This window comes from Melozone crissalis, unplaced genomic scaffold (genome assembly GCF_028551555.1).
Source record: "Melozone crissalis strain CALT ecotype California unplaced genomic scaffold, PUWL_Pcris_2 ptg000034l_1, whole genome shotgun sequence".
NCBI lineage: Eukaryota > Metazoa > Chordata > Aves > Passeriformes > Passerellidae > Melozone > Melozone crissalis.
In genome coordinates, this window is record NW_026535812.1 from 16,953,070 (window position 1) to 17,023,078 (window position 70,009).

Below are 70,009 nucleotides of genomic sequence, written 5' to 3' on the forward strand. Positions count from 1 at the left end.
TTGGTAAGTAAGAGGGGGAATCACTGTATTGGTCCTTGCACTCACTTGTGACCCCCAGACTTTGCAGGGAGTGGCATGAGGGTGCCCTCAGGTTGCAGCAGAGACATGGGTGGTTGGTGGCAGTGGTGACACATGCACCCCTGACATTCTTCTCCCCTCTCTCACTTTCCAGCCCCGCTTTTCCCTTCACTGGCACCTTTGCTGTCCCATGCAAGGGAGCCAAGATCTGACTGTGCCACGCTTGGGCCCTGGGCACAGGACATGCCCCTGTCTCCTGCCCCTTCTCCCAGGGCCCCCAAATCCCATCAGCCCCCCAGGGCAGGGTACCCGCAGCTGCCTGGGCCAAGAACGGGCTCCTGCTCTGAGCACCTGGGGCCCTTTGCCTGGGTTTTGGGTGGTGGCTGCTCATTCCCCAGTGCCATCCTGCCCTGCGGCCCGGCCCGGCCCAGGAGAGGCGGTTCGGGACCAGGAGCGGGTGAGCTGCTCCGGCTGTTCCGCACGGAGCCACTGGGGGGCGGCAGTGACCCACCATAGCGGGGCCCGCCGGCTCCGGCCGGGCAAACTGGGCGAGCTGGGCAAACTGGGCCAGCCCCGGGCAGGGCGGGCGCGGGGGGAAGGGGCTCTGGAGGCCTCCCCGGGCCGTCTCAGCCCCGCGTCCCTCCTGGACCCTCTCCCAGCGCTGCTCGCCCGGCGGGAGCCTCAGCCACGCGGGTCGGTGGCCGCTTGGAGCCCCGCGGAGCCGCCAGCGTGAGCGGCCCTGCAGGGAGCTGGGGAGGGTAAGTGGCTCTGGGAATTCACAGTTTGTCTCACAGAATGATGTGGTTGGAAGGGACTTTTAAAGGTCACCTAGTCCAATCCCCCTGCCAGGAGCAGGGACATCTGAACCGGGTCAGGATCAGTGGATCAGCACCTGATCAGAACCGGGTCAGGTGCTGATGCACTGACCTGACCTGACCTGAAATGGGGCAACCTATTCCCGTGTTTCACCACTCTCACCCTAAAAAATTCCTTCCTTATATCTAATCTAAACTGACCCTCCTTTAAAGCCACCACCCCTTGTCCTATAGCTATGGGCCCTACTAAAGAGTCCTTTCCTGTCTCTTACAGTCCCCTACAAGTACTGGAAGGCTGTAGAAAGGTCTCTCTGGAGCCTTCTCCAGGCTGAACAACCACAGCTGTCTCAGCCTATCTTCACTAGCAAGCCCACCCTCCCCTCTGATCATTTTTGGGGCCTTCTCTGGACCTCCTCCATCAGGTCCATGTCTTTCCTGTACTGACACCTCAGGGCTGGATGCAACACTCCAGGTGAGGTCTCACGAGACTGGGGTAGAGGGGGAGAATCATCTCCCTTGACCTGATGGCTGTGCTGCCTTGGATGCAGCCCAGGATACGATTGGCCATTAGAAGGAAAAGGCAGCAGGGTAGACTCAGACCCTGTGCTCTGGGTCAGTCCTTGGTTGTATCTGAGCTTGGCAGAGGTGGTGCCTGCTCCCTGTCTCTGCTGAACATCTCCTCTGTGGGTCTGGCAGGGTGTCTGCCCTACAACACAGACAGCTGCTCTCAAGACCCTCAACCTTTTTCACTTTTCCTTTTTGGATACCTTTGTGTCCCACCCTCAGTGGCTGTCGTTCGTGCTGGGTGCAGTTTTGGTTGGTGTCTCTGTCTGAAGGCTGGCCTGGGATGGGTCACACTGCTGACAAGACTCTGCCCTGCAGATGCTCCAGGCTGGGATCCATCAGTGAGGTCTGGTGAGAGTTGCTGTCGTGGCTAATGGGGATTAATGGTCCAACTTCAAACCCCCTAAACACTATTTACTCTGTATCCCTCCCACACACACCCAGTGGCTGAATCCAGGATGTGAAATGATGCCTTTCATTTCCCTGTGGCTCTGAGGATCTCCAGCCCAGCAACAGGACAGGCTGATTAAGGCACTGAGTGATTACACAGCTGCCTGTGATGTTCAGGAGCAGCAGCTGGAGATGCCCCTTCCCACAATGTCCACGTGCAAGAGCTGATTACAAACTGCAGGGAAAAGTGGCAGCAGGGCTGGAGAAATGTGTCACAGAAAATGTGCTGCTGTCACTGAAGCCTCCCCACGTGGGGAGTGTTGGTGTCAGTGGAGCTCCAGGGAGCCCAGCCCAGCACGGGAGTGGTGCTGTGGGCTCAGGGGAACCTGAGTTTTCCAGAGGGGCTTGAGTGTCCCCAGGCACTTGGAAAAGCACAACAGTGTGCAGTGCTGCTTGAGAAACCGGTGACAAGGGGACAACTGGCCCCAAGGGATTAACAGAGGGGAGGCCAAGGAGAAGCCTTGGTCAGAGAAGTCAGGACACCTTTCTGATGAAGGCAGCTGGAGGAAGAGCACAGAGAGGGGGGTTGTGGAAGGGGCAGAGCAGTGGGAAGCCCTGTTCTGCTGCTGGCTTGAGCGATGGGAGTTTGCGCCTGCTGAGGTACATTTTTGTAACAGAAAGGAAAACACACAAAACTGACATTTCTTCCCTTCTTTGGACGGTAGGAATGTTTTAATTGAGAAATTTGTTTTAATTACATTAGGTGATATCACAGTCTATTTTACAAGTTTGGGGTAAGAGGATGTGTGGACCAGTTACACAGAAATCCAGCGAAAGGATAAAAATCTACAACATGAGAAAAATGAAAAGGTTAACTTAACCCCAAAATAAAAGCATCGAGAGTTTGGTGTGAGTGGAAATGGGAGATTATACCAGGGTCCAGAGAAGTAGAAAGGATGAGACTAACACAAATTTACAGTATTGTTCTGCATGACCACCATTTGCCTGTGTTCAGAGACAGCCTCTCTTCCCGAGGGCATCGCTACGCAGCTGGCCCCGTCTCTGAGGATTTGGTCTGGTCTTGTCAGAGAAGAAAGCAAAAGAACTGATGGGCAAAGGTCACAACCCACGCTGAGCTGGTCCCCAGGGTCACTGCCTACAGGAGTGTCTTCCACTGGATAGTCGGGGGGGTTCTGCACCAAGAACTGTATGGAGGAAAACTAAAACAGCTCCAAAAAGCCCCATCTCAAACGTAGAAAAGTCTCACTCTGGAAGTGCTTACGAGAAGATCGTCATCATAGAATTTGGTTTCTATAATAACATTACCACTGCAGGAGGAAAGGAGGAGAGAGAAGAGGTGTTAGAAGGATGCATGGACAGTGATTGCTCCTCTCCACGCTCTCACAAGCCTGGGCTCACACCCTGACCACACCACAGCCTCATTTCTCTGGTTGGGAGCACTCAGGGTCAGTCAGGACTCAGGGATCTCCCATTCCTGTGTGGAATGTTCCCCCCATCCCTCCCCTGTCTGAGCCTCTGAGTACTCAGGTACTGCTCACCCTGCAGAGTGCTCAGACAGCAAACTCCTGCTCACTCCCACTGCTAAAAATAAACCAGCAGTTCCAGCACCTTTAGGGCCCTGTCTCCTGCAGGAATTGTGAAAACCAATGGGAATTCTTTTTTTTTATTCTCCTTCTCTGTCCTCTAGTGCTGAGCAAGCAACATCAACCAACATGTCATTTCCCTTAAGAAGTGCTTAAATGCAAAGGCACAAGCATATTTTATACAAACAGCAATGAAAATGTGGATTTGGGTGTGAAAGAAGCTCTGGGGATTTAACTTGCTGACTTCTGAGATTTTGGTACATGAAATTAGAACTCTGGGACCATTATAACACCTGGACACCTAAGCAGTGTGATCTGACCTAATCTAAACAACCTGGACCTTGAAAAGCAAAGGAGCAGTTCTACCTCCACTGTGGCTCTTGGTGTCTGTAACACTGGACCTGCTAAGAGTGTAAGGTTTTGTTGTGGTGTGGACAACACTTGAACTGAAATGTCAGGGAATGTCCTTAATCTGATACTTGCTCATCTTGGGAACTCTTCATGCACAGTGCCTTGGTTAGCACCAAGGATCACATCTCCATTCTCTCCTGGTTTGGAAACACCAAGACAAACATGAAGTCTTTGGGAATATTAGAAAAGTGAGGGGGGTGTCCAAATCTTGGCAGCTGTAAAATGATGACTTCTTTGGGCCACAAATTCCCCTTTGGATTTCTTTGGGCTGGGGCATTCTACTGAAAAGCCTCAAGAATGACTTTAGGATACCTCTATAAATAGGAGAGAGAGAGAGATCTGGGCTCCCCACTGCAAGTGGACATACTTCAGGGAACAAATGGGACATTGGAAAATACTCAAGGTCATTTGAAAACTAACTTCTCTTGACTCCCAGTCCTGAAAACATCCTGAATTCCTGAGATGATCAAAAGCAACTTGTCAGATGTCTTTGTTTCTTTATTCTGGTTCCCAAATCTGGCTCCTCCTGTACTGACAGTGCCCAGCTCTGGGAGCTGAGGTGTGTGCAGCACTCCAAGGTTCTGAGCAGGCTGTGCCAGGAGCACTGTTGGAACACTGGTGCTCTCCTCCAAGTCCACTCTCTGAAACATGCTGTGAATGGCAATCAGTGATGGTAGCTCCCATCCCAGTGCCTTCTCTGTGTGACTGGCTTTGCTCCAGACAGGGAATGAGAGGGAAAATGCTGGAGAGGGAGATCTTCCAGAGGACACAGTGACCTTGCTGCTCCCTGCCTGCCTCTTGCTGGCAGCAGGGTTCCCAAACCCTTCTGTGTCTGGCACTGCTCTGCTCGTGTGCTTGCCAGCACCCATCCAGCACTGCAGGGAGGATGGTTACCCTTCCCAAGGCCTCCCTCCAGGAGCCTTTTCCATCATCCCCCAAAGCTGGAGCCCACACCACGTGTCACTGTGACACATCTGAGGCATCCCTGCCCTGCTCAGGAGCCCTTGTGCACACAGAGCCAGGAGCAGACTTTGTGGGGAGGCTGTGTGAATCTTCCTGCAGGTGACTGTAAAATGACTGACTCCTACCTGTTCAAGTACTTTAGCCCCAGATACAACTCTGTGCATAATGTACATAAATGTGTATGTATGCCTATACACTAAATGTGTACAGGCCAATGTTAAAGACCCAAAGTTCAGCAAAATATTACAGTGATGAAACAAACACCAGAGCAGCTGCTACAGGTGATATATTGCATCAACTGAACTACTTTGGGCAAGAATCAATGATCAATAGCTGATTTAAAAATGGCCCAAAAATCTGCTGGGTTTTTTTCTTCCCTGGATATAACAGGTATTAAGTTGTAAAACATTTTAAAATCCTTTCACGATTCACCTTGCAAAAAAATTAAGCAACTTTATTAAAGAATCAGTTTCACTTTCTCCAAACCTTTATTGCTATATTAATGCAAATTGGACCTGTGGGAAGGAAGGTAATGAGGTTGGCTTAACCCCTTTTATCTCTCAACGACTAAGAGTAGTGAGGTGTTTCAGAGTTGGTAGCAGCTCCCTCTTCTCCTGCCCACCAAGGAAATGCCATGCACTGCTTTTGCTCTGCCTGCTCTCAGCCTCTGCAAGCCCAAGGCACTCACGTTAAAACGTTAGCTGGCATCATCTGTGATTCAGGTGCTGCCTCTATCAAGGACTGCCAAGTGTTTGTGGAGTTAGGAATCACAAAACCAAATTCAAAGAACCATTCTGCAAAGTAAAAGAAAAAAAAAATAATCCAGAGGCATTTGAAAGAAGGAAATTCACAAATGGTCCTTTTCACCTGATAGGCTGGGGAACTCCCTAAACTGTCCTGTTGGGCTGCCAACATTTTACATTTAAATTACTTTGTACAGCTTAAACTGCACTGAACCCTGCCCTCCTCTCAGAGCAGATACTCCCTTTCTAAAATAGCTGATGGCACTGATAGGGTCACACCACTTCCGTGGCACTGGGTGAAAATTTTGACACACCTAATTGGGAATAGGAAACCACCCTCCTCCTCCCGCAGACATCCTGGGATCCAGCTGAGGTTAAGTTGCAACTGGTTGCCCAAAAGTTACGGAGCTCAGTGTTTTATCTGCCCCTCCTGCAGCCCACACTAAGAGCAGCACTGCACTGAGGGGGGTCACAGGTGCAGTTGTGGGGTCACTGGCACTGCTGAAACCAGGCAAACCAGAGGCTCCAGCCTGGCATTCTGAGGAAGACCCAGGAATTCCTGTAATAGCTGACTCTGAAATAGCCTGTTTCCTTGCCTCAGGCAGCCTGGGGTGGATTTATGCCCTCAGGCATGATTACCCAGCTTTTTTGCTTACATAACAAAGTGTTAATACACTTATGAAATGCCATCCTTAATACTGTGGCCCATTAGTCCTGACAAGATGAGTGCTTCAGAGCTACTCTGAAAAATTAAAATCACCACATTCAACCCATTTTAGTCTCTCTAATCCCTGCCCTGCTGGGGGTCAGTCCCTGTGCTGCAGCACACAGAGCACATCCATACCTTCTAGACACTGCCCTTTGAAATAAACTTTCTGTTCCAGACGGAATTTTTCCATTTGTTCTGCTGAGGAAAAGTTTAACTCCCGGGATACTGCTTTGCATTTCAGGATTTTTTTAGGAACTCGAGCTGTGAAACAGATAAAGAAGCATTATTTGGACACAATAAAATCCAGCTTCTGCAGGTACTATTATTCTATACTTGGAAATAATGATTAGGACTAATACAAGATCATAGCAGCAGGAAAAATACAAACACAAAGGACTTTGTTTTTACATTTGCTTTTACATTTGCAAGAGTGAAATCCAAGATGCAAATACCTTACGTACCCTGCCCACAGCCAAGAATGAAATTTATGACAGAACCAGGGATACAATACTGATCTCTCAGAACCAGACTCCTGGTTCTTAGTGGTTTGTTACTAAACCCCATAATTTTCCAAGTTGAAATATAAGATGCAACTTAAATTTTTACTTTGAGAATTGTGCTGAAGATGACTGGCAGCCAAAGGGCTGCTTAGCACACCAAGCTCCTTAGCCCTTCTCACTTTTCCTTCCCTTTCTGACTGTGCATCCCCAGAGCAAACCACAAGTGTGTGTCTCTCAGCCCAGCAGCACTTCCTCAGCCATCTCAGAGCTCTGGGAAGTAAATGTCTATTCCCTTGACACTGGGACTTGCCCAGGCTGTAAAGCCAGAACCACACTGGAAGGTTCAAGAGAGCAATTTGACAATCCAGGTTTCTGGGCTCTTGCAATGGCTGAGACACCAACAGCAAGAGGCAAACTGTACCTGGTAGATATTTCACAAAATTAATTTTTTAGAGGTGGAGGAGTAAGAGAAGGGACAGTTAGAGAGCACTGATTAAGGGTCCTGATCAGGGGAGTATGAGGGGGAAGGCAAACCAGTAAAAATCTCCCAAGCCCGTCACACTTCAGTGGTGTGATTGTGTATAATTCCTTCCTGCATATTAGAGAATGTTTCACGTGAATTATTTAGAAATAAAGAGGGGAGGGAAGACAGCTGGCATGTGCTTTATAAGCCAAACTCTTCCAAACTGGAAGGCACATCAAAACATCCATGAGCAGGGAGCAGGCTGGTGTTTAATAAATGCAGGAGTCTCCCAAACCCCAGGCAAATCTATCTAATGTAGAACACTTCTGTGGAGTAAGACCTTGATACAACACCAATCTCCAGAGCTGGAGGCTTAGGGAATGTAAGCCAGCATCCTACCCCAAGGAGAAGTACACAGCTTGATTAAAAAAACCCCCTAAAATTAAAAAAAAATATTAAAAAGAAAATTAGAAGTGTAAGGCAAGAGTTTTAAATGTAAAAGTTCTCTAATTATTTTAATGGGATTTTTTGCACCATGGAAACCTGCATGGCACCATCCTTTACTGCCCTCCCCAGTACAGACTACACCATTGTGGATAAACATCCCTTTGCAGTTAAGTGTAAAATGACTTGTTAAAACTCTTCTGCAATTTAGTAATTTCATTTCTTTCATCCCCAAGACAGAGTCCTGAGAATGTTTGCTTTAACATTGTAAAACTACCAATAAATAGTTACTTTTAATAAAAGTAGGACTGTGTTGTCTTTAAACATCTGATTTAAGACATTTTAATTTACATTTATACCATCAAGAAAAAATTTTAATTGAAATTATTTATTTTGAGCTCATTTTACTTTTATTTCTCTCTTTTTCTCTATTAAAATAGAAAAGAAGGGAGTTTGATTCTCATCAGTTAAATCTATTTTAAAACATACTGGGATGCAGATAAGCATAGACTTAATCCTAAATTTACTAGTGCTTTTTGTTAACTTGAGTATGTACTATACCTGCACATTTATTTAGGCACTTCCATGGTTAACATACATTTAGTCAGATGCTTAATGATGATTAGATTAGAAAGTGTTGAATGACACATATCTTATTTACTTACAAGTAATTTTGGGTCCAACCATTTAGTTAGAAACTGAAATTCAATTAAAATATTCATATAATTATGTTTTCATTTCATTTAAATAAAGCTACCTTAAATATTTGGGACACTGAAGAAAGCAAGTTATCTTAGCCAAACTGATTTTACATTTTAAACTACACCTTTTCTTAGATAATGAAAGGACAATTTGTATGTCTTGAATGAAAGCTGGCTGTGGGGATTCTGTAAGAGCTACACCTCAGCAGCTTAGCCCAAGATTTGCTTGTATATAGGAAGAAACCAAACTTTACAGATTTGCATCTTCCAAATTGCCTCCCAGTTTCAAATGCCCTGTCCCTGAACAGAGATGACAGGAAAAGCTCCTGCTGTCAGATGCTGGTTTAGATGATTAATTCTAGTTTCAGGTGCTCAGGCTGTGGTTTTTACTACTTAAGGCAGTTTAATGCTAAGACTTTGGCAGCAATCCAATACCACATTAATACTGTTTTTATTTCATCTGAGTGGTAATAGTAAATTAAGGTAGTAATACAGTACCATGATTTGAAACTTAAGAGTTCATTTTATAAAGAAACTTGTACTTAAATAAAATAGAAGTCATGTTTAAAAAGCAAATAGAAGTCCTGTTTAAAGCAAATGTATTTTATTCACTCTGCTATGTATTTGGTTCTTCGTTTGCTGTGTCTAGACTGTGACCTGCCCTGAATGGCCACAGAACACACACACACACACACAAGTACTATAGAATGACTTTAGGACACATATGGATTGAATTTTAGAGCAATTATTCTGCTTGTCCTCACTGCTTCTGCTGCAGGACTGTAGCAGAACTGCATTTCCCCATACCTTTTAATTCACCATCAGATTACCCTGCTTTGTTGGATGTCTCCCCCGTTCTCAGCCTACTTATTAAGCATGACCCATCTACCTCAGATTTCTTTTCTAGCTAAGACATACAAGAACTGCTTTTTTTGCCTCTTCTCCCAAGGAAGAGCATCCTCCCATCAGTAATCTTTTCAGTGGCTTCTCCTAATAGCTCTCCTCTGCATCTGCCACAGTTTGCAGTCATCCATCTTCTAGATGGATGAGTGAACTGTGCACCAGATAGGATCTTAACTATTCCTTGTACAACGGGCATTAATCTCAGGCCAGAGGATGTTTTAATTAATTCCCCAAGTTCCTCTGATGGAGATGACAGTTCCTGTTTTATTTGCAATGAAAATCTGAGGCACAGTGGGGTGATATGATTTGCCCAAGTGACAAAAGTGACATCTGTCCTTCAAAGCAGGGGTATGTTTGCAACTCAGGTGACCCAGACATGCAGCACCACCCAGCCCAAATGCACAATGCAGTCACACAGTACCTTCATGCTCCACTCCAGGGACAGACAGATCTTCTGTTCCTTGCCAGAGGATTTTCCCTGTTTCTGCATCCCGAAGGTTCATCCAATTTCTGATTGGGAAGCAAATAAGGAAAACAAGCTATCTCTATCCCTAAATGCTGTGGGTAATATTCTTTGCTGAGCTCTGAAATAGGCTACTCCAGCTGAGTTTCAGTCATGGTTTCTCATTCTCCGGAGGCCAAGGAAAAGAGATGCTTTTTCCCTGAGAATAAATAAACCAACCAACCCCTGACCAGAATGAATGCAACAAGAGTTATATAGCCACAGATTTCGTTTTCACTTTAGACTGGAGCTTGTTAACCTCATTTATCATTTTCCACTGCTTCTAAAGGATAAAGGCAGTGTCACTGTGCTGTGGAGAAACAAGAACATTGCTAACAATAACAGATTGTTACACAAACAATTGCTCTTCTCTAGTATTTGAAAATGGCTAGGAAAAGGAGTCCTTTCTACATAACACGAGAAAAAGAATAGCATCCAATCCAGCTATCCAGCTTGTTTTCTTAGCTTACAAAATATTAGTATCAAGGGTAGTTCTATTGCTGTTGACCTCGTAACTGCCACTCATGGGAATTCTTCAGCTGCTGAGTGCTAAGCAAAGAGAGATCTTCTCTTTTCACTCTCAGCAAGTGAGGCTGTGCCAGCTTCCAAAACACCCTGATCAGTGAATCAGTCAATAAATCTAAAGGGAAGTAGGAAATATTCATATTTCCAAAGGGACAGTTAATAATGATCTTAAGTACACCTTTGCAAAATCTCTCTCCCAGGGTAACTCAGACACTGACAGCTCAGAACAAGGAGCCTGCACACCTGCATGATGCCACCCTGAACAGGGACACAGCCATCCACAGGCCTCAGGCCCTCCTGCTCTGCAGCTCCTCAGGGTGGCTCTGAGGATTCACCAGTGCCAACACCAGAGGCTGAACAGAGCAGGATCTGTGGGGTGAGCCCACACAAACCAGAGCCTTTCCAGGAGCTGCCTTTGGCTGCTTTATGGCAGCACAGCCTTCTCAGTCAGGACTGCCTACAACAACTGCTCAGGGAACTGCCTGGGGAGCTGCAGACAGAAGAGGGACAATATGGGCCCTGACATGGGTATAAATAGGAGCTGTTGGAGATTTGCATATTGAACTCATCCTCTAACACACACAGTTTCCAGGCAGACTCACACAAACTCATCACACTGATCACATTTTTCCAGAGCTCCCAGGAAGAAACAGATGCTTTAGCAAATTTTGCATCACAGACGAACATTTGTTTTAAAATTCTGTGTGTGGAGGAGGGGAAGGGAAGATGGCTGCCTCAGCAGAGATGTGAGGATTCTTTTCCTTGCTGAAAGCTGGTCAGACTTTCCATGCCCCACTGAAAAGACAAAGAGAATGTGTGCACAGGGCCTGTTCACATAAAGCTTAGAGAATGGAAAGAGGGAACACAGGGCAGCCTGCTCATGTCCTTCTAGGCTTGTCCCAAACACAATGTGTCTACCACTTGTTCTGGGATTAAGGCAAATGAGAAAGAGGCAGAAGATGAAAAGCATCCTCTGAGGGCTCCATTTGGCACCTCCATATCCTAGCAGGAAGCTGCAAAGTGCAGCTCTCCCCAGCCAGCAACCCAAGGGAGACAGGGACTGGCAGGGAAGTCAGAGAGAGAAAATGAACAGCAGAATGGCAAGAAGAACCTGCAGCAGAGCTGGGCTTTTCATGTGGTGCTGGCTGAAAAAACTCCAAGTCCTCAGCCAACACAACCTGCAGGATGGAACTGCCCCAAGAGTAATTTCAAATGCCAAAAAAATCCACCATTTTTCCATACATCTTCCCACACACAAACATACAAATTAGCCAGGGTGAAGCTATTTGCATGGAAAGCAGTGTGCCATCTATCAAATGCCATGTACGAGGGGAAAATAACAAATGAGACAATCTGAGCATCTCACTGACACACTCATTTATCTTCCCAACATTCTGCCACACAAACACTCTTAACTATTAGCTGAACAGTAATTTAGTAAATTGGGCACTTGATTATCAAAAACTTGTACTACCTTTAAAAAATGGTCCTCTCACAAGTATTTATTTGCTGTTTGTTCACTATCAATATCAGTCAGAGTTATGAGCTCCCAGGTTTGGCCACAGGCTGTGTGGTGCCAAACTGAGCACCAGCTGAGTTCCTCTGAAGTGGAAATGAAACACTGACCAGGACAGCACAGCCAGCACTGCAAAGGAACTGATCCAGCCTCTCAGTACTCTAACTAATGGACCATTCCTTTTCCTTGCCATGACTTGCATTGCCTTCCCATCCCTCTTCCCTTGTCAATTTTTGGAGCACTCTAAAATCACATTCACCAGTTTCAAAAGTATTAGAAGTGCCCTTCAGTGAGAAGTAGCCTGAAACCTAATTATGATCCTTACTTGAAATACACAGTTACAGTGTTAGTGACCTACTATTTCTGGTGAGAGAAAACACCACTGTACACTACTGACCTCTGTAACTTCTCCCTATCAGGATTTGTCTTGGTCCAGTCCAAGAAAGGTGATACAAATTATGCTGCTGAGCTGAACAATGTTAACATTTAAAATGTATGTTAACATTTGGGGTGTTGGACATCTCTAAAGTGCTATCTGGCTTTATTTTGTTTATGGATGTTCCACTGTAAAAGGAAATCCATGCAGGACAGCCTGTCCCATGCTTTGTATTATGACTGTCAAATTCAAGAGGAAGAATAAATAAAAAGCTCAAGGCTCTACCCCTGCTGATGAGACCATGCATCAGCAATGCATGCCACAGTTCCTAGAAAATATCTTGTATTTAAACAACTTGAACATTGCTAGCCTGTGTAAATTCCTTATCAAATAAATAAAGGTTTAATGTCAGTGAAGTCAAAGGCTTTCTGACCTTGACAAATCCATGTGCTGGTTCAGGGCATGCTTCTCCAACTTCTGCAAATGAAGAAACAAAATCAACCTGCTAGTCAGAGTGTACACAAAGAGTAAAAATTTGTGGACCCAGACATATTTGAAGGGTTCAGAATACACTAGCCAGTTTACAAGTTTTTTCCCAGTAACTAAACATTATTAAAAGGGAAGAACAAATAATCAGATCTCAAAAGCACAGACACACACACAATCTCTTTCCATTGGAAAAAAAAAAACCAAAAAACACTTCAGGGACAAGAGGTTAGTTATTTTAAAAATAATAAATGTTTAAAAAGAAGCAGGCATCTGAAAAAAGTTTTAGTCAAAACTGAGATAAAAGTATAAAACTCTAACGGAATTTAAAAAAAAGAGGCAAACCCCATCACAAGTGATTTCTTGACACAGGAATACCTGACAAAGCAGCAGCTGCACTGCTTACCTAGTTAGCAGCTTATCAACACTATTTCTGTCAGCTTGGATAGGAAGGCTAGTAATATGACATACCCCAGAGAGAAGAAAATGGAGATCTTGAACCAAACCCACACATACTATTATCTTCTAATGTGTTTAATTGGTTTAGGATTCCTCCACCTCAGCATGAGAGACATTGTTACTAAAAATAAAGAGTGCTCCACCTCCTCAGCAGCAGTGGAGACCTGCAGGCAGAATGAGCAGGGCATTTTAAGCATTATTGAAAAGGAGAAAGAAAAATTCATATTGGTCTGATACAATTACTCCTTTTGAAGAGGTTCATGCAAAGCCATTTAACAGGGCTAAGAGCAAGCAGGAATCCAGGCAGTTCCAGCTGTGTGAAGTTTCTATGGGGGGGAAGGAAAAACATGAGTGTATTCCTAGTACAGTTTCTCACTCTTACACCATTACATTTTCATTCAGTTGTACTTTGGAGGCTTGGGGTGGGGTTTTTTTGGAAATGATGTCTGATTTAAGACTCAATAGATCAAATACTCTTCAATCCTGAAGGCAAGAAAGGATTAGGTAGAACAGCAGAAGGAAGGGTGTATGTTGATCTATTTATATTCCACCACCTATTGGGTCAGCAAAGCCTTACATAAAAGCTTTGTAGTAGCTGGAACTTGACTTGCTTTATATACATTACATGAAGTAGCTCCCTCACAGACCTGTTTTGCTTAGCCTGATGAAGGGAAATGGTTTGTGCATTTCTAAATTCAAATTTTGCTTTCTTTAATACCTCTGATGTGAGGAGTTCTTTCTTTTTTATATCTGACGTAGAGATCACTTGGTTCAAACAAATCAGAATGTACATCCTTTATTTTTCAGTGTATTAGCATTGCAAAAGATTGCCTTGCATTACCACACTTGTAATTAAGAGTAGCCTTGAGGAAGAGAATGAGTACAAACAAAATTTATCATTAAAGTAGTATGGAGTTAAAAGAAGTTCTGCCTCAATCTCCCTGACTATTATTTGTATGTTGTAATTTTTAGCACTTCTTGAATATCTCAAAGGCAGTGCCAAACAGTATGTTTTGTTTCTCTTGTTAAAATGATCAATTTTTCATTTTATTCCTTGCTGTCTATGTCTACACCATTCTAAAACCTCAGGAACTGCTGTACTCTTACATTTCATAAAAAAACGAGGCTAATGTTGATAACCACTCCTAGAAGGACGGTCTTTCATCATCCCTGCCAGCTTTTTTTTTTCCCCACATGAAATGCAACATTAAAACAGTTCCCTACCTGCCAGGTGCAAACAACATCTCAACAATAGCATGTTAATGAGACCTGTCCTCTGGGAGAAGGTGGAGCTGAAAGCCCTGAACAATTCAGACAACAATCTCTGCTGCAGACCCAAAAAAGCTTCTGATCAGGACTCACCAACCTTCACTCCTGATTTTACATGGTCTGTTGTGAACAGCAGACACAACCAGGCAGCCATGGCATGGGAAAGCATGTTACCTTACAGGGAAGTAAAGATCAGACTTTAAGGATTATACTTATATCAGATATATTTTCCCAGAAGTATATTTTCATCTCACTTGTTTCAATCCAGTTTGAGGAATAAGGACCAATATAAATTATGCAAAGTAACTACCAAACCACAGGACTACAAAGCAGATCACCTAAATGGCCTTACACTCACTTCTCCTCCACTCATGCCATTCATGCTGTAATTTGTGCCATCTCTACTCCCACTTTTTATTACAATTCCCAAATCACTCTTCCACAGAACTCCTAATTGTGTGCTTCAATTTAAGCATATGCACAGATGTTCTGCTGATTCAGGTCCTTGAATTCACTCTGTTCACACTCATGAGAAATGCTGCTGTCTGCTGTTTAATAAGCCACAAGAACATAGGCTGGCAGTGTTCCTCCCAGCCTAAGGATGAAATTCAGAGCAAAATCCTATCTACTGAATGAGCATCCATCCATTCTGTGTACAGGAATACCAAAACACAAAAACTGGAAGTTATTCCTCAAACATTACTGGAGCCTTGGGATATAGTACTGTCAACTTCTGCTTTCAGAAAGCAGCACACTTTGCTGAGTTCCTGATTAGACAGAAAATGTGCTGTGACAGTTCTTACAGGGGCAGAACTTTTAAAAAACTCATCTATAAACCAACTTTCCTAGAGTGATGTACAAGATACGGGTTACTGTGCTCCCAAAATGATGGGAGGTGCTGGAAAGGTGCTCTATTAAATCCTTAAATGGAAGGAAGCCAATTATCCCTTCAAAGCACTTCTGGCACTCCTTCACTTGCTGTAAAAGAGCCTGCTTTTAAAGTCTCCTGTACAAAACAAATTGCTGTACAACAGAAGCCAGGGAGATCCACAGATTAATGTGAACCACATGACAAAATGCAGCAAAAATCCTCAGCAACCAACAAAGTAATTTCACAGCAAATTATGTAATCAGAGGGATATATTTAACAGCTACAGCATCACAGCAAAAAGATCAACACAATATCATATACTTGTATACTTTGTACTTCCCTTTAAACTTTCTGCCTTACATCTTTGTGTGTCTCTGCACAGACCTGGTATCACACCATGAATTTCCATCTAACATCCATCAGACAGCTCTGGATTAAGCTGCTCTTGGCCCATATTTGAAAGACAGTTACACAAGTTACTGCACACCATGCCAACCTTACCTTGGCTGCAACAGATTATGCTAAGAGAGTAGAAATTATTATTGCTCCCTTCTATTGTGTAAAGCAGACAGAGCTCTGACCATTCCCACGGGGCAGTGGAGCTCCAGTGCTCCCTGCTCTGTGTCACATCCCCCCTGCACCCTGGGTGACCATTTTGAAGCTGAGCTATGTCCACACCAAGTATTTCCTCCTTGAATCTCTGAATTCATTTCAACTTAGCAGGGCTCATGTTGAGGCACACTGCAGAAGTCTGCAACAAAAATGCAGCCCAGGTCTGTTCACAGCCAGATCAGCTGCAATGGGATGCCAATAGACAAGTACAGAACCTGTTTACCTCTACAAACACTGCAAATGAAGTAAACCTACTTCCAGCATTTGCTAATAAAAATTTTATCCAGTGAAAAATCTGTGTCTTCAAACAGTTTAGGTTGAAAGAAACAAATATTATTCAGCATTTTCATCAAAATTATCAACTAACATCCATCTCTACACCACAGCATCCTAGTGACATCAGGTAGCAAAATAAGGCAGAGTTTAAATTTAAATTAATGTTTAATTTTCACTGTTGGCAATTAACTAACTGAAAATATTCAGTGAAATCTCTCCAAATCTTAAATATTTAGATCAGAATTAGTGACACTTATAGTAGTCTTAACAAAAGCAGGTACCTGTAATAAAACAATGAAGATGGAGAGCTGCTAGACTCTGGAAGAAGTGTCCAGCATGGGCAGGGAGAGTGAGAGAACATGTTTTGTTTCTTTGGTAATACCCACAAGAATTGCCAACCAAGCCAAACTTCCATTTCACTGACTCTGCCTCTCTCCCTAAAACCAAAGGAGCAAGAAAGAAATGGATGTACAATATAAAGGAAAGAGTTACAGACCTACTGAAGATGAAGCTAAGGGTCATCAGGAGGGAAAAAGGGAAAAAGGAATAAATTATAGTGGTTTGCAAGCAGCTGATCAGGGATGTAGACACTATTGCTTCAGGATGAGTCAGATGAAGTTCAGATGAGTCTAGTTTGAAGAAGCTTAACTCTTAGAAACTCCAGCAATTTTTGTCACTGCTGAGCAACAGAAACTGATTTAGGCATTTGCAAGTAACTTTTGATTTCTTCAGACAAAAGCAACAACGTGTGACACTCCTGAGCAGCTCCTGCCTGCAGCAGGTGGAGGGACTGCCCTGTTACCCTGGCACACCAGCAAAGCTGCAAGGAAAGGCTCCTGGAGAGCATGCCAGGCACTCCTCTGGGAACTAAGCTCCACCCAGGGAGACCAAACCACTTCTAATCCCAACCCAAACCCCATACCCTAAGATTTGATATCCCTAACAAAAAAATTTAAGTAAAACCCAAAATATACTTGTGGTACAATGAATACAATGTTGTTCAAAGTGGGAAAAAGCTCCAAATTAAATCTACACACACATCACTGTCTTGGGGGGCAGATTCCCCTGTCAGAGCAAGCAAGCTGCCTTCTGTGCCTGATCTGTTTGCTACTGTTAAAAATGTGCTTTGTTTCCTCTAGAGACAGATGTTAAAATGGTTCCTAGAACCAGAAAACAGTGCCAAAACAAAAGCAGCTGAAGCAATGTAGAGGCTTTCTGCTGTTTTCTGTATTTTTTAAGCTTTTCTTTGGCTTATCTCAATAGCCTTGACAGAATTCCTTTACCAATGCCTCAGCAGGAAAAACAACATGTGATCCCATTTGGAGATTGCTTTACAGTCCTGATAGTAAAACAATCAATAACTTGGAAAAACTCATCATGCCTTGCAGGACCAGGAACTGCACAAAGAAAATTATTTTCTCTTTTCCAGTGCAGTAACACCCAACTCCTCCCATCTTCCCTGCATTTTAAATGCATCTCACAAATTAGCATGTTAGAAAAGCCTGAGCTTGTGCTAAGAACCCTTTGAATATTAACATAATTAATGTCATCAGTAATACTCTGAGTTTGTAGGAACAGCAGGTGAGTCAATGGGAATGATGTATTCATCCAAGAAAAGAATGTGACCTTTAAAATCCATAGGGCTTTATCAGAACATAATTTTAAAGTGGGTTCCTTGTAGCTCAGAACAAAACTGAATGTAAGTACAGAGAAAGCTAACAGAGACACCATGTATACAAGAGAAACTAAAAATACAATTAAAACACTGGAACTTCTTAGAGAAGATGCCTGGCCTATATAAAAAGGTAAGACAGGTTGCAGGACAGATTGAGGAGCCACATCCAGAATGCTTAAAATTAAGTTAAATTCTTTAAACCCCAAAACAATTGGAATCTGTTTGTCCACTTTTTAATTTTAGCACATCAAACAATTTTCCTCTCTGCAAGTGAACACTGAAAATGATTCAGCAATTGAAATAACTTTATTTTGTCTTAACTACTTCAAAACAAAAATTTCTTCCCAGCTAAACTATTATGGTAACATTTCAAGGTTCTCAGCAATAAGTGAATGAGACGGAGTTTCATGGAAACAATCTATCAAGGGGTTCTGGTGAAAACTTCATTTTCATAGATAAGGTTGCAGCTAGACACCCTCACAGGAATTTATCTCCCTGTAAATTGTTATGGACTATTGTTCTTTACAGAGCCAATGTCACGACAGCCATGCAATAAAATCAGCTTTAATGGAATGAGGCATTTTAAACTTCAAGATGCCTCTTTATTTTCTACAATTATTCAGCTGTTTTAAAATATGCATTATATTGGCTAGGTTATAAAAGAAAGCTTGGATTGATTTCATGTCATTTTTGCAACACTGGAGGATTGGATTTTTTATGTCTAAAAGGATCTTCACACTTCTTCATATTGAAAGGGCACAGACCTGAGCAGAGGAACAATGACTTCTTTGACCAAATTTTTAAAAGGGATAAACATGGCTGCTTAGCTGGCATTTTCATACAGTTTCACTTGAATGACCTGTAGCCTTGTGTGAAAAGTGGAGGAAAAGCAAACCTAAAAGGCTCTAAAGAGGCAGTTTTATCAGCACTGCTTGTGGCCAGTCAATGCCTTTGTTCCTTGAAGGCCTCTGCAATAATTTCTCCATTGAGCAAAGTGATGTTTATTGAGAATGGCAAAGCTGAGCATCAGCAGGTCCCCCTGCTGCTCCCTTCATCCATCCAACTCCAAGCAGCATCCTGGGCTGAAAGTGTCCCCTGGTAAAATAAGCAACTGACAACACAAAGAGCCTCCATGACTTCCAACTGCCTGTGCTTATGTAGGGACTATGTGCTTTTTTCCCTGGATTGGTCTTTAATTTCTTTTTTCTCTCCTTCATTTCACATCTCTTCGTACAGAGCTCTCTAGCACACCAGCCTATCGAGCTCCAAAGATTGCTTCTGACAGTCCAGATTTATCAGTTCCACATATTTGAAAAGAATATGTAATTTACTGGAGGCACCAAAATATCATGTACTCCTAGGAACAGATATGCAGACTGGAAATTGGTGAGAGATTTGGCTTTGGCATGAGCTGTGCCACCAGTGTGCACAGCTGCACATTGTCATTGTCACTGTCATCTAGCAAGTGCCACCCCAGACAAGAGGCAAACCTCAGCAATTAACAGGAGAGACAGGACACCCCACTGAACAGGTAATACAGTACAGCTCACTGATCAATAACTTCAACCTTACCTAGTACTACACTGTGCTTCAAAAACCTCAACTCATGTTCTCAAAGTAGCTTTTTAATAACTGCCTGCTGCAGAGACTGGGAAATAGGCACGGAGACTTGCCCACAGCCACACAATGAATCAGTAAGAGAGGAGCAAAGACATCTCAGGAGGTGTTTGGCTTCAACAGACAATACTGCCTCTCTCTTTAGGCAGCCAGGAACTGTGCCTGCTGGCTGATGGAAACTCTTCTTGTACCTTGGAGTGCTGCAGGAGCACAGATTGCTGCCGTCATGCTGTGGGGTGGGTGCCAGTGGTTTCCTTCACTCTGTTTCTCTTGCTTTTGTTGGTTTCTCAGTCACCCTTATCTCGAATGCAGGGTGGTTCTGAATCACTGCCAAGGATTACTAATGGAAGTGGGGAGAAGGAAGGAAATAAAGAAGACTGCTTGCAGAATTAGAAGGATTTTCAAGTGTCTAAAATGCCATATTAAAGCAGGACAGCAAATTGGCTGCATTGCCTCTGACAACAGAAGCAAAATGGTTCTAAATTAGAAAAATGTGTAAGCCTTTGAAACTTATCAATAATTTTTTTTTTTAAGACAACTTAAATAAACACCAGAAATACAAAACAGGAAAGTCATGGGGGAAAATATAGCATTTGTTCCTGCCTTAGTTCATATTAATTCAACTACACCTCCTATGAAAATTTTCTTTTCTTTTTCTGTTCTAAGTCTGGACACTCAAGTATATTTTGAGCTCAAAGTGCTCCAATGAATTCAGTGTATACGTCACGCTCAAGCACCACAAGTTCTTTTTGCTGATTTAAGGCAAGTAGCCACCTAAGCTTAAAAATCACTACTCTAAAAGTACTCACTACTCCCTGATACAAAGTTTCTAATGTGCTTTAACAGACAAGGTTTCCTTCCACAGCTCATTAGGTGTAAAAGAGAGCCCAGTGAATGAGTGGAAACACAGCACTTTTCCATGTATTCAAATTGTCCTCACAAATGCCAGCTCCAGGAGCTGCAGCACAATTTTGCAAAAGTCAGCCAGCAGTAAATCTGAAAGGACAAAGTCTTGGGACAAATTCTATGGCTGTTCACTGCTGGCAGGGACAGGCAGGCTCCATTTTGTACAAAGAGATCATCAATTTTGCACAGAATGAATTCAGAGAGGACTATGAGTCTAAAGGGCTCCTAGAGATGAACCAATGTAAACACATTTTGGTTAAGTAAGTCCAAACAGCCTGGTACCAGCATTACTCCATTGTCAGCCTCAAGTCAGACTCCTTGAACACAGGATGACAGTGGCTGAGTAATTAAATTTTAGAGAAATTTCCAACTCTTGAAGCTGTTTGGTTAAAATACTAAAAATAAACTCCGTGCTAGGCAGTTGTGCTTTCAGAACAAAGGCCCAAGCAGCTCTACAAGGATCCACAGATGGCCCTGTGACACTGAGATATTCCCTTGCACTGTAAGGGAAATACACTTTGGGATTTGTTGTTTCCACATCCACCAAAGTTTCTCAGAGCTGGATTGCAAGCAGTGACTGTGTGGAAATGTCCATGCTGTTGCATCCTGCCTTGTTTCCTTTTTTCATTACATTCTTTCAGAATCTATTGGGATCAGAGGAGGACAAAGACTGAGCATAGTGCTGGAATAAAAAAACTTCTGGAAAAAAGCAGTAATTTCCAGCAGCAAGCTTTTCCTAACCTAACTTTGCTTGAAAAACTTCCCAGTAGTTCCAGCCTCACCAGATCCTGCTGAGCATGGGCAAGGATTCATTTTCCACTTATTCTTGTGCAATGCACAATTCTTTTAATGCAATTTATTATCACAAACAATTAAAACATTTCAGTGGGACATCCTTCAATTCTTAGCTATCCACCTGTCACTTTTGAAGGGCGTCTGAACATCTGAGAGCCCTGTTGCTCCACACAGGCCAGCTCCAAGGAGAAGCAGCAGACCTGTCTCAGGGATACACACTGTGACTGCACCCCTGGCACCTGGAGAGACAGAGTCAGCCTGGACAGAGCTGGCAGCCCCTGCCCAGATTAATTTTGGTGCATAGATCAGGAAAACAGGCCAATGATAATGAGATGGGGCTGCACACAGCCAGCCCAGATACAGCAGACTCAAGCTCTGTACTGAACCTCACCAGCCCAATTCTGAGCCTCTCTGCCCTCTGGGAGCTATTGCCCTTGTCTGCTTTCTCCACCAGAGGAGTAACCTGTAAAAAATACTGGCTACTGAGTAGCACAATTAGGTGAAACAACATTTCAGAAACCCATGCAAACATAATTAGCAGAGCCTCAAATGAGCTGGTTTCATACTGTACAAAATGGGAACTGAGTTTTAGCTAGAGAAACAAATCTATGGGGAAGGTGGTTTGTGTGGAGTGCATTTTAGTTCAACCAGGATGAGCTGCCTGGCTTTCTAGCACTTGTTCTATTTATTCCTCTACTCCAATCTTCTCAGTGTGACGTCTTTAACGAGGAGATCACAACATCCCCTGCACTGGCCAGGGAGATTAAGCAACACACAGACACACACACACAACTAGAAAGCAAGAGTCTTTGAGATTTAACTCAAAATCTATGCCATAAAGATTTCACATTTAAATGACTGAACAATGTTAATCTTCTACTAATATTAGACTGCTCTTATGAGGCATTACAGGATAAACCCAGGCCATTTTCTTCTGAAAATATATTTGTTTATCACTATATAAAAGATGTCTGCTGAATTTTCCCTGGGAATCTTCTGTTCCTGGGAGAAACAAATTTAATGTTGGACTTGCCCATGTCTAGGTGGCACTAGACCACAAAACAGCGAGCAAGGGGTTTGTTGTTCATTTTCATAAAGCTCAATAAAAATACACTATTCACTACCAAAATATCAGCTGATACACAATCAGAGCAAAGTCCATCTATTTTCAAAATTACCATTGTCAGATTCTGTAGTATTTCTTTACAAGGTTCATTGCAATAACAAGGATCCCAAATATACAACAGAGTTAATTAACCTCTAATTTCTATGTGCACATTTATAAAGACTGCTTTAGGGTGAGAAGCAGGAAGAGAGAAAAGATCACAGCTGAAACAAAAAAAGAAAATTTTTCTTTGTCAGTAGTCTGGCCATACTACAAAGCAAGTACAGACCACAGCAATAATTTATTATTTTTTTTTAATACAAAAACTAACCAACAATCTTAGCTAGAAGTGCATAGCTGAATGCTCAGATTTATGGTATTTCAAAAAGTCTGCTTTAATTGCTTATTTTCTATCTCTTTTCATTGTAAGACAAACAAAGATGCCATTGAGGATGCATCTCCCCTGATAAGGCAATCAGAACATGAGCTGCAATTACAGTAATACTTTGCATAAAGGCTTCCCTTATTAATCCAAAAGAGTTCTATTTCAAAACTCACTATTTTACCAGGCTGCCATTCTCAATAGTGCAAAAATTCTTCTGGATTCTTTGTGTCTGAATTCCAAGCAACTCAACCAGGCTTCCTCTTTGTAAAGAGCCTTTATTTGTTCCATTTCCAAGGATAAAAAAGGCACAGTACAGCAGCACCACTGCATGTCCAGCAGTTCAGGAACATCTTCCTGCTGCTCCCCTGGCCTGCTGCCCATGTCAGAGATCAGCAGCACGTCCTGCACACACACACACAGGATGCATGCACTACCCAGACACCTATGCTTGTAAAGCCTCCTATTAATCATTCCTGTACTGCTGCATATTAACATTAAGTAGGTGATTAGTGTGTCAGCAGTCAACAGCCCTGCTAGCTTGGTTACCTCTCAGGTGGATACTGTTTACTCAAGAATTTGATTGTAATTTCTGTTGGCAAAAAATATTCCACAAAGAACAAATACATATTCCATCTTTTAATGGAATTCTTTTTCTCAGTCTTCATGAAACAAAACCCAGGCAAACAATCCCCCAGATTTAGTGTATAAGACAGGACAATTCAACAGTTAGACCTGCATTGGCAAGGACTCTGACAGAGGTCCCTGAACATCAAATTCAGCAACCAGGAGGAACTGTGATTTTTAAAATTCTTCTTCAGCAAAAGACTGGCCAGGGCAGAATCAAGGATTTTGTACATTTGAAAGACTTCTTACTTCTGGTTAACTGCTCAAAGGCTGGAAGAGGCTACAAGAACATTGCACTGTTCCTGGGGAGAGATCCTGTTCTGAGCTGTCCTTAAAACACCCCTCCATGCACAGGATATATAAGCAACTGAAGCTACCACAAAAGTCCTCAAGAGCCATCATTTTAAGGGATTCAAATGACACTCTGCTGTTCTCCAGCAATCTTATATAACTGGTGAATGTTTGGTACATGAAAAGAGGCATCTTCATATCAAGAGGTGTTCAATGGTGTCTTTCATAGGAAGGACAGAGAGTTGTCCCTACAGAGAGAGTTCTGCCCTTGACTTTCTACATTTCTGATAAAAAGTTGCTTTTGTTTGGTCTTCCAGGGAATTAGGAAAGAGCAGAAATAAAACTGTGTTTGAGAGTGTACTTTAAGTTGTGCTGCTGAGGACAGAAACTAGGCCAGGGGAGATTTCAGTGTTGCTGTCAAGTAGTGTTTCCACCTATACAGAACAAAGCAAAAAAATCACTATTGAAAAAGACTTTGTAAAAACATTTAGGGAAAATCTGTAGCTCAGTCTTCAGACAGACAGGTCTCAATTTCAGAGAGGTCTGTAAAAGAGGAAGAATTCATTTGTGCAAAGGACTTCAGGGACCCAGAGATTTTTATTGGGCCATGGAAACTTCAGGTTGTGTGTCAGCACTCCAAATCCTCTCCATCAGATCAATAAAGCCTGCAGTCATTAGGTCTGATAGCTCCTGCCTTCCAGGAAATGAGCCTGTGAGTTTTATCCTAATTGTTAAAAGGCAGGTGTTCACACCACCAAAATGAGCTGTAAAGGGAGCACTTAAAGAGATTCTTGCTGGCACTCTCAGGAGAAAGCAGGAACAGAAGGTCAAGCACTGGATTTCTCTCACATTCTCACACTGATTCTGTCTGAACTCCCCTTACTGAACACCTTTTGAACACAATGTTAATTTTTAAACAGTACCTTTCTCTGGCAGTTGAATTAACTGGGAATTTGTCACTCCAGTCGAGTCAATCCAGATTAATGCACAAAGCGAATTTAGAGTTGAGCTGACCATCCCTTATTTAACCTTTGCCTGAATGTTTTTATTCTCCACCAAGAGAGTCCAATTCCAAAGCTTTGAAGTGACTTGGAACTGGGATAAAGGTATTTACAGTGGGGAAATCAAGCAGAAATGGTTAAACTGGAGTAAATTTTAAGCATGTGAACAATGTGGTTTTGCCTAGACTAGAGCTTTTTCCAAAACTGGCACCTCTTCATTGACACTGGGAAGAAAAGTACAGACAGTGCTTTATCCAGTGCAGTACATTTACACTGTGGAGCTACATCTGTTCAAGAACTCCTGGCACCAGCAAATTCCATATTGCCCAAGCCAGTTGGCATAAAGATGGTGTGTATTCCCTCAAGGTGAGATTACAGCTCTGTGTGCTACTCAAAAATAGGCCAGACAACTGAGCTTCCTTTTCCAGGTGGGCTCATTTGCCCTTTCTCACAAGCAATGCTGGAAAAAGACAAAAATTAACGATATCCCAAAAAGATCCTCTTTACACAGCTTTGAAAGCAGATGCCAATTGCAGCCTTCAGGGGACAAGTGCTACTGCTGCAGTACATCTGGTAATTAGTCTGGAAGGGTTTCTGTTTATGACAGGAGTGAAAACTAACTATTGCAGCAGAAGTAACACGGGCTGAGCACAGAGCTGCTGCTTTGTTCAGTCTCCCAGCTGTGCCCAGTGGATCTGTGCTGGCAGGAATGTGATGCTGGAGCTGGCAGAGCAGAAGTCACTCAGTTCTCCCAAAGGTGGTTTACTCAAAGCACTTCATGCTTTTTTTGAACCTCTGAAACCTTTAACTGCCCCACAGTATGTCACACAGAGCACATCCCTCACTGTTTCAATCCAGAATTGTTCTGTAACCAGGAATGCATCTAGAGATCACCACAAGTTCTCTGGGAAAACAACACAATATCCTTGAAATTAATTACAGAATGGCAAGGGGATTTAATCTTATTGAGATTTTATATAAAACAGCATTTAGCCCTGGCACTCACACTCCACATCTAATAAACAAAATAAAAATTCAAATCAGCCAGAGAAACAGCTACAACAAGCACTTTCATGAAGTCCACAATGACAAATGCCAATCTCCTATTTGCTGACACAGCACAGCAGAGGAACAAGCCACACTTTTCCTGGCATTAGCTCAAATGGTTCCTTGGATATACATTCCCTGTGGAGAGTATTGGCCTGAATGTCACTGGAGCTACAAATAACTTCAGTTTTGATTGTTGTTTTTTTAACTTGGACTGTGTCTGCATGAGAAGTGGGCATGCTTTGGCCTTGCAAACTGTACAACCCTCACAGCCAGAAGAGTTGACTAAACAAAACAGCACCCTCACTGCCAGTTACCCTGTTTTTCCAGGCACAAATTGGCAGCAAATGATTATGAACACCTCAATGCCAAGCTGAGGGAATCAGTAAGGATGTGAATACTTAGGTGGATGTCAGTGGCCCTCTAGACTCAGAGGACAAGACCAAAGTGAGAATCAGATATAATTATTTAATGTGTAAGAGAAAGAAAAGTCATGGATCTGAGACACTAAAGTGGTTTTACCTCTGGAGTAGTATGCTGGCAGGATCCCATGCTGCAAATACAGCTCAAACCATTTTTGGTTTTCCACTTAAAACTGACAGGACTATGATTATTCAAGGAAAACAAGTTCATTATCTTGTCTCTTCTGAGGAAGGGAGGAAAACTTAAGAGTGTACAGACCATGTGGAGAATGAAAGCAAAATGAAAATACAGTCAGGAGGGAATGATTGGCAGTTGCAGGAGGAAACTAATCTTGTAAATGGACCAGAGGCTGCTCAGAGTGGATGCAAAGAGGAGGAATAAATGGGGATTTATACAGATTGAAGTAGAACTCTCCAAAAAACAAGGACTTCATGTCAGAACCACTGTGCTTTTTTAGGAATGTCCAGAATATGAGAAGAGCTTCAATTGTGGACTAGTGATTTGACAATTTAACCATCCCAACATTTTACACAGTGTTCAACAGTATGGCAGTCTGAGAGAGAGTTGTTTGGAAAAGCACTACAGCAAAACAGGGAAAATACAAGGAAACAATTCAGCTTCAAATCAGCTGAGAGGAGGTAAAATACCTCCTCTCCAAAATTATTTTGTTCTGAATGCTGTACTTTGATCAACCTCTACAGCTCCAGTAACATGACCTACACTGATGTGAACCTCTGAACATGTCACCAGAACCACCATGATCTGGAAGATGGAGGGCCTGTGCCCAAACCAGCATCTCTATTTTAGGATGCATTGGAATTCAGAAAAAAGGAAAAAACAACATTATTGTGGAGACAGAGTAATGAAACTTCCACTGAAACAACAAAAAAGGCAATGACCTCTATTACTCTACTCTGCTTCCAAGCAGCTCTTACAGCTTTCACTGTCAATAAAATCTACAGTTATGTTTATACTAAGGTTTAAATTTTATTATTTTAACATGCTTGTTGCTGTATGTTAAATTTTGAGAATACATTAAATCAGATTTTTGCAATTTCAATAAAAATATATTAATATATTTTTCAGCTAAAGCAATGGAATATCTTCCTTCTGCTGTGAAAAAGGACAGAATGTATAAATACAATCAGCTGTAATTCACAAGCTGATTCTTTCAATATAGGTATTAATAATAACAAAATAAAAATTTACTTATTGGAAAGCTAGACTTACAGAGAATACAAATGTCATGTTTATGAAATATTATTTTGGTGTTTCAAAGTGTGGACTTCATAAGCATTCATTCATTAGCATTCATGTTAAGGTGAATGCTAATGTGGAGAAGTTAGACACAAAAAGCTGGAGAACTGCCATTATCTGCACCCTTTACAGGTGTGGCTACATTAAAATATAGCCCTTATTAAATTTGAATTTGCACCTTTCCAAACATTCTACTGCCTCATTCATTGCATTTACTATTTCAGAACTGGCAACAGTACGGATGATGTAGACAATGTTACTAAGCAGGAAAACAAGGTACTGTTTTGTCAGTGCAAACAAATGCAAGAGACCATCCTGAACCGTGAAACTTTTTCAGCTGGCCACTGGCAGGGCTGTAGTTATATGAGAAAGAGAACCTTGAAGAGGGCAGCATGGCTGGGGGATCAGCAGCAGAGGTTTGTGCTACAGCTGGTTAATGCCTCCCCTGGCATTTGTGTGGATGTGGAGAAGGTGGTCATGGAGGGACTGAAGTAGTGAGAGGAAAGGAACATTATAGTGGTAGAATGGAAGATGCTTGGAAAACCGGGGAACCAGTGTTTTTTCCTTCTTGTGAAGCTAACCCTTCAGGTCAGTGTGGCAGTAGAATAATAAAGTTCCCTTTGAAGGAATTATGGGGGAAAACACAAAGAAGAATTCCTTTCTGGAGCTGTTTAAATACTGTGTTTTAATGGCAACAATGCCTTGTGGATTAATGAGGGTTCCATAAATGAGCAGCCCAAATGGGACTGAGAAATGTACTGGCTTCTCTGCCTCTTCCTGGAAAGAGCATTTAAAAACAACAAGCATTTGCTCTCCAAGGCTGCATGGGGTTTTTAGCCAATGTTTTCTTCTTTCTGGTCCATTGAGAGCTGCACAGAATAGAGCCTCTAATGGCACTTGCTGCATGGTTCCAGACCCTGTTTGTGACTTTGCCTGGTGACCAGGCAGGAACTGCTCACACAGCACAGCAATGTTAAGGATTTCTTGCACAGGTCGAGGGCAAAGAGAAAATGACTACCTTACTGAGATCACCTCAAATGCATTTCTCTTAAAAGAATTTATGTGACCACAGACTTACCATATTAAAACTAAAATAATGGCAAGCTAGGTTTTTAGAATTGGCGCTGGACAACTAAAATGGTGTGTGAGAAGCCTCCTCAGGTAAGGTGGGGCTGAGTGCCAGAGAACCCAGCACGAGGCTGCACTGAGTGATCTGATCCGAGCCTGAGGGGATAACACCCAGCAGCAGCAGTGCCTGGAGAGGACTCTGCTCACAGCCCTCCCCAGCTGCTGCTTCCTCTCTCCCTCAAGCTGAACAGCTGAGCTGTTGGTAGAACTGCCATCAGCACAGCTCCTGCTCCTCAGCCTGTTGCTGAGGTTGTTTAAAGCCTCCATGCAGGAGGCTGCAGGGCTCATCTGAGCAGCCTGGCTGGTGACTCTGAAAATGAGGCAACAAGCAGCTGGGGATGGCAACCCAGGCTCTGTACAGCTGCTGTGACAGAAGCATGGGGCAGGAAGAATGCAAGAGCAGGTATTTTTGGATGTTTCTTAGCTCAGAAGCAGGATGCCACTTCCTGGACTGAGCTGTTTTTAAATTTCAATTAGGGCTACTAAGGTTCAAGCAAAGTAACAAACAGAAGGATTTTCCCCTCTTTATTTCAGCTTCTGGGAAAGGAAGTAACTTTCCTAGAGAAACAGTGAAATCTCAAGTTGGACTCTAACTGACAGGCCAGTATTCCAATGCAGTCAAATCTACTTTAAAGAGTTATACTGGAAGTGAAATGTCTAAAGTACCTTCAGAAGATCCACCTGTGTTAAAAGCTGGTAGGTATTTCAGGTAGGTGTCCAGTTTCCAGATGGGTTGGTATTACACCACATGGCAGTACATTAATGTGGACAATGGTTGTTCCTCTACCTTCTCTCTCTGCAAAACTTCCTTCAAGAGCAGTTGAGGGTGTTGCAGAACTCCCTTAAGCAGAGTTAGCAACAGTTCATGCCAACACTTGAATCAAAACTGGGTCCCCCTTAGTGAGGGTTTCTGTAAGAATTTTCCCATACATCAATTTTTTATTTAAAGTCATGCAAATAGCCAGCTTTTCCACTGCCTCCTGAAATACAATTTCCTTTGACCTTCCAAACCAAAGTGACTTGACATTAACTCTCTGCTTCCTCAGCAGGCTGTCCCTGATCAGAAGTTTCTGACACTTAAAACATCAGATGAACTCTTGATTCCCAGAACGTGTAGCCTTCCTTCTCAAAAGGCTTAAATTAGGTCATGTGAAGAGGAGGAAAGAGGCATGCAGGCAATCTGCTTTCACTGGTGAGTAAAGTGTATGATCTCCCCTGCTTTCCTGATAAATAAGAAAAGATGGATATAATTAGCTGTCCCAAGGACCAAATAAGCTTCTGACTTGCTACAGAGTAGCTGAAGGTTATGTACAGTGTAGCACACAGACCAACCCACACAAATAGTCCTCTGTAGAATTACTGAGTATAAGGCCCTGCACTCTCAATCTCTAATGGAAGACTATTGCTCCTAGTTAGTTACAATCCTTTCAATACAGCATAAATTTAATAATATTTTTTGTGCACTGCTATCTCAAATGCTGACTGGAAAAAAAAAATCTTTTCCTTCCTCCTTTTACCTAAGCCTGCCTTCTTCTTCCAGAAGAATGTTGCCTGAAATTCTAGTCATGAACACAATCAACTCAAAGACTCACTCATGACTGAATTAATCTGATACTGTTTCCCTTAAGTCTCCTCTACACATAACATTTCTGTCACAATGAGAACTCTGCTCAGGAGAAATATGACAATGGAATCTCGAGTTCATAATCCCAGCTGAAAATCCTGGCTGCCAACTAGAATTTAGCAATGCGCAGTTGAGATGTGGTTCCTAAGAGAACCCTGGTTGCTGTCAGGTGTCTTCTGGACAGAGCCTCCCAATAGTCCTGCAGTGTCTGCTTGGGCATGAGGCTGAATGGCTTTGGAACCTCACAGCAATGCCCAGTGAGTGCATGGGGACACTCCCACAAACTGCTTGGGGAGTGATGATGACAAACCTGCTTCTGTGAGGGCTCCTGATGCAGTCTCAGCACAAAAAGGCAGCACTTGAGAAAAGGTTTACATATTCTGTGCTGGCTACTGCAGTTTATTGCACATCTAGAATAAACATATGATGTGCTCCTTAAGATGTGAGAGCAACAGATGTGCAAAAATCACCTTTTAAATAACTAAATTTTATAAACTCTGTGATATTAATATGCAGGAAAAAAAGGACAAAATTCAATGTTGCCATGTGGACCTTAACAGAGCATGATGTTTTCTGCTTGTTCCCTGTACCTGGGAATGCAGCAACCTCCTATTTCTACACAAACATTGACTGCTGGATGCAAGTAAAGCACTGGTTTATCTTTAACAGACTCTGAGCTCAAATTTGAAGTTGCCTTAACTTCCCAGCTTAGAGAAAGAAGAGGCTTTTCTTACATAAATGTAAGATATATAGTAGCCTCTATCTTACAAATTTCAAGTAAAATTTTGACTCAACCTTATTTCTGGGATCAGCCTAAATTCAGAGATAAACACCTTAGAACAAGTCAAATCAGCTTCCACACTAAGGCTGCTTTAGGTAACAGAAAACTCTTTTTGCCAGAGACACAAGAACCACATCAGATATCTATATTAAAAAACCTCCTCTGAACAGTATCTGTTTAATTTGAGGATTTTTGGATACCTCCCCTACTTCTCTGTATGTGTGTAAGCTTGGCTTTTATCCTGTATGTTGGCTGTGAAAATGCAGGGGGTGGGGGGAAAGAAGCTCTACCAGTTCTCACTTGATGGATTAAATTACTATCTTCTGCTCTGTGGAAATTCAAATACTGTAACAACAGCTGAAGCATAAGGCACCAGTAACTTCCAAGGATGCAAAGAGTAACTGATATCTTAATATGATACAAAGGAAACAAGGGAAAATAATTTTGCTAATGACACCTGCATTATTTTAAGTACTTCATTAGGTTGGCACTAAGCAAGCAATTAAAAATACTGAAACCATAATTCCAGTAAAATGCTGGATGGGTAGGCTTTGGAGAGATCAAAGGATAAATCTTAGCTATAAATTTGTAACTACGAAGTGCTAAAGCAATATTGCAGATTAAAAAGAAAAACCTGAACTCCAGTGTCAACCTCCACTTTGAAGCTGATGCCAGACGTGTTCTCTGTGGCACCTGGCAACTCATTTGTATCCTGTGATGTCCCTCCCACTGTCATGGGCACAAACCCCCACTTCCAACACTACACAGGGACTGCATTAAATGTGACAAGTAGACAACTGACTGTAGCTCAGATATCAAGTTAATGCAAATCACAGGTTAGGCACAGTTAAATATTTACACTTTTTTCAATGAGAGTTAACAAGGGGAGGACATGAAGTTTTTGGTGTTCACTCAGGAATCAGGCAGGCAAAACCAAACCTGGTAAAATTGCTCTTGCTTTATTTGCAGATGTGCCTCATGACTCAGTCATAAGAAACATGATGACTCTGTGTCTGGCATGCCAGAATTAGAGATCATTGCATAGTGCAGAACTTCTGCAAATGCTGGAAATAATTCTGATATGGTAAAGGTACCTTGGCTACCATGACATTCAACTACCAACTACAACCAGCCTAAAGCTTCTGGGTGAAACTCTGATCTCTGAAACAAAGATCTCTCAATGCTGCCAGGGTGGGAATTTGTTCCAGTCAGACTAACTGGGAATGTGGACAACTCCTGCCTGTAAAGTATTTTAAGTTCTGTAGAAAGCAAGAGGGTTCAAAAAACCAGAAATATGGATGAGGGAGAACAAACTCATGATTTCCAGGGTGTTTTAAAATTGCTTTAGAGCAAGCTATGTGCAAGTTCTGATTTGGGTCTCTACAGAGCACATGTCCCAGCTTCTGGCAAGTCCTGCTCCATCTTTTGGCTGGCCAGTGTCTCCTTTTAACCCATGAAATTGATGGTTTGTCTTTCTATTCCATTGCAAGGAGTCTAACAGAGTGAGATTTAAGGAAGTGCACAGAGGAAACCTCAAAACCAAAGGGAATCTTTAAGCCAATTAAAGCTGCTCCCTTGTTAGTTTTGTAAACACAGCAGCAGGTAAGAATTTCAAATGAATAACCTGCCTAACACCTACCAGCCTAACAATGAAACTGGAAACTTATTTCAATGTTGCTTCTAATTAGATTGCTCAACTTTGGAATGCTGCAATCAAGCTAGTTCCAAATTCCAGTGACTATTCTAGGAATTGATGGACAAGACTGTCATTAACTTCAGTTCCTGTGTGTACAGCAGACCAGGATGAAGTTGGAAGTTTCCCTCTCTGCAGAGTAATATAAAAGCTCATAGATATTCCTAATGATTCTGGTGTAACTGTATTTTCACTACAGCTCTACTCATCTTTCAAAGAGAAAGACTTCCTAGGCAGAAAAACAATGGTGAAAATAAAGCTGGAAAAAGCTCTGGGAGCTGGGAAGAGGTTGCACAGGAAACTTGAGGACTGTAGGAAAGTAGGCCAGGCTTTGACATGAGAAGTTTTGCCTGCAAGTGTTGGAGTGCTTGAGCTACAGGTGTATATTTACACTGACCACAAACTCAGTTTCATAACTCTGTAATTGTTCTGGAGTTAATACTGTCAGTTAATGTTGTCTCTTCTTGCTTATATTCACTGTATTGCCTTGTTTCAGGAGACTTCTGAAGAATAGGCCAGCCTTAAAATGAAGTTCATGGAAAAACTTATCCTAAACTGATAAACAGCTACAGGACAATTAATCCTACAGAGATTTTCATAAGACGTCTCTGTACAGAAGCAAATAAAAGGTGATATCTTGTTTGACTTGTAAGATTTAAAATACAAAGATGTCTTTATTCCTGTGTGGAGAGGCACTTTAACCATCCTATGAGAATCAACCAACTCACTGGGGTTCTCTCCTCCTTTCTGCTCTGACTGAAACCTCACAGAAAGAACTGCTTCAAGAAGTTGGACTGTGGTCCCTCAAGAGCTGGATGTGAATCTGCTGCTGCAAACCATGACTGGACATTTCTAATCTACAGCAGGGATGCTTTCCAAATGCTGGCAAACCAAACTAAACTAAACAGGGTAACTATCTGCAGGGTCCTTATTCTAGCACATTTTGAAAAAATAATTATGTGCTAGTTGATTTCAGAACAAAGGTAAAGAGGCAACCCACAAATATTTAAGGGGGAGGCATCAGAATAAAACAATCCTGAACTTTGACTGCTGGGGAAGTACATCACTGGTGTTACTTTCTTTTGATAAAGGATGCCAAATGCATGCATTTAATAGTACACACTGAAGATAAAATGACAGAACAAGATCTGAAGAATGTGTTGAAAGGCTGAGTGAGGGCCAAGTAAAATGCCCTTCTGTAGCTTGACAGAGTAACTCTCCCATCTTCCAGAGGGGGAAAAAAAAAGGCATAATTGAATTTCATGCATTTGAGATCACAGGACCAGAGGGGCATAAATACTTGCAGAAATAAGACTTGGCTAATACTTCTCACAAATGGATCTTCAGTTACCAACTGGACTGATGCTGCTTGTAGCCAAACAAGTGCATTTTCATAGCACTAAACTACCTGTAGCTATTGTGTTGGGTGTAACAACTGCTGGTCAGAACAGCAGTGCCTTCAGAACAGTTTGTTGATAAACACACTTACAAGCTCTGTTAGCAAATATTGTCCCTGAACAAGTGATGAGCTGTTTGCTGCCTGCTTTAAAAATTTTTCTGCAGCATATTTATTGGACTGTTAGTGTTCAATATTCACTGGTGCCACAAAAATTCTTAGGATAAGTGTAATAACGTATAATATTCTCATTTTCCTGCAAGCATCAAATATATTTCCCTTGGTTTTAATATTTTTAAAATAGTAGAATCCATGAGAAGAGGGAATAAATGTTCCTGGCTTGGATTTTGGGACATTAGTCACAACATGTTTCTGCACTGGTGTCATAGAGGAAGGAAAACCTATCTTTCAATTGAAATTAGAGGGTGGATTTAGGCTATAATTTAATTTCCACATGCACCAATCATCCAGCATGCCCCAATGAGTTGGAAAGCTTGTAATTAGCTCCTTTTCAGGAACCACAAGTAAACACAATTGTTTGAGGAAACTCTGATTACTCAATGTGAACTGGACTTCCAGCTAGAGTGTCTGCTGTTGTGTTAAAATCAGGGATTATTTTGGAAGCCTGCTTCCTCAGTGATGCTTCTGGCCCTAGCAACTGTTCCTGCCTCCCAAGGAATCCCTTGCACACAGTCCCTGGGGGCAATGCCATGCTCCTCTCTTGTGCTAAAAGCAAGTTCAGTCTGAAGTGCCAAGGTTGCAGATGTGCTTGAGGTGGTGGAGCTGAACTCCCTCCTTTGTGGGAGCAGAGGGGAAAGTTTTCAGGTGGTCAAAGTATAAACTGGAGAGTTTTTCAGAACACATTTCTCTCTTCCTTTCTGTTAATTAAATGAGTACAATAGGGTGGCTGGAAGATAAAGCATCTCTAAACTGCAACTGTCCCTGGAACAGACCCTGCCCTTGGACAGGGAAGGGAAATGGAGCTGATGTCTCCCTTGCAGGCAGCGTGGTCACAGCTGGGCATGAACAGTTTCCTGTGGGGATGGTGTGGTGTCTCAAGGCTTCCTCACAAATGAGGAATGTCTGCTCAGCCTCTCTTCTGGTTTACTAAAGGCAACAGAGATGTTTCTCAACTATTTCAGCTTGCTAGGAGTTTCAGTTATGAAATGCTTCTCCAGACTTTCCTGTTTGTCAGACTTTGCACCACACAGCCCCTGTGGCAGCTATCAAGGTACTCTACCATGTTTTTGGAGAAGTGTGGTCCAGATTTTGACTTAAACTGTCCTGCCAGAAGTAAATTAACTTTTTTTTTTTTTTTGCAAGGACAAAAAAGGAAGACTAGACTTGAGACACTTCAACACAGACTGCAGAGTGCTTCTAATAAAGCAATAAAGCTTCTTGTCCATGCTATGGACAAGACATCCTTCCTCTCAAAGAGCAAAAGGCATTTTCTCTGTAGGACAGCAAACAACAAAAAGTATTATTTCATTCAGAGTTGGACAAAGGCCTTTATGTAAATTCTGCTATCCAGTAAAGACTATGTACAAACACATGCAAAAAGCACTTAAAAGTTTGCTCCCTAGGCTTAACTGTCAAGGCACTCCTCACTTCTACCAACAGTTTAGTCTGGTCTTGTCAGAAGCTTATTCTTCTAATTGCCAGCACAAAAGGTTTTTAATTTATGTTTTGACAGCGAAAATTCTACATCTTCATAGATACAAAGAACTGTCAATAGTGCCAGCACAGAGGCAAAGGAACCAGATGCAGTACTAACAGCTGGGGGAGACTGCAATGATTCTATAAAAAAGTTAAGAAAAACATCTGCTTATAGTTTGATAAAAGCTATCTGTCTAAATCCAACCTAGAAAATCAGATCCTGCTACAGCTGGCATAGAGATTATGAACATCTCACAGAACAAAAAGCCCCACCACCCTGTTTAGAAATAATAGGTTTTGATCAAGAGGATATTTCCTTCACTTCTGTCCTTTTTATTATAAAAAGAGAAATATAAACCAACTCACAATATTCTGACGTCTAAAGGGCAAGACAGCAAGCTTGCAATTGCTTTCTAAGCTTAGAAGAATTTACTTCAGTAAAATATTCCACATGTAAAATAAAGCTACACTATTTCTCACACCCTTAGGTTGAACGTGGGCCTTTAGGTCGAGTCTTTCTCTACTTTGCTGAAATGCTGGGTTGGAATTGGTGCACAAAGGCTCTCGCCTCTCTTCCGAGCTCAGATCTATCTCATTTCATCAGCTTTAAATTCACATCCAGGTACCACAGGCATAAAATCAGAATGCTTTTTGAAAGCCACAACATGAAAAGTTTTTAAACGAGCTGCACAGAAAAGCATTTACACGCAGAATACGTCAGCAATAAAAGACACTGCACGGCCAAGACATGTGCCAGTACCTCACGGTATGACAAGGAACAAGGTGTTTAGCAGCTCCTGGACCTGAGCACCAGGTATTTCCTTTCCAAGCAGAGGTGCTTAAGCGCAGGCCGGAGGGAAGGGGATCAGATCCTCCTGGCGCAGAGCTACTTCACCTGCCCTCTGTAAGCTGTCCTCGCTGCGGGCGGGGGGCTCCTGCTGCCCGGGCCGCCGCCCCCGGCCCAGCCGCTCCCAGCGCCGCGCAGGGGCCGCAGGGGCGGTGGTCGCCGCCACCCGGCTGAAGGCTTTGCCCGCAGGGACCCCCTCACCCGCAGGGCAGGGACGGGACCCCGGCCCGGCGTCACGGGCCTCCCTCCCCGTGCCCCCGCCCCGGCCGGCCCAGGGCCGGTGCCAGTCCCGAGGGACCCTCCCGCCACCGCCGGGGTAAGGACGCCATGGAGAGCCGCGTTGCCATGGCAACCCCCCTCCCGCCCCAGGGGCCTCGCCACAGCGGGGCGGCGATCCCCGCGCCCCCCGCGCCGCCTCACGGCCCCCGCACGGAGGATACAGCTTGAAGCCGCGGAGGATCTCCTTGGCCCGCTCGTCCGTGGCCGACATGGTCCTGCCGCGCCGCGGGCGGGCGGACGGGGCTGGGCCGGGCCTGGCGGGAGCGCGGCGGTGACAGCGGAGCCTCAGGACCCCCCGCCCCTCCCTCCCGCGCACCCGCCACTGCCCGGCGCAACCAACCCCAGCGGCCGCCAGCGGCCGCCCGCCGCCACGCCGACCAATCAGCCGCTGCCGTCCCCTCCTCGCCCCGCCTCCTGGCGCAGGAATGACAGCGGTACTGACCAATCAGACAGCGCTCTCCCTCATTCAAGGGTGGGTGCGCAGCGGTCGCCGAGACTTTTCGGTTGGGCCTGACGTGGCCGCGATGGAGGCGCCGCAGGATGACCGGGCAGGGGGAGCGGGCGGTCCCCGGCTCCGGGAGGCCTCAGCGGGGAGCGGTCGAGGGGGTGAGAAGCCGCCCCGGGCCTCGTCAGCGGCGGCCGAGCGGCCCCGAGCCGCTGGAGCTGGGCTGGTGCTTCTCCCCGGGCAGTGAGGGTCCCGAAGTTCCGTCTCCGAGCTGCTCGCGGAGCTCCGCCCGTGAGCTCGGGTGATGTGGGGACCCGGGTGCTCAGCCCCGGAGCGGCTGCTGCCGGAGACCTTCAGAGCCCACCTGGACCAGTTCTGTGTCATCTGCTCCAGGTGACCCTGCCTTGGCAGGGGTTGGACTGGGTGATCGCCAGAGCTCCCTCCCAAACCTCGCCCTTCTGAGGTTCTGCGTGTTGCGAGGCCGGAGCCAACAGCACCAGCATTGTGGAGCAGGTTAAAGATAAATAGTGTGCTACCCCTGGAACAAAGGCAGCCTTCTTTGTGCTGCAGAAATTTGAATCACAGATCAGTTGGAGTTGAAAGGGACTTAGAGACCATCCAGATTGGCCTTGAACGCATCCAGGGATGGGCCATCCATAGCTTTGCCAGGCAACCTGTCAGTGCCTCAGCACCCTCACAGGAAAGAATTCCATCCTTATATCTAACCTAAATCTGCCTTCTGTCATTTTGAAGCCATGCCCCTTGTTCTATCACTAGAACTCTATTGCCTTGTTAAAAGTCCCTCTCCAGCTTTCTTGTAGGATCCCTTCAGGTACAGAAAGGCCTGAATTATGTCACCCTGGAACCTTCTCCAGGCTGAACAATGCAAATTCTTCCAGCCTTTCCTCATCAGAGAGGTGCTCCAGCCCTCTATTAATCTTTATAGCCTTTATGTTTGTGTAGCAGAGTTGATTGTGGAGGGGAAAGTCTCAGATTTGTTAGCACATTTCAGAAGCCAGTCTGCTCTTTAACATGAGCTAATTAACCCCTCTCTTAACAATCTGAGTGCAACTGATAAAAGCATTAAGTCATGGATAAAAGAAAGCCAGCAGTTGTAACCCAGTCCTCAGACGAGGACCAGTGAACAGTCAGGGTGCCATCAATGCACCACTCACTCATGGCTCCACTTGCCTCCAAATCACCCACTGTGCAAAAGTGGAGACTGTGAGTGTTAATAAAGGCTTGCATTTAATGCATAAGGGCAAGGCCACTGCCAGCATCACTGACAAGAGATCTTAATAATAAAAATAGGCAGCATTTATTTTCCTGATGTATGTGATCCATACTCAATTTCCCACCATCAGTTTAAGTGTATGGAGGGGTCATTTTGAGCCTGGGCAGAGTGCCAGGGGTGAGCTGTGCCAATATATGTCTATATTTTGTTAAGAGTCCATCCTGGGTTTTAGCTAGGCTGTGGAATTGCATGCTGTCTAAAGAGGAGGGACCAAATATCACTGAGGAGAAAAGAGTGACAAGGAGAAAAGGCAAGCAAGACAAAAGCAGACCTGGAAAGGCAGAAACAATTGGTTGTATGTAGGAAATGAGCCTGCCAGGTGGAAGTAGGACATGCTGGTTTACAGAAGTCATAAGTAACTCCATCCTGTCTCTGTTCAGGCTCCTCAGAGATGAAGGAGCCAGAGACCAAGTGGATCTCATAGAAGGGAACTCTTGCAGCTTTGAAGGGCTTCTCTAGCACAGGGATAGGGATGTTTGTGGAGTTTCAAGTTGGAGCCTTTGCATTTCCTGGCCAAGTCTCAGAATTCCCAAGGTCACCTTGCTGTGCTGGGAGGCACAGGCCTCTCATTCAGGAACTCCTGAGCATCACAGAAGAGCTCACAGCTGGAGTGTGAGGCTCCTGTCACTAGTGCAGGGCCAGGCAGCTGTGGAACACGTGGCAGCACAACTCAGAGTGACAAAACCCCTGGGATCTCTCACAGTCCTTGGGCTGCATTAACACAAACAGCACTCTTGAGCACATCATCTTAAAAACCTCCTTGCAAGAAAGTTGCTGCAAATCCCTCTGTCTTTTGGTGCCACTTGGAACTGAAAACTTTTCCTTCACATCTCTGGCAGGTGTGGCAGCTTCTGAGCTACCACTGCAGGTGAGAAGATGCCTCCAGCCTCTCTGCTCCTGCAGCAGCTGCTCTCAAGGTGCAGGTAAAGGAGTTCCTTTGGTGTTTCTGCAGAGCAGAGTAACTGGGAGATAGTTCAGAGAGCCCCAGCTGGGGCTTCATCCCTCCCCACACCTGATGGGAGAGGTTGTACAACTTCACATCTGCAGCCACCCAGACATCACTCCTTGCCTGGCTGAGAGTCCAGCAAGCAGCTTAGTCCCTGCATCCTGGGAAATAAAGAGAGGTTAGAAACTTTTCAGCAGGGCCTGGGAGCTCCCCCTCACCATGCTCTGGAGGTGAGTGCTGGCAGCTGCAGGGAATGGGGATGAATGGATGAAGGGTTGTGGAAACACACACAGGCGAGCAATGAAATACAAGGAAAAATACAAGAAACACAAAAGTGTTTTCACTGCTGGCCCTCTCCTTGGGGAGGTCAAGTGTCCTCAGAGTCTGGGGGTCCAGGACCCCACAGCTTGGGGACATTACTGTGGCAGTGCAGGGAAACAAGGTGAATTATGTGCTGCGTAAAAGGGACCTGGGCTGCAGAATCACAAGGGGAGGAGGTGGGGCGAGTCAAGAGATAATGCCAACATTAAAAGATAAAATGGATTAACATCTCCTGGCACACACAGAGCTGCGTGGGTGGAGCAAGAGGTTGCAATAGCTGTTTAAAAGGGACTGAGACAGCTGGACATCCACATATTTTTCCTCTTAAAAACAAAAATCCATCCCAAAAGCTGAGCTTAGCTGATGCTGTCCTCCAAAGTCCAGGTCAGGCAGGCTGGCTGGCAGCAGTTGGGAGGTATCAGGACAGGGACTCCTGCCTGACCTACATGGGGCTAACAGATGATTTTTACCCTCAGGCTCTGGCAAAAGGTTGCAGAATCCATGGAAAATAGCTCACAATCATATATTTCCATTTCTGTTTCAGCCTGGAATTCGAGCTGTGGTGAGTGTTGGGAAAAAGGAGGCCACACATTGCTTGTCCAAGGCAACTGTTCCAGCATGTCTGCAGGATGAACCATGGGCCTGGTTAGGATGTGATTAAAGAGGTAATTCTCCCTCCCTGTGCAGATGAGGGCTAAGTGTGGCTTAAGTAAATTACTGGCTGGCTTGTTATAGCCCTGGCTGAGTTCCCTTGTTGTGCAGGGCTTGGTTTTTTACATCCAATTTGCTCTGAAGCCCAGAGTGTCACAACAGCATTCCAACACCTGCATCTCTGCCCTTGTCTGACACCCTTCTCTGCTGGATGATGGGACCCCAGGGACCTGCTGGAGATGGCTCTGAGACACAGGCTAAGCCCCATCAGTTTCCCTAATAGTTTCTGATGTTCATTCCTTGAAAGTTCCTCCCTCCTGACCATGCTGGTCCATGATTTGATGATCTTCAGGGACTTGCTGACTGAAAGCCAGAAGCACTTTGCTCTCAGCTGAAGGATTTTTAACATTTTGTTCACAACATGGCATGGATGAGCCTACAAACCTTGGGGAGGTTAACAACCCCCAATTCCCTTTTGTTTCCACCCTTGTGTTGATACCCTTTCAAGCATCTTTTGGCTCCTGATTTATGCCCTGGGGAGGATGTTAACCCTTCCAGTTCCCTCCCTGCTCCCTCATGTCACAGCCAGAGCTCTGCCCTTTGGTTTATATTTGTATGGAGCATTTTTCTGTGGAGTTCAACATCAGTTCTATCTTCACTCCATCTCTTGCCATTTCCCATGAGGACTGGCCTGAGGGGCTCAGCTGGTAGAATCATAGAATATCCTGAGTGGGAAGGGGCTCCCAAGGACCATCGAGCCCAGCTCCTGTCCTTGCCCAGGACAGCCCCAGGAATGCACCGTGTGCCTGAGGGTGCTGTGCAAATACTCCTTGGGCTCTGCCAGCCTCGGGGCTGTGATCACTTCCCTGGGGAGTCTGTTCCATTCAATCTCATAATGGCCCCACTTCTAATAGCGAAGTGGCCTTACAACAGCAGCCCTTTGCACGGGTTATTTTGGGGTGCAAACCCCTGTGATGCTGCCACAGGACCTCGCGTCCCCTAAAAGAGAAGCAGGAATTTTATTGCTTATGCTGAACAGCTGCTGGGACGCAGCGGAGCAGCTGTTCCCGCATAAGCTCATGAAGTTTGCTCCGTGGCTGCTGGAGCAGGGCTGTGTCGGTGCCAGCACCGCCATCCCGGTCCCCATCCCGGTCCCCATCCCGGTACCCCGGGGATGCCGCGCCGCGGTCCCCGCTCCTTGCGGCCGCCGGGACGGGGCGGAACGTTCGGCGCGGCCCGCGCGTTCCGGGGGGAAGGAGCCGCGCGCGGACACCGGCGCCGCCATCATGGCGGCTTGAGGCGCGGCGGGTTCAGCGGCGGGACGGGAGGCCGGGAGCGGAGAGGTAATGCCGGGGCTGGGAGAGGCCTCCCGGGAACAGGGGCGGCCGTGGGGGACCCCCGGTAAATTACATCCTGCGGCAGGGCCCGGTGGGGCCCGAGGGCTCTGCCGGGGGTCTGGAGAACGGCAGGGCCGGGAAACCCCCGCCCTCCTGCTGCAGGGTCTGCGGGCCGCTTCCCGCCCTGAAACTCCTTGACCTACCTGAGAAAGGCCTGGCCGCGAGAGAAGCCCGGCTTGTCCCTCTGCTTGGGTTGTTGTAGCTTTTGGACAAGCTACATTGGAGGGTGTGCTGTATTTCAGTCACTTCTCCGCGGGGTGATGGGCTTTGGAAACGGCGAGGTGTTCCCTGTGACACGGCTGTGCGCACAGGTTGCAATAGCACCGCAATTGTTTGAACATTTATTTGGAAAGGGGCAGAGAATTGGCATCTCTTCCCCGTCGGGCATGGATACAGCCAGGCAGTCTTTTGTAACCTCACACACCAGCGTGTGGTTTGATCACCTGTGAGGGAGGACAAAAGAACTGTGAAATCTGAATCTCATTCCCAGTACAGTCAATCCGTGTTGTCTCGTGAGGAAATGGCCCTCTCTGTGAGCAGAGGGAGCACGCTGATGTGTCAGGCAGGCACACTGACTGTTGTGTAGTGCAGGGGTTTCTGGCAGAGCTGAGGTGCTGTTCAGCCAGGCTGCACGTGTGCCCCTGGTGGAGAGAACCCCAGAGAGACTTGGGGGGCTGAGATATCTCAGCGTGGAGAGTGTTAAAGGCTGCCCTCTAAAGCTCAGACCGTTTGTACCTGCAGGTGCAATAGAACAAAGTGAAGTGCATTTTTAGAAGTTGACTGACACAGGAAGCTGTGGTGCCTTCACAAGCCTTGATTTGGTTAGGCCGGGTGGAACAGCAAAGCCCCCGTGTGACTGTGCTGCCCCCACAAGGGTGGGTCACACAGAGCCAGACAGGTTCTCTGCTGTTTGGCTTTCATCAAGGTTGTGCCCTCTGCTTGATAATTATCCCATAGAAACAGAACACAAAACCTCCCTTATCTGCTCAGTCCTTCGTTTGGTCTCTGAATAACATGCTTGGGAAGTTTTGTCTTGGTTGTTTGTAAACAAACAGCTCATTTTGTGGAACTTGTTCATAAATAGTGGTTTACATTTCAAAAGCAACATGTTGGTGCTGGGAGACAGCATGCACACCAGAAATGTCAGGCAGCAGCAGAAGACAAAGATTCTCTTTACAGGGACTTAAATAGAGCCTTTGTAGAAAGGAGATTTTTATCACTGAAGCTTCCCAGTTAACCCCAAACACTTGAACTGCCCAGTGCAGACAGGGGAGCTGCTTACAGGCCCCTCACAGTTGTTTTTGCCTTTTGGGCTCAGGAAGCAATGGGAATTCTGTGGAATTCACACTATATCAATAGGAAAAGGTGGATGTGTGGGCATGCAGAGTGCATCAGTCCCTCACAGGGAGTTCTGTTGCTGCTTTGGAGCTGTGTAATGAGGAAGGAGGAAGTCAGTCAAGTGTATCAATAAGCATCTTTAGAGTTGGCATTATTTGGCAGCATCACTAGAAGGAAAAGTCTGGAAACAGCATGAAATCTAAACTCTTGTGTTATAAGTTTTAGGGAACTGCTCAGACAGAAATTTTGCTTAGAAATTGTGGGAGTCATCCTTGCTCCCCAGCTAAATCAGCAGTTGAACCTGCTGGGTTTTTGGCCTGTCCCCTGAATGCTGAAGAAAAGGCTGGCAGCTGAAATGTTGCTGTGCTGAGCTCCTCCTGGTCCCCTGGCAGGCAGAGCCCAGCAGAGGAGAAAGGATGTGTTAATATTATGTTCTTTTACTGACAGATTGAAAACCTAGAATGGCAGGAGAACAGAAGCCATCCTGCAATCTTCTAGAGCAGTTCATTTTACTAGCCAAAGGAACAAGTGGCTCAGCTCTGACTGCTCTTATAAATCAAGTGCTGGAAGCTCCTGGGGTTTATGTCTTTGGAGAGCTGTTGGAGTTAACAAATGTGAAAGAGGTAAGAGTTGAGTTTTTATTCTAATTCCCCTTCTGCACTACTGGCATAAGGGATCTCCAGAAGTTTCCACAGGCAGCCTGTGGGTGAAATTTCTGTGCCAGGAGGGCCTGTTGCAACTTACCTGGGTTGAGAGATGTTTCTGAATAAGAGAATGACCTTGCTTTTGCCTGTATATGTTAGGTGTTAAAGAACACCTATAGAAAGCTTTGCTACCTTAAGGCAATTGCTAGCACAGCAAAAACCTGGCAGCAGCACTGTAGCACTTTTAAGAAGGAACTTTGGCAGCCAACAAGGAAAAATCCCTTTCTACTTCTTTACTGTCCTGGAAAGCAGAACTTCAGTGCTCTCCAAAAGTCTTTGTGAACAGATGTCTAGTGGATCAGGCCTGGGTGGCAACCAAATCCAAACCATTGCAAACCAAGGTGGAAAGCAAGTTCCAGAGCTCTTGCTGAGAGTGCTTTGCCAGCCCCTGCCTCTTCTACAATGAAGGAATCTAAGCTGGTATCTCTGCAGCTGGAGTAACACAGTGTACAGCAAGTTTGGCTTTCCAAACAGGCCCTTAAATATGCACAAAAGCACCTCAATGGTTATTCAGTATCAAATGACAAATGCTGGCTTTTTCCTGGGTTTGTGTGCAGCTAATGGTATTAAAAACCCAATCAATAAAAATCACTGCTTGGTGCTGCCATTATTCCAGTGGAGTGTTTGCAGCAAGAGAGGAGCTGTTACCTCCAAGTGCACTCCAGTGCAGTGTCCCAGCTTGCTTTGCTTGAAGCTGTGGTGGCTCTGCAGGTAAACTGTCCCAGCTTTCACAGGATCCTCACCAGCCATCACCATCACCTGCTTGCTTATCACCTGATAAGAGGAGTGGCCCTGTAGGTTGTCAGCTGGGTTAAGATTTGCTTTTTTCTTTTCCTCCCAAGTTGCCACACAAAGCATTGACAGTCCAAACTGGAGCTAAGTTCCAGTGCACAGAGTTGGCTGGATCATCTTGACTCTAAAACTCCTGAAATTTGCTGCTCTTGAGGCCTTGGGAGGGTCCAGCTTGGGATTAGAATTGCTTTTCTGCTTAAGTCCTGTGCAGACTTCAGCCATTCTCTGGAGAAGGTGCCTTTCAGGGTTGTGTTGCCCATTTTATGTGATGTTTCTTTTCTCCCCATGCAGCTTGCTGAGGGCTCTAATGCTGCTTATTTCCAGCTGCTGAACCTGTTTGCATACGGAACCTACCGGGACTATGTGGGTAAGAGACTGCTGCCCCTTTGCAGGGGCTGGGACTGGGCTGCCCTTCAGGACTGGCACAGGCAATTCTTGGCTTCCTTACATGCCAGGTGTAGAGTGGCTGGGTGAAAGCATCCAGGAACAGGAGTTGCTTAGGAGGAGAATTTTCTGTAGGGGTCTGGGTCGTGTGTGCTTTTTGCTTGCTAAAAATGAAAGGAAGGGTTAGAGACTCTGGGGTGCTGCTGGTTTGGATGGGACTGCAGTGCTGGGTTGAATTCATCTGCAGCAGAATTCAGTGATGTTCACAGGCCACTTACCTCTGCAGAGGGAAATTTCAGACATCTCTATGGGAATTTAGATAACACCAGTTATGGAAACTGCAGAAAACTTAGACAAAATTGTTCTGCATTATTTATAAAAACCTATGTGGTTTGTGAGATAACCTTTTATTCCGTGACGGCATTGCTGAAACAAAGTGAATAATTTCTTAGCTAGAATACAAGTTGAAATAATGACTTTTATACAGCTTTAGAAAGACTATGTGTGAATCATCTTTGTATCTGTTGAAATGTGCTTTTATCTCTAGTGCTTATGCTTCCATTCTGCTACAATTTAATGCTTCATTTGTGGGTAGCAGCCTCATCCAGACCATTACAGAGTGTGACAAATAATTCTGTCATAGTGCTGTTTCTCAGGGTGGTGGATGAGCTATCTAGTTCCTGTAAGGAGCAGTGGCATCTTAAAGTGCAAGGACTGGAAATTCCAGTGTCTGTGGAGCAACATGATCCTCATGAATTCTGTGACTGATTAGAGGATGTGCTTGCTGTCCATGCTCTTGTGTCACTGTGTGACAGCACAGTTCATTCTTCCTTTTCTAGTGAAGAAAGAGAAAGAGGGAAAAGCAGTCAAAATGAAGAGCACTGGATGAGGTGGGATGGATGGGAGAACTTGAGTGGCCCTGAAACACTAATTTCCATTAAAGTAGATGTTTTAAAGAGTTTCTTGGCTTTGGAGGGCTGCCAGTTTCCTTTCTCTTTTTAAATATTCATGAGGCACATGGATATAATACAGTGACAGTGTGGCCATCTAGATTAATGATTTCTGCTCTCTTCCTCAGCTTGGTACTTTGCAGTTTAAATTCTGCAGCTCTTCAAAGAAATAAAACCAGCTGTATTTGCAACTACATCAGCAAAGGGGGAAGATTTTTTTCTGTCAGCTTGTTAATGAAACAAAAATTACTTGGTAGAAGCAAAGCCATTGACCAACTGTTTCAGCAGGGCACCAGTTATGAATTACCTTATAATTCCAGAACCAGAATTACTAAAGAAGCAGATAAGAATGGAATTGCCAAGTTGTTCTTAACTTTTCCCCTTCTCTCCCTGGTTGTGCCAGTTTATCTGCAGCAGCACGTTCTGCTCACCAGCCAGCACCCACATTAGCTGGAGGTGTTCAGTATTTCAGGGTGTAGTGTAGCATAACTAGCCTGGAGTTCTGCAGCCTGGATTATGCAATTTTCAAAGTGAAGTCCTGAATCTTGTCTTTTTGACATTAACAGCAAACAAAGATAACCTGCCTGAATTAACAGTGACTCAGAAAAACAAGCTGAAGCACTTGACGATCGTGAGTCTGGCTTCCCGGATGAAGGTAAAGTGTGTGGGGTTTGACAGCTGTTGTCTCTTGGTTTTGTTTTAGAAAATGGCATCCATTCCAGAGCACTGAAGTTGTATCAGACTGCATGGGTACTCACAAAAAAAAATCCTATACTGGGAAAGTACATGTAGGGTACATTGTGCTTTCCATGTGCATTTGGGATATTGACTTAGTGGACTTCCATGGGTGAAGTGTGGGGGTGTCTGAACTGACATGCAGATTGGTGAGGAAGGTCTGGGAACTTTGTATGGCTTTTTTTTCACTGCTGGAGATGGAGAATGATTCTTTAAAACACTAACTTTTTCTTCTAGAGAAAATTATGCAACACTCTTAATTTCTTCTACAATTCCATTTACCTTTTTTTTCTAGAATGTGCTATACTATACCAAAGCCTCAGGAATTACCAAAGTTGTGTCAGAATATTTCACAGCCTGGCAAGCATTTGTTCTGCCATGATCAGTCACTGCTGCACCTGTAGGTCAAATTGTAGGATACAATAAGCATTTGAGTCTCAACCTTTTGAGACTTAGCCATTCATTTTGCTCTAGGACTGTTAACTTACTCTTGATCTTGCTGTTTTTAGTGCATTCCCTATTCTGTGTTGCTGAAGGACCTGGATATGAGGAATCTGAGGGAGCTGGAAGATCTCATTATTGAAGCAGTTTACACAGATATTATCCAGGGGAAGTTGGATCAGCGAAACCAGGTGTTAGAGGTGGATTTTTGTATTGGCAGAGACATTCAGAAGAAGGACATCAGTAACATTGTCAAAACACTCCAGGAATGGTGAGGCAGTCTCTCCACCCTCCTTATTCCTTGTACATAGCTTGTCCTGTTTTCCCCCTCACAGTTTCAAGTGCTGGCTCAATTTCACCATGTTCCATTAATCAGGAGTCTTATGCTATAAGTAGGCACTTGGAGGAGGAGTCTGTTGGGCAAGTTTTCCAAGATCCCATCTGGGATTCAGTTTGTATTACATATCAAGCCAAACTCTACCACACTGTGAGCTTCTGCTCTCACTGTAGCTTTTACATGGCAGAGCCCAGTGACGAGTCAAGGACTTTGCAGAAGGAGGTGCCAAACTGGACTCATGGTTCTGTGGTGGGAGCTGCAGCACTTAATAATGAGGGCAGAGCTGTTACTTTTCAGCCTTTTTCACTGTGTTGAGAACTGTGTGGGCAAATTCTTAAGAATCACAGCTCTTTGGACGGGATGTTTCTTCAAGTTTGAAGTTTCAGGTGGCTTTGTCTTCTCTTTGCTCCTGCAAATGCAGCCTGTCTGCAGCTGTAGTGGGACTGGGGCATTATCTCTTTGTACCTTTGCCAGGAAGCTGTTTCTCATCTTTTGGTAGGATTCCCTTCCCACCTAAAGAAATTTCTACATAGACTGTGGAGCCCATGGCAGGTCCTGAGCTGACTGGGAATTGCTTCCTAGTTGCTATGGTAATGAGTGCATAAAAAGTAATTAAACTGCTGGGCAAATATGCTGTCCTGTGGTGGGGGCAGGATTTTTGCTTCTCTGCTCCAACTCCCTCAGTCCCATCACGGTGGGAGGGCTCTGACAGCTTCCAGGACCTTGCAGCATTGTTTGGAAGGTAACAGTGAACCCACTGCCAATTCCCTTTTTGTCTTTTCCAGTTCTTGAGTTCCATGCTGAGTGCTCTTGTCATTTGAACACTTAACAGGCAGGAGGATTATATCAATATTACTTTTTTCTATAATTTAAAAATTTTACATTTGAATACTGTGTTGCATCCTGTTTAAGCTGTGATTCTCTCTGAAAAGGAAGATGAAAGTGCATTGAACCTGCAGTTACTCTCTGATGGTAAGGGTAACACAGACTCTCTAGAGAGTGCTGAGAAATGCATCAAGTACACAGCAAAGCTTTTTCTTACCAGCTTTTTGCAACTCTAAGCAGGAAGTATAAATTTAATAATCTCTTAAACTTTTAGATGAGTGTGACTTTTCAGTTTGCCTGATTGAGCTGCTCCAGGGAGAATTTGTAAACACTGTTTGACATCATTTGTATCTTGCAGGTGTGATGGCTGTGAAGCAGTTCTTTTAGGAATTGAGCAGCAAGTACTTAGAGCCAACCAGTACAAAGAGAACCACCACCGAACTCAGCAGCAGGTAGAGATGGAGGTGAGTACAGTCATCTCAGGCCCCTATGCTGTTGGATAAATGTTTGTTTGCTGAAGGAAATAATCTCTATGATAAACACCTGGTTGGTGGTCACAGCTCTCAGAAGAAGGCTGACAATCATGCAAATCAGGCATGGGGTAGAAAGAAAACACATCTGCTTCTGAGTGCTAGTATGACCACAAACATCAGGCGTCCAGCAGGGTGGACGTTTTATTGATAAATTTTTATAAATTTAGGCTAGGTGACTGCACTAATTGTGGTTTCCTGTATTGATTCATTAGGAAAACTATGCTTTTACCACAAATCTTTATTGCAACTCTATTCCCTTCGTACAAGGCAGGCAGGGGGTAAAAGTCACTTCTCTGTAAAACGTGGAAGTGTAGTTAAAAATCTCCGGAGCCTCAATTGCTTTTGCAGGAGTGCCCGCGGCGGCTCCCCCGTGTCGGGCCGGGCCCTGCGCGCTCCCGCCGCTAGGTGGCAGCACGAGCCCGCGCTCCGGCCCTGAACCTCGGCCCCGGCGCTGGGGAGGCGGGGATGGGCTCCCAAGGCGCTGCCTCAGGGGTTATCATCCCTGCGGGTTTATGTCTGCACCTGCTTGGAGGCCTTATCCGTATCCATAGCACTTTTGGTTTGCCTCATGCCTTTGGCTTGGAGTTGGCACACCTGACTCCCAAACCTTGGGGTTTTTTTGATGGTTTGCTCACTGCATTTGTGGTGAGCCCTGCAGAATTCCAGGGGATCAAGGATGGTGCTTAGTGCTGTATCTCTCCTTTTCAGCCAGAGTAGCAGAAACATTACTGCCACTTCCCACAAAACCAATTTCTTTTCCTGCTTCTTAGCAAATACCTGTGTCTCAGGTAGTCAGGTAGGCCAAATGGCATTTTTGCTTTTTAAGCTCTGTCCTGAGAGTAAATTTTTCCTTCATGGTCTCCTTTCCCCTTCCTGTGTCTGGCTGACAGAATGGTAGGATGGCTCCTTCTCCACCAGGGCAGTAGTAGGTCCCTCCAGCCAGATAGAAGGGTGGTACAATATTGTACCACTGTCTCTTAGGAAAAAAGTAATCCCTAGTTATTCCAGACTGGAAATACCATCAGCTCTGTCTATAAATGAGGATGAAACATTACCTATATTAAACTCAAATGGAGAGCATGTTACTGCTGGGAGAGTCTCTTTTATAATCTCCACTCTTATACACCAGGGATTTTTCAATATGTTTATGAACAGAGTGTTTGCTGAAGGGGAGGAAGAAGCAGGTGCTGATTCACTGTCTCTTCTTGGCCAGGTCACAAACATAAAGAAAACATTAAAAGCTACAGCCTCGTCGTCGGCACAGGAGATGGAACAGCAGCTGGTAGAGCGAGAGTGCCCTCCACACACAGAACAAAGGCAGCCCACAAAGAAGATGTCCAAAGTCAAAGGGCTGGTCTCCAGCCGTCACTAGAACATGCCATCTAATGTCATTCAGTTAGGAATGGCAACAGGAGGAGCAAAAAGGGCCTGCGTCTCCTTTTTCAGTGGGTTCTGGGCCAGTCCCTTCCCAGCTGGCAAGTAAAAGCCCTGTTTGAACAGCTCCCAGTTAGCAGCACCTGGCTAAGTTACACTGTGCAGCTCCTATGAGTTTTCAGGGTGTCCCTGCTCTGGTCCTGTCAAGAGGGACTTTTAAAGAGAGGGACTAACCAAAAGGGGCAGGAAAAAACCAAAATATCTGTGGGCCGTTTTGCTCCCTCCCAGCCAGTTCATTGCTGCTTAACCTTGAGGAAGCTGCTCTACTGAATCACATCATGGGACAGCTTCTCTAGCAAGCATGTGAATCCCATTGAAGTGTGGCTACCAAAGCCAGGCTGGGAGTGAGGAAGCCATCAGCACAGATCTTTTCATTCCCAAAGGGAGCACAGGAAGGTTTCTAGGCCAGGAACTGCTTTTCATGGAAGCCTTCAGCCTTTCCACTACCCCTGTCTATTTTAAACTGGGGTGAAATTCACACTACCTCGCTCTGTGAAGATGAGTTCCAGTGCTGGGCTGTTTACTTAACTGTCTGTTTACTGCCCTTACTAAGCCCTTTAATCTCTCACAGATGTAAAGCACTGTTCTGCATCTCTGAGGCATCAGTACAACGAGGAGGAAGCAGGCTGCTCTTTCACACAGACCTTGCAGGTGGTTAGGGGCATGTTAGAAACTATTCCTCCTGAATGTGATGTGACCTCCCAGAGCTGCTTGTGAGTTGTTTCCCCCATTGATACCTTCAAAGGGTAATGCATTCTCTCTTCCTTGGATGCTGGCAGTGGGAGAGGAGCCTGTTTGGCATGGAGGCAGGCTGGTGGCCCAGGACCCACTGGCAGGGGTCGCAGCAGCATCCCCTTGCTGAAGCAATGGACTTGATGAGTCTTTCTGAATTTTGAACACTTTCAGGTTGTATTTTCCTCCTTTTTTTTTGTGGTTTTTTTTTTGTACATTGTTGTGATTCTAAAGCATTTCAGCCTTTGTTTTGTGGGCGGTTTTTTTATTTGTTACAAACTAACTTCAGGTGATTTGCACCTAGTTTGGCATGGTGTGGGGTTTTTTTTTAAGGGGGAAGCATTGGAACAGCAATTCATAAAAAAGTACATTTTAGAAAAAAAATTAAAAATGGTGATTTAATGTCAGAGTCTGGAGTCTTGACTTGGAGGCTGTTTTAGGCTTGTTGTCCAATGGCACTTGTTCACTTGAGCATATTTGATTCTTGGTGTATGTTGACTGAAGTCTGACTGATCTCTCTGATGCATCTGGGAGACAGGGAAGCCTCTTTACGTTTTGTCAGTCGTTCATCTTTGTCCAGGTTTGTGCAGAAGGATGTGTGGCAAAGCTGGTAGCTGAGCCCCGTGTCCTGAGCCTAAACAGCTTTGATGCCTGGTTGTGGAAGGTTCAGAGTTGTGCTCTTAGGCCAGTCAGTTCCTTCCTTTGCATCTAGCAGAGTGCTGCTTTGTAGTTTGGCTCCTGCATTTCACTTCTGTAAAGAGAAGCTCTTTTCCTGGGCAGGCAGGGGAGCTGTTTAAGCAGAGGAGTGTGACAATGCTCCAGTCCTGCAGCCAGCTGTCACCTGCATTTGCTCGTGCAATGCACGTGCCTTCCTCTCATTGCTACCAGGACTCTGCCATCTGTGTGTTTGCAGTCCTCAGTCACAGGACTTGCTCACTTGTGAAAGTAAATCTTTCTCCTTTTCTTCTCCTGCAGTGCAGGCACACCAGCTTTCAGTCTGGAGAGGAAGATCAAAATAGTCTCCCTCCAGCTTCCTCTGAGTCAAATCCCAGACACTTCTGATTCTTTACCAGCTCTCTCTCCCCCTAGAAATGCAACAAGGATGTTAAGTGGATAAGCCCAGAGCACGAAGCCTTCACCAGTAGCTCAATGGAACTGTTTCCCAAGCAGTGGCAGGATTAGCTCCTGTTTCACCTTCTCACAGGGTTCAGCTGATGGCTTCTCAGGAGGTGCAGGTGGACCTTGTGTTCCCAAGTCTGTGATGGAGATGGACTGTGTCTGCTTCTAGCCTGCTGTGTGGACAGCTGCCATGTGCTGGTCATCCATTTCCTCACTAGATTTGACTATTGAGGCTCTATGGTCCTCTTTCCATTTTTAATATCAGTCCTGCAAAGTAGCAAGAGGAATACAAATGCCTTTGGGAATCATTTTAGCTCCTCATCAAGCCACAGTCTGCTGGGGAGGTAGATGTGAGTTTGGTGGCCTTGATGTTTATTCCCTGCCAATTTCAGGAGTCACATTAGTTTACTGAAGCTTCTTTTGTGGTTGGAAGTTGTTGAGTTTGTTCTTGTGTTTTTGCTGTTCTCAAAGCCTGGCTGGGGGTGAGGATTTTATTTACGCTTTGGTTCACATTGCCTTTGATCAGCAAAGCAGCAAGAGAGGAAATAGCACTTTGAATAAAGAGCTGTCCCATGTCTGATGGTGACAGAGGACAGGGAAGGGGCTGGTGTGTTGGAGGGGATGGAGCTGTTTGCATGCTTGGCTTTCCTGGTGTGCCAGCAAAGGGCTTGGTGCTGCAAAAGGAGGGGGATGTCTGCAATGAGCCCAGGCTGAGATGAGTCATTAACAAATGACATGCACAGAGTACCTGGGGGAGGCAAACAGCTCTGCAGCAGCTGGTTAATGAATCTGGCTTGAAGGAAAGAGTCAGAAGCTATTCCAGAAATGAAGCAGAAGGCAGAGTTGTTAACGGGCAAGGATGCAGGAGGTGCTGTGCTCTTTGAGAACAACAACAGACAAAGACTGTGTTGAGTCCTGTTGACTACAGGAAAGGCAGCAACTCAGAGCAGAGTTGTGAGAATTAGGGGCTGAATTGTGGGGAGTGCCCAGGGAGCTGAATTGCTATGGGGACGAGAGGGAGGGGGAAGCAGAGGCAGATTTGATGCAAACTCCCATGGATTGCCTGTGCCTGCTGGAGGCAGCCAACACAGCTTGTCTGAGCCCTGCTGGAGCTGCTCCCTGGTGCAGGGCGAGCATCCTGCCCTGCTTTGGTTTATGGCAGCAATGGGATGCTCCAGCTGCAGAGATTGCAGCAGGACAGACTTTGAGCTATCAAACTTCTGTTTGCCTTTTCCACCCAGAGGGAGAGAAAGTGGATGGAAACTGCCTTCCCTCTGCTCTTCAGGGCTTTATTGTCTAGCTTTGTGTTCTGCAGCTCCACTTGTACTAGTGCTTGTTTAATATGGAATTGAGCAGTGAGCTGGAAAATGGAAGAGAGGATCTCAGCTGATTGCAGTGCTGGTAGGCTGCCCTGGCCCTAAAGCTGTGCCTCATGCTAACAAATGTCCCTGGCACTCCTGCCGAGACTCGCTGATACCAGCTATCAGACAGTTCTGGAACACAATAAAGCAGTGCTGATGTCAGTCTCTAAAAGGAGAAAAATAAGTTTTGGATTAAAATCTCTTCTTCTTTTACTTCCCTCCTCACCTTCTTAGCTAAGTTGAATGCTAACTTACTCTTGTGTTGAGAGCAGAAGGGAAAATCAGTGATGCTGACAGACCATTCTGTCTTCAGATTTGAGACCTGATCTGCAATCAATCTTGTGCAGCCCTAAGAAATCCCATGGATGCTTGTGGAGCTGCTCTCAGGCTTGCAGGTCTCTCTCCATGGATCATGTAAAGGAGTAGGACCTGCAGAGCTGCTCTCCAGAGTGAAGCTTTTGGGCAGAAAGTGAAGCTTTTGTTCCTTACAGAAGGCAGTGGTCAAAAGAAGTGGCAATTTTCCCACCAGCCTTGCAAAGTGAATTTTACTGAACATCTTTCAGTTCCTGAAAGAATGTAAAAGGATGCAGACCCCAGAGGGTGTTTTTGGTTTTAGTGTTCTTATCCTATGAGGGCAAAATGCGTTGGTCCCTGTGTGCCAAGCAGACTTGTGCTTACTCACTGCAGGGAAGACAGAAGAAACAGTGCCCTTATCTCTGATAGCTGTATTAGAACTGAAATTGCATGGGCAAACCAGACTTTTCCTAAACTTTCAGTTCTGTACAGGGTTATATGAGTTCAGCTGAGCTAGAAACCACACAAAGCCCACCCCTGCCCAGTAAAGCAGCCCAAACTTGTGCATTCATGGGGCTGTTGGTGCTGGGGATTCCTATTTTTGGTCTGAGCCTGTTGCAAACTGCAATGCAAAAAAACAACCTTGCTCTTTATTATTTTAAATAATGGGGAAATTAAGAGCCTGCCCAACAAACACAATAGCCCTATCTCAGGCACCTGGTCACAAAGTTTCCTGTTGTTTTTTTTCCACCCCACTAAGTCCTCTATAACACCTGACCAAGGGAACCAAAACCTGAGTCTGCATAGCATATTTTTGTATAACCTGAAAGAAAGTAACCCAGGGGCATCAAGAAAGGTAAATAAATTAAAGTTTAGAGAGGTCTCAGTTCCTACTTGTAACCTCAAGCTTGTATTGTTAATTTGGAATTTTAGCCTGACAGTGTGATTGAATTTCTCGGCAGAGTTTTTAGCAATATGTCATTGTTTCATTCTGCTCCATGACGAAGGTCCGTGTCTCTCAGGGACTGTTGACATTTTGCTGATAGTTCCTCAAGTTTGGCCCTCCCTCAGAGCTCCCAGAGGTAAGTGCTTGTAAAGAGAGTGTGTGTTTACCCCCCAGGCTGGGCTGACCCTGCCTCTCAGCATCCCCAGGGTGCTACTCCCCTCTCCAGTGGGTCAGCCAGGCAAAGGAATGGGCACAGCAGCACTTTGCTCCCTGGCAGTGAATCCACAGTGTGCACATCTCTTGACATGCCCCACTGCCTGAGTGTGGTAGCTGTGACCACAGTTTTTTCTTGTTGATAAGAAGAGATGTCCCTGCTCTAGTGAATGTGCATACATACACACTGGAAATTCCAGGCAATAATGGGATGCCATAAGGTCATTTAACAATCCTGAAATACATATTTCCCCACAAAGCACAAAATCATTTCTGCCAGTAGTCTTTGCTTGCTGTAATTCTAGTAGAAGATGCACACACTTCCACATCTCCAGATCTTCAAAGAGCCTTTAGAAATCTGTATCATTAGGGTGTTTTTGAAATGCCCTGGTCACACATGAAAGCTCTGTGTTTCCAGAAGAGCTGATTGGGGTGGGTAAGCACAGCCTTGCTCCATCAGGGATCAGCCTCTTTGTGGTATTTGGAGCTTGTCTGACCATAGGCTGCATTTTCATGGGTATGAGGTTTGGAAATAGTGTTCTCTTGCCCTTCAGATTCTTCCCAGAGATGCTGTTTATCTCGCCAGCCCTCGTGGTTCACTCAGTGTCTCATGATTAGCACAGTCCTGAGGCTGCTCTGTGCTGATGCAGTCAGTAATGTCTCAGTGTTTCATTGTCACCTTCACAGCTGTTAGAGAGCACCAGTTCCTTCAGGATCACCTGCCAGCTGTGGTGCTGTACCTTTTACATCAGGACTTTGAGATGACACCTCTCCTTGCTGGCAGACAGGCCAGGTGGGTAGGCATTGCTCCTCAGAGCTGTTCTGCATCTCAGGAGGCACAGGCTGTAGCCTGCTTTAGCACAAAGGAAATCAAGGACAAGGACAGTTGTAAATAAGGGGCAAAGCACAGAACTGTGTCCTCTTCCTGCTGCAGCTGCAGAGAGCAACCTTGGGCAGATCAGTTCCTCTGCAGCTGCATTTCCCAGGACAGGCTTGCTCCTTCCTGCTGACTGTGACAGGGTTTTGGTCTGGCTGGGCAGAGGTTGGTTGCTGGTGGAGTTGAAGAAGATGAGTGTGTGCAGTAGGGGGGAAATCTTAACACCTTTTAAGCTTTTCCAGGAGTCATCTTCCTTTTAAGTAGCATACCTTTCTTTTCCCCTGATGCAGATAAGGTGGTCCATTGTGGGACTCTCAGCCTGGAGTATTATGGGTAATGTACCAGGTTAATTATGGAGGGGGCAGGAAAAATAGCCTGTGCAGTTTTCAACAATATCAAAGGGATGCCACCTAATGATTTTCCTATTAGCTCTTTTCCCATCCTGCCAGAGTCGCTGCAGAAGTGTCATTTACAAAGGCAGTTTGCAACTCATTACCCTGGATTTTCACTGTAGTTCTGCTCCAGGGAGCGTGGGCTTTTGCTGTGTGCCCCAACCTAATGAATTGCCTGATTCAGTTAGTGCTGCCATCCCTCCTGACAAGGTTAGTTGCTGACTGACAGGAAGGGGCCTGGATCCAATTCAATTCCCTTCTTGTTTTTAACTCACGCTTGTGTCAGGTGCAGGCTCCCTCTGGAAGTTGCCCTGTGATCCCTTCCCTTTTGTTTTTCTGCATTCTGAGGGAAGCAGCCCATGCTTGGAGAAGTCCTGGAGCAAGTGGCAGGGGCATGTTTGTTGCTGCCCCTGGCAGTCCCTGCTCCATGCCTCAAGTCCCTTTCCAGATGGAAAATTCCTTTGCTCTCCTGCTCTGGGACTCTGGGCTTCTCTTTTTTTCTTCATTGCTTTGGGATTTGCTGTCACCAGAGCTGGGCTTTGTAGCCCTTCATCAATAAGTACCTGGGAAGAATTGCATGAATGGTACCAGGGAAAAACGTGGAATATGGGCTGGGAGAACAGAACAGGTTTCCCACACATGAGAAGGCAACAGTGTCCCTGTTGTGAGTGCTCCCCAGTCTGCTCCAGCCTGTTTGGGCTTTGCCAGGCACTTGTACTGCAGCACTGGAGAAAGCTCTTTTTCCTTTTCCACTAGAGAGCTGTGTGCCTTTTCAGGCTGGGGGCTGATGGCTCAACTCCTGCTAGGAATTGCTCCTGGAGAGGAGAAATCAAGGCTGTTCCTACATCACATCACAAGTGTTCCCATTTGGAAGCTGAATTGGCTACTGCTCATCCAGCTGGTAGTGCAGGAAATATGTAGGTCCCATGAGTGCTAATTTGACCTGAGTATGGACAGGAGACCCTGGAACTCCTTCTCCCCTCACTTCCAGGTGTGTGCACACACCTCTGCTAAAGGCCATTCTCTGACACTGTGGTTGAGATATCAGATGCCCCTCCTGAGGCTGCACCTTGCATCCAGAACAGCTGTTGATCACTTATGCTGTCTGGGCTGGGATGTAGCAGGGGTTTTCTAGGGCTGGCCATGGATCCTTTCATGGGATGTTGTGAGGATCTGACCTAGCAGACCATCAGGGGAGGCAGTGATGCGAGATGAATTTGTTTTTGCTGCACAAGATGCCTCCTTGCCTCTTAATTACATTCCTGTGGCCCCTTTTTCTTGCTGTCCTTGTTTTCTACTGAGCCCCTGTCAGGGAGACCCAGTTGTGGCCATTTTGGGTGATTGCTGTGTTCTAATGAGCCACTTCTGATTCCCATTCTTGCTTGTCCAGTGAAGCAGGAAAGTGCTCATCAGTGCTCTGAGAACTGACCTCTGCTGGCAGTGCCACTCTGCCTGTCAGACCCACTGGTCTGGCTGTGCCACAGAGGGGCTGAGCTTGGGTGGATCTGAGCTTTCCCAAGTGAGTGCTGCCTTCTCTCTTGCACATCATCACCACACATGGGCACATATTCCTGTCCTGCTGGTGGGAATCCATATCCTAAGGGATAGGTGGCTCCCTGGTCAGACCAGAAGCAGGAAAGTGAGGAAACAAGCTGTTATCCTCTCCCTCTGCACCAGGAGCTCTAGCACTGATTGCTTTTCTCTGCCAAGCTAATGGCCTTTTGCTATACAGCTTTGCCCTTTTCCTTGGGCTTGCTTTTTCCCAGGAAGCCCAGTGGATGGAAGGGACCCATGCTGTGGGCTGTGCTTTTATTCTTGGACAATGGCGCCGAGGAGAAACAGGAATCCAGACTGTACATCACCCCAGGCTGTGATCTTCAATCTCCCAACCTTATCTCAGGTTCTGCCTCACTTATGTGGTAAAATTGTGTGGATTAAATTCCTGAGGCTGAGTCTCTGCTGCTGTGTTGAGGACAACCCCTCTGTCACTAGGCAGGTGGTTTTATTTCAGCTCTGGCTTGCAGCAAAAAGCCAAAACTGGAAGGGGAATTGTCCCCACCTTGGTCCCAGCCTGTCACTCTATCATGGTCACTATTCTGGCTTCATGCTCAAGGACCAGGACCCTGAACAGCACCTGCAGCACCACCTTCTTACACCTCTGTTCAGACCTGGCTGTGCAAGGTCTGCACAGTAAGCAATTCCTTGTTGTCCTTTAGCTTTCCTGAGTGACTGTGGACAGTCCTCTCTATTGGGCATCTCTTTAGGAGCTCCTGATACAGCCCCTCCTTCCCTCTAAAGGTGTGTGGAGCTGGAAGGGTGACCTTCAGAGGTGTATTTGCCTTACAGAGCCCTGGCAGTGGGTTGCCATTCCCTATGGGAGCTGCCACTCCATCCTGCCTCCCTCCCTGCCAGGGTGTTGATTTTGTTCCCCATAGGCAACATCTTATGTGATCCATCAGCTACTGCTCCCTGTCCAGCGGGATCCTGTGGGCACTGCGAGGTGGGTACCTGTCTCTGGTGGAGGCCATGCTCATGCGAGGTCAGAAATGTCCCCTTTGCACTCCTAACCTGATGATTGAGCTGTGGGTGTCTGGATGAATCCTCTTGTTCTGTTCACCCAGTGTTCTGTCAGAGCTGGGGTGAGTCTGGCTGGAGGTTTCTATGGTTTCCTGCTGGTTGCTAAGGAAAAGGATCGCTCTGCCTCTGGGTCTTGGTGACTTTCTCTTTGCCCTGTCCTAGTCACCGGAGCCCAGCAGAACATAATGCTCGTTGTTTCCTAGCCCACTACAATGGCCAGGGCATAATTTGTGACTCCTGTCACGGCTGGGCTGGGCGCCTGCCACTCTCTTTTTTTCTAAGGCCTCTTTGAAGAATGAGACCAAAGAGCCTTCAAGCAGGAGTTTGTGTGTTTACTGCACTCCCCGCCCCCTCACTTGCTGTTTCCTTTAGAGCTCCAAGTCATTTTAACGATTTATTTCATGCACTTTACGTAGCAAGAAGCTGTAGCAACAGCTGTGTCCATGAATCCTTACCAGGCAGCCCTCGGTATATTTTGGTCTGTCTGTGTATTGTCCCTGGCTCAGTTAAATAAATCTCTGCTGGAGGAAGGGACTTTACAGCTTAGTGGCAAAGGGCTGGCGGATGGGAATATCAACAAGACACTTAGTGGGCCACTGGATCCTGGAATTGCAGTGCCTCTGGCACAAAGCTGCTCCCCTAGCAGCACAGCCGGGGGCAGGTCCAGCGCGGGCTCTTTGTTGCTGTCAGCAGGGACGGCGTCTCCATCCAGCAGCAGTGACAGAGCTGCAGCTTTGGGCTGGAGCTTGGGCTGGGAGCAGTTAAAGCACGTCTGGGACAGATGCTGCCCTTGTCACGCTGCTGTGGATCCAGGGCTCGGCTGTTAACCGTGCTGGGCTCATTTCCACGGGTGCCATTTGGGATCTGGGCATGGATGTGCTGCCCACGGCTGTGTGCTCTCGCAGGGAGCTCAGCTGGGGTCTGCAGAGTCCTGCATTGCCAGGCAGGATTCAGTCCATCACAGCATCACAGGATCGGGCACAAGTTTACTTTTGCATATGGGATCAAAGCTTAAAATATCAGCTGGCCTTTCTCTCACTCCTGACTTTTCTAAAACATCTGAACAATTTCTTCTTTAGCTCTGTTAAAATCAATCAATCTGACATTTAAATTGTATGTGAATTTGATAAATAAAGACAGGTTACAAAATGCCACACGGAATGATTTTTTTTTAAAGTTTTTCAACTACTTAGGACAAAAAAATGTTACAATGCTTGACTTTTCATTTAGTTACATAAATAATTTTCTTATAAATATCTCTTTATAAACAATATATAAATAGCTTTACAACATAAATACATTTATGCATGACATGAATTTACAAACAGCAATGTTATACAGCTGGCTTCATCAGTCTCTTGGAAAAGCACTGTCCCTTGTCTCGGTGAGTGTTTGTATATATAATATATATAAGATAGAGAGCACTTGTTAAAAAAATAACAAAACCAAAACAGTTGGTGCCATGACTCCTCGTACCAAAAAGAAAAACACAACCACATCTTTTGTCCATTCCAAGGGGGTCTCTGCTTCTCTAGGTGTTGCCTGGGGGATGGCCGTGCCTGGCCGTGCGTGGTAGGAAAAAGTGGACTACGGATTCAAAGCCCTGCAAGGAACAAGAACAAAGTGCCCATTAGTACTTGCCATGCAGCACCCCTTACCCATCCCCAGCCAAAACCCCTGCCAAAGTATCTGTGGCCTGGGGCTGGGGGATGCTGGACTCAGCAGAAGCCATCCCTGAGTTTTTTGCTTGTGCTAAAGCTAAGAAGGAAATCCCTTTGCTTTCTGGCTGGTGTTCAGGGGAGAGGCAGAGGGAAGCTGCTGCTCCTCCTGGCCTTGTGTCTATTGGAGTCTTTTCCCTGTTATGATGGGTTTAATCATCATAGGGATGTGACCTGCCTACATGGGGTATGTGCGTTCCTCTTGGAGCCCTGAGCTAGCAATACTTGGCAAAATGAGGGAGCAGAGAAACAGCACCCATCCCTCCAGGACAGGTCATAGACCAGCACTGCTATCCTGTAGGCACCTTTGGGTTGTGCTGTTCCCATCGCCCTGCAGAGCAGCAGGATGCTGGATCCAGTCCCCTCTGTGCCCAGTTATGTTACTGCAGTGCTGTGCCATGGGAAGAAGAACAAGTGGCCTGGGCTGCAGTGGTAAGTGCTTCCCGAAATGTGAGTTCATCTCTGTGTGTCCTGCTGGCAGGGCCAGGCCAGAACTGTGCCTCACTGTCCCCAGTACCCACAGGGAGACCTGGCAGGGGAGGCACTGCCATGTTTTTCCCAAACCCATCACTTTGGAGAAGCGGCACTCCTTCACCCATTGGTTGCTACACAGTGGCTGTGAAGCACCGTGGGAGGAACTTCTCCCAGCTTCCCATAACTTGCTCAGATAAAAAGCTGCAGTTAGGAAAGTGCTACTCGTGGCTGTCACCACACCTAGAAGACACCTGGGGAACTTATGTGTTGTTTTTCCTTAAATTAAAAGCACTGGAGCATGGCTGGGACAGGAGCCTCCCTGACACTCCAGCTGCAGGCACACAGGGGGCACCCTGCCCTCCCAACACCTATCTGTAGGTCAGCTAAGTGTGTCAAGCAGAGGGGGCAACTAGGAACATGTGGCTGCACCGGAGCTCCTCCTGCATCCTGCCCGGGTCTAGCTCAAATTAGGGAGAATCCAGTTTGAGCTGCTGCAGGAGCAGCTGGGGTCTCTGACCCTTCTGCAGGGCAAGGAGGGCCGGTGGATTCCGGACGGGAATGGAATAAAGCCACCTTTGGGGTCCTCCCCTTTGCCCGCCGGCAAAGCCGGGGGTTGCGAGGCTCAGCGGGGTGCGCACCTGCAGTCCCGCCCGCTGGCATCCCGCGTTCGCAGGGCAGCGCATCTTCCGCATCCCCCGCGGTACCGGAGCGCAGCCCCCGGCCCCATCCCGGCCCCGGCCCGGCCCGGCCCGGCCGCGCACTCACCGCCAGGGGTCCCTCAGCATCCGAGGCCGCTCATGGCGCCGATGCGATCCAGCTTGAGCCCGAAGCAGCCCTTGCCCAGGCCCTTCTTGTGGAGGCCCTTGTGGCGGCGGCCCGGCGGGTCCTGCAGCAGCCGCGCCCAGCCCGCCCGCGGCCGCGCCTCGGCCCGCGCCTCCCGCGCCTCCCGCGGGCCCGAGCCGCCGCCGCCGCCGCTCCGCTCCTTCTCCCGCTCCTTCTCCCGCTCCGCCGCCTCGGGCGGACCCGCCGCTGCCGCCGCCGCCGACCCGCGGGAGGCCTGCGGGGAGGAGAGGGTCAGAGCGCCGCCGTCCCCAGCGATCCCCATCAGTGTAGGGGACCCCCCGTAAGGGACGCGCAGAGGGGTCGGTGTAGCCCCCCTGCGATGCAAACTCGTGACTGGGTCTGTGCCCGGCAGTGCAGTCCATCACCCCGCGGCTGTGCCCACGGCATCTTCTCCCCTCCCGAAATCTGTGCTCCCTTCCCTGGGGTCAGAGCATCCCCCCGACCCACACCATAGCGGTGTCTTCCTGTCCCGGTCACTGCATATCCACCAAAGGGCTGGTGGTGCTGCACACCTCAGCTGTGCCGCTGTCACTAACCTGCATGTCCCCTTCCATCCCGTCCTCCCCCAGCCATAATCTGAAGGGGTCTGAAAGCTGGCAAGTCCTTTCATTTCAGACCCCTTGGGTCACTGCATCCCTCACCAGTTTACAGACCTCTTCAGATTATGGGCAGGGGTCCTGCCCCACAGCTCCCCGTGCACCACTGCCTTGCAAACTGTTCCCAGCAATGGTGGGGAGGTCAGGGATCCTCCTCCCTGCTGCTCCCTCCCCCAGTTAATGCTCTCTGTGTCCTCCCAATCCTCGAATTCTGACCCACAATTAGAGGGACACACCTCCTTCCTTACTGTTCCCCCATGTCCCAGGCCTTCCATCTCTCTCCCTGCTCAGAGCTGCTGCCCACCAAGCCCTGGAAATGTTCATCCTCATTCATTTTCCCAAAATCCCCCTGTATCAACACTTTCTTCAGCCTGCACCCCAGTGCCTTACAGGGACGCCGCCACTCCCATCCCACTGCTGCCCTGGGGCACTCGTCAGACCGGGTCCCCATCTCTGTGCCCAGACCTCAGGGCAGCACCACCCAGTGTCGGTGGCCTCGGGCACATCCCTCGTCCTCAGCATCTCGGGACAACCAGGTCCCGGGACACTCTCATTTGGGGCGCCCCTTCCCCATGGGACACGCAGGGACGGGACAGCCACCTGTGTGTCCCTGCCCGGCCTGTTTGGCCGGGACTGCCCGGAGGGCTCTGCTCCCGCACCCTGTCCCCCCGTGCACCTGCTGCTGCCCCGCTCCGGCTCTGCTCCCCTCCCGGGGCCCGGCACGGAGGGGTCCCAGGGTGACTGCGGGGAGCGCACTGCCGCCTCCCCTGCCCCGATCCCGCGGGCTGCACCGCGTCCCACTCCAGCCTCTGGTTCGGGGCGGATGTCCCCGGACGTTCGGGACAGCCTGGAGAAGCAGGGAGTCCCCCTTGCAGTCAAACAGCCCATGCGGAGAGAAAAACCCCTCTTTGCACTGAGTCCGGCACCCCGCAGGCACCCCACATTCCCCCTGTGCCGTTAGAGCTCTGAGCGGGACCGGGAGAGGAGGAAGAGCCGGAGAAAAGCAGAAAGCTCCAGCCGTACCTTCTGTGGGAGCTGAGACGCCGGCTTCGCCTCCAGCCTGACGGAGAGCAGCGCGAGTACAAGTCCACCAGCCAGCAAGGGTGAGATCTGCATCCTGCGGGGCCGAGCGGCAGGGGGGCCGGGGGGGCAGCGGGGAGCCGAGGGCAGCCCCGGGGAGAGGACGGCACCGGCGGCAGGCAAAGTTCAGAGCGGAGCCCCGAGGTCCCTCCTGCCGCCTGCGAAGTGCCGAGCTAGTGAACTTGGGCTGCTTTCTGCTTCATTCATTTTATAACCCAACCTGCTCGGTGATGTCATCTAAATACCCAGGTCCAACCCGGCCTGCACTCCACAATAGCAGGAATTTAAAGGGGGGGTGGTGGTATCCCCTCTCCCCTGGCAGTAACAAATGACACCAGACAAGCAGCTCCGGGAGCGGGAGACCCGAAAGGGAAAGCGGGGGGCATTTGGCTTGATGCCCCCGCCTCCCCCAAACGCCCCTGGCCCCCCTGGAGCTGCCTGCCCTCCCTGGCCGGCTGCCCCGCGGCCCCTCGGCTCCCGCACTGCCCCGCTCACCTCCCGCGGAAGGACACCGGCCAGGCGGGGGGGTGGTCCCGGTGCGGGATTCATCCCAAAAGACAGCAATAAGCGCAAAAAGCACCTTTTTTTTCTTTTTTTCTTTTTTTCCCACATCCAGGATTAAATCAGAAATTGTGCCTCCCAGATCCCTGCTTGGCAGGAGCAGGGCCACTGCCCTCCATGACAGGGACACGGGGGACACAAAGGGATGGAGGGGGCAGCGGTGCTTCCTGAGGGCACCTGAGTGGATCTCTCGGATCAGGGCACTGACCTGCTCCCTCTGCTTCTGGGAGGACCTTGAGGGTGTTCCTGGCCCTGGAGATGGGGCTTTTCCAGCACCCTGGGGATGTCCTCTGCAGGGCACAGTCAGTGTCACAGGGTCCCTTATGGGGACAGGACCTCACTGGCTGACCCCTGTGCAGCCCGGCCTCCCTCTGACCTCCTCCTGGAGCCAGAGGGTACAGGAGAAAGGTGTGATCCTGGGATTGACCCCAGTGGATCCCAGGGCCTCTGAGGAGGCCCCTTGCTCTCAGCCTTCCCCTTCCCTGGCTGGCAGGGCAGGATTTGTGCCTCTGCTGCTGCTGGGGCTGGCAATAGGCGGCTCTGGAGCTCAGCTGGAGATGGAGCTGAGCATTGTCCCTGGCCCTCTGTCCAGGAGGAATGCTCTTATTGGCATGAGGAAAGACACCCCTTTCTTTGCAGGAGCATCCAGGGCTGAACTGCATTAAGGTGGATTTGCACCCCAAATCCCTTCCCTGAGACCAGGGAAACATTCTCTGCTCTTCCCCCTGTCCCTGGAGTCTGTTTCAGTCTGGTCCTTTCCTCCTGCTCTGTATCCTGGTCTTTCTGGGCTCTGCTGCTCTGCAGATCTCTGGGAGGCTGCCCCTGCTGGGGGACCATGGCTCTCTGGGGGTCTGTAGGATCCCTGCTCAGGAGCAGGGAGATGTTTCCTCCTCCACAGCCCGGGCTACTGGGCACGGGACACTTCAAACGAGATCAGCTTTTCAGCTCCATGTGAACGGGAGCTGGAAGGAGAAGGTCTCGGTGTTTTTTCCATTGTGCCTGCCAGGTGGAGACAACTTGGACTTTCTGAGTGTGAAGCTGTGCTTGGGCATTTGTCTGCGTGCAGGAAGAGCGAAGTGATGGAGCCGGGATTAGAGCCGACCCCGGGTGCCAGAGAGCCGTGGGTGCAGGCAAGGAGCAGAGAGAGGCCCCTTCTCTCGGGGCTCAGTCCTTGTCCCACGCGAAGTGTGGCTGGAATGCTGCAGCCAGCCTCACCAGGGTGCAAGGAATGGGGGGCTCTGCACCACCACCCCCGTCAGCAAGGGGAAAGGGGAGCAGCAGCTGAGCCTGGGTCTCCACAGGAGGAGAGATGACATCTCTCCAGGGATGTCGGGGTGCCCGAGGCCACCAGCAGCTCAGCAACCCCCACAGAACCCTGCCATCAGCGTTCTGCCTGCGCTGGCTCCTGCCCTGCTGCTGTGGGCAGCCTGTCCCCTGGCTGCTCCCGGTGGGGCCGGGGTGGGGAAGGAGACAGAGGCTGCAGGGAAATGTCACAGTGTGGGCAGGAAGGGCCACCTCGCTTACCACCAGCCCCCCTCGCACGCTGCCGGTCGGGGTCGGTCCCGGAGCTGCTCCAGCTGCCCTCGGCCGCGGGATCAGAGCATCCCACAAACGCCTCAGGGCGGTCAGGTCCCAGCCAGTGCCCGCCCGCAGGAGGCTGTCCCTGCCCTGGGCTCTCACTAGCGTGGTTTTCATTAGTGTGTTTTCTTTGTCACACTGTGCAGAGCCTCGGGTTTGGGGGGAGAGAGGGGGGGCTGTGCTTTATAAATCCAATTAGTCTTGTTATTCAAATTACTCTGCCGAAGTCAGAGCCCGGCGCACACAAAGACTTAACTCAAACCAGATCGGATCCGCTGGGGTGGCAAAAGCTCAGAGCTGGAGCAGAGGTGTGCAGGAAGGGGTTAAGAGTGTGAAACCCTTTCGCTTGGTGGGGTGGGGGCCCCGAAAGCTTTTAACCCTTAAAGGGACGGACCTTCACTAGTGCACAGCCCTGTGGGACGATCACCCAGGATGAGAACTGGCAGACTCAAGGCATGTGTGGAAAATGAGAAGTGGAGAGATAGGGCCGGGCTCACAGGGGTCCTCCCCAGGCACTGGAGAGCAAAGAGGATCCTGCACAGCTGCACAAGGATGGATGGACATCTGTGGGGTGGAATGGAGGGGGTGACACCCCTCCCTATTGCACCAGGGGCACAAAGGGAGCCAGGAGAAGAGAGGGGCACCAGGGCTGGCCTGTCCCTGAAAATACCAGTGTCAAACCTGGATTATGGGGAATGGGCTGCTGTGGGGATGCTGCTGAATCTTGGTGAAGTGGGGTGAGCCCTGAATATGGAGACTTTTGGTGTGTGTAGGGAGTGGGGAAGGGGCAGAGACTGTGCTGTGTGTGAGAGAGGACACACGTCCCTGTCTGACGATGGAGAGGGATTCATCCAAATGTGACCAGTGCCAGCATGATGTGGAGAGTGGGAGGAGATGGGTCATGGGGATCTGTGTGACAGCAGCATGGGGTGTTCTGGCCCCATCACAAGGAAGGGCTGAGGCTGCACCCTGCTGGGCAGCAGCGGGGCCCTGGCTCTCCTGGCTGAAATCAGGAGCCAGGCTCCAGGCACCTTCCAGAGGATCATGTCAAGAAGGGTTCACAGGATAGAAATGTGGACTCAAGTCTGAAGCAAGCTGCTACTGTAGCAGTGAACAGCCAGTGATTGATCTCCTTCTTATTCAATTCACTTCTCCTTAGGGAGCCTGTTCCTTATTGATTTGGGAAATCACTGGCCAGATTTATGTCTCTTCTTCTGCCTTGGGCCAGGAGAGCACTTCCTGCCCAAGAGATGGATAACCCTAGGATGAGGATTTTCAGCTGATGCCATGTGAAAGCCAATCATCCCTTTGCAAAAAGAGACATCAGAAGGCTGAGAGCATGTGATGGTGATGCCAGAGGGCCTGATATTTTCCCATAACCAGTGGCCAACACAAGGATCTGTTGGTCAAGAACCATCCCAGGTGGTGGGATGGAGGAGGTCCAAAGATGGAGCAGCTAATAGGATCAGGAGCTGCTTGCCCTCCAGCACAGCCACCAACCACCAGTCCTCAGGAATATGATGTGTGCTGTGTTCACCAAGAGAATGTCACCAAGGGTTTGATGTGCCAAAACAGGAGCTCTTCACAGTTGGTTTTCTTTTTTCAGGTTTTAGAATACCTCTCTAGGGGTCTGATGATAGCCAGCTCAGTGAGAAGCAATTTGAAGAGAGATTTCAATTTTCATTATTGGGATGGATGAGCAGCCTCTGGTGCATGCAGGGGACTATCTGGTCCCACCTCTGTGGTGATGTGCCTCCTGAGGATGCTTAAAAGAAAGGTTTTCTAGGGAATAACTCTGTAGCCCCTGAGGCAGGAGCACTGCCTGGCAGCTCAGACCTGGCCATTATAGCCCCCAGTCCCAGCAGCCACCTGGCTGTCTTGGGGATGGGGTGGCTCCACACACTGGGGTCTGAAACACTGATGGAGATTTTGGCCTGTTTGACATCCCTGGTGTTTGTTTTGGATGCTGCTGCTGCTGCTGAATGAGGCCTTACAGGAAACACCACGGGATTTTGCACTTTTCCCTGTCTCCTTTGGGTCTGGAAGAGGGCTCTGGCTGAGGGTACAGGCATGGCCAATATCCCCTCTCCCCAAACTGGGATGGTGATGGGGAGACAGCCCACATGGCTGCCCTGATGGGGCAGGCAAGAATGGGGCTGCGTGTGCTGCAAGGGTTAGAGACCAAGAGGGCTTCTCTGTCCCCTCCCAAAACCCCCCAGAGTGGCAAAGCTGAGGAGAAAAGGACAAGCTCCAGGCAGAGACTCACAGGACTTTGCTAGAGAAGTGCTGGTATCCTGACAGGCACAGTGTATTTTTCCCTTTTGGGATTTGCCATTCCTCCTGGGCTTCCTAGGATGCTACAGTCTCCTCCTGACATTCTGGGTGTTTTTCCCAGGGCTACAATGGGATATCTGTGCTCTGGAGCTGGGATGCCTCACTGCCCTGGTGGGAGCAGGAACACAATGTCTCAGGGTTTGCTGAATGTCAGTAAAATGAAGCAATTCTAACGCACGGGTGACTCCACACCACGAGCCTCCCTCTGCAGCAGTCCTCAGAGGATAAGAATTGCACTGCCTCCAGCTCCTGGCAGCCTCAGGTCTGCAGCTGATCTAGGGGCAGGTTGCTGGGATTTTCCAAGCTAAATGCCACAGTTGTCTCTTTCCTCCTTTTTGCAGATGCCTTCCCTCCAGAAATGGGGGTCTGGCAGTGTCTCACCCACAGCTTCGGGGTCCCAACATCATCCCAGGCTTGTTGATTTTGGCACTGAGCATCCCTTTGGGAATAGGAACTGCCCAAAGGGGTGATGGCCCAGAAAAGCCCCAGAATAAGTTATGGATATCACATTCATCCCTGCAGGGAGCCATGCAGTGTGCAGATCCTGAGAAGAGATCCAACAGGCCTGTGGGGATGGACCCCCAGCCTGCATCCAGTGAATCTCCATCCCAGTGGTGGAGCCGGATGCCACCAGTGCCTTCGGGGAGGGATGTCTGAGCCCTCCTGTGCTATGTGCACCCCAGGACTGGAGGGCAGGTCCTCACCAGCCCCACAGCTCTGGTGGCAGCACGTCCTGGCTTGGCAGGAGCCTCTTCCACCTGGTTTGGCTGTGCAAACCCCTGTCACCCTCAAAGAAGCCATCAGCGGCAGCTCCCTTGCAGCCCCCCTGCCAGACACAAACATCCTCCTGCTCCTCTGAACCGGCTTCCTGGGAACCCACTCCAGCTGGTGGGAAGTCCCTTTGGCATCGGTTCTTCAAGGCAGAACTTCTGGGCTTCCTGAGAGTCACCCTGGAGCCCCTGGAAACCCCAGGGGACTGTTGGCAGGCAGAGAGCCAAACGCGCTGTCCTTGGCAGTGCTGGTGGTCAAGCCTTTGGCCTCCTAAAAGGGAGTGATCCCACTGAGATCCCACTAAAGCCAAGTTTGAACTTTTTGACTCTTTTTTTTCCTTTTTGGGAGGGAGCTCGTGCAGGTGCCAGCTGAGAAGCACTGCATGACCCTGGCTGGGGCAGGGGGCTGGCACTGCAAGAGGAAGATTTCAGCACCATGAGTGATGGGGCAGCCTTGTGGACACGATGAGGGTCTGGCTGGGTTCTGGCCATGCCTGGGAGCAGCAGAGGTGGCAGCTCCCGTGGCCGGGGAGCTCTGCCGGTTGCAGGGGGTCACGGTGGCCCCGCTGCCACCCCAGGCAGCCGCTGTGGACGTGCAGGGCTCCACAGCCCTAACCTTTAGCAACCAGACAGAATAACAATGCCGGCCTGCTGGGGCATAATGGCCGGTGTTTGCTTGAGATACAAAGGCACCGAGCTTTCACATGAGCTAATACTGATAAGTCGCTCTCACTCGGTGCCCCGCCTGCCCGACGCAGCAGCCCCTCCTGCCCTCCCCAGCTGCTGGGGCTGGGACGTGCCCACCGACCCTTCACCGACCCTTCAGCCCGTGGTCCCCACTGCAACATCCCCCGTGCCCTGGGTGTGCTGTCCCCACTCATCACCCATCCCCACCCGGGTCCCCGTGGGGCTGTTTCAGTCCCATCCTGGTGAGTGGAGTGGGAGATGCAGGATGGAGATCCGGGCTGGTGGGGTGGGTCCCTACCCCGGGCACTGCAAAGCAGTGTGGTTCCTTAGTTCCTGCCCTTCTGGAAAGTACCTTATCCACCTCCCTGGGAGCACCAGAAGGGGTTGGAATTCATGGCACATCCCTTGCCCCATGTGCCCTGACCCACTCTGTCCCCCAGCCCTGCTGCCCACAAGCACAGTAAGTGCAGGGCAGCTCCTGTCCCTGATGTGACCTGTGGAGCTTTGGTGTCATCCATAGCCAGTCTGAGCACCTTTGGGAGGCTCAGTCCTGCCACTGGAAGGCCCTCCACACTGAAAACTGAGGGATATATTATAAAAGAGATTTGACCATTACAACAAGCAGAAGAGACTTAAAGATATCCAAAAGACCAATCTAAGTGACCTATATTAAAGTTGCA

At 47.1% G+C, this 70,009-nt stretch overlaps 3 protein-coding genes across 4 annotated transcripts; 1 reads left to right on the forward strand and 2 right to left on the reverse strand.

Annotated features, from left to right (window-relative positions):
* Positions 1 to 2,483: 2,483 nt before the first annotated feature.
* Positions 2,484 to 36,950, reverse strand: PDE6D (phosphodiesterase 6D). The gene is made up of 5 exons (XM_054282527.1): positions 36,812 to 36,950; positions 9,650 to 9,738; positions 6,353 to 6,478; positions 5,454 to 5,559; positions 2,484 to 3,115 (listed from the first exon to the last, which is right to left on the reverse strand). The coding sequence occupies exons 1-5, from the start codon at positions 36,859 to 36,861 to the stop codon at positions 3,034 to 3,036; spliced, it is 453 nt and encodes a 150-aa protein (XP_054138502.1). The 5' UTR covers positions 36,862 to 36,950; the 3' UTR covers positions 2,484 to 3,033.
* A 3,288-nt stretch (positions 36,951 to 40,238) lies between these two features.
* COPS7B (COP9 signalosome subunit 7B) lies at positions 40,239 to 51,966 on the forward strand. Of its 2 annotated transcripts, none has more exons than XM_054282526.1 (7): positions 40,239 to 40,321; positions 43,490 to 43,665; positions 44,830 to 44,905; positions 46,439 to 46,527; positions 47,117 to 47,319; positions 48,569 to 48,674; positions 49,957 to 51,966. In XM_054282526.1, the coding sequence occupies exons 2-7, from the start codon at positions 43,504 to 43,506 to the stop codon at positions 50,113 to 50,115; spliced, it is 795 nt and encodes a 264-aa protein (XP_054138501.1). In that variant the 5' UTR covers positions 40,239 to 40,321; positions 43,490 to 43,503; the 3' UTR covers positions 50,116 to 51,966. The 2 variants fall into 2 exon arrangements, with proteins under 2 accessions (XP_054138501.1, XP_054138500.1); XM_054282525.1 differs by lacking the exon at positions 40,239 to 40,321 and adding an exon at positions 41,620 to 41,650.
* Positions 51,967 to 59,881: 7,915 nt separating this feature from the next.
* On the reverse strand, positions 59,882 to 63,555 carry NPPC (natriuretic peptide C). Its single transcript, XM_054282528.1, has 3 exons — positions 63,343 to 63,555; positions 61,646 to 61,937; positions 59,882 to 60,291 (listed from the first exon to the last, which is right to left on the reverse strand). Exons 1-2 carry the CDS (start codon positions 63,433 to 63,435, stop codon positions 61,659 to 61,661), a joined length of 372 nt encoding a protein of 123 aa, XP_054138503.1. The 5' UTR covers positions 63,436 to 63,555; the 3' UTR covers positions 59,882 to 60,291; positions 61,646 to 61,658.
* Positions 63,556 to 70,009: the final 6,454 nt, after the last annotated feature.

What these genes read in the sequence shown, in the direction of transcription:
- PDE6D (XM_054282527.1), bottom strand. Translation starts at nt 36,861, where the DNA reads ATGTCGGCCACGGACGAGCGGGCCAAGGAGATCCTCCGCGGCTTCAAG. An exon ending in ATCCTCCGCGGCTTCAAGCT is followed by an intron (nt 9,739 to 36,811) that starts GTATCCTCCGTG and finishes CTTCCCAATCAG; the next exon opens with AAATTGGATGAACCTTCGGG. An exon ending in ATGCCAGCTAACGTTTTAAC is followed by an intron (nt 3,116 to 5,453) that starts GTGAGTGCCTTG and finishes TTCCTCCTGCAG; the next exon opens with TGGTAATGTTATTATAGAAA.
- COPS7B (XM_054282526.1), top strand. Translation starts at nt 43,504, where the DNA reads ATGGCAGGAGAACAGAAGCCATCCTGCAATCTTCTAGAGCAGTTCATT. An exon ending in AGTTAACAAATGTGAAAGAG is followed by an intron (nt 43,666 to 44,829) that starts GTAAGAGTTGAG and finishes CTCCCCATGCAG; the next exon opens with CTTGCTGAGGGCTCTAATGC. An exon ending in AACCTACCGGGACTATGTGG is followed by an intron (nt 44,906 to 46,438) that starts GTAAGAGACTGC and finishes TGACATTAACAG; the next exon opens with CAAACAAAGATAACCTGCCT.
- NPPC (XM_054282528.1), bottom strand. Translation starts at nt 63,435, where the DNA reads ATGCAGATCTCACCCTTGCTGGCTGGTGGACTTGTACTCGCGCTGCTC. An exon ending in CGTCTCAGCTCCCACAGAAG is followed by an intron (nt 61,938 to 63,342) that starts GTACGGCTGGAG and finishes TCCTCCCCGCAG; the next exon opens with GCCTCCCGCGGGTCGGCGGC.